This window comes from Triticum urartu, chromosome 5A, assembly GCF_056163025.1.
Source record: "Triticum urartu cultivar PI428250 chromosome 5A, HENAU_Tu73, whole genome shotgun sequence".
Lineage (NCBI taxonomy): Eukaryota > Viridiplantae > Streptophyta > Magnoliopsida > Poales > Poaceae > Triticum > Triticum urartu.
This window is the reverse complement of record NC_141877.1, coordinates 285,080,979-285,153,067: the sequence shown is the minus strand read 5'-3', so window position 1 is coordinate 285,153,067 and position 72,089 is coordinate 285,080,979. Positions and strand designations below refer to the sequence as shown.

The following is a 72,089-nucleotide window of genomic DNA, read 5'->3' as shown; positions in this document are numbered from 1 at the left end:
TGCTTGCTTCCTTTTGATGGTGGTTTGGTAGAGCCTAGGCCTATAAAGTTTGAAGGCTTTTATCGTACTCTCACAGTGGGTGATGAGAAAGGGGTGTCGAGTATCACCGCCGCTGGCTTGCATTTTCCTGTTGTGCACTATTTTGCTCTTCTCATTGCAAATTTTTTGCTTGCTAGAGAGAAGGTGGGTGCACTCAGTGCCCCAGACCTCGTCGTTTTACGTCGTGCACTTGAAGGCGACAACACTTATAGCTTGGGAGCAATTGTGGCACGTCGCCTTCACATTGATAAATCCAAGGGTAAAATACATGGTGGTATTTACGCTACTCGTTTGGCGGCTGATATGTCTCCAACGTATCTATAATTTATAAACTATTCATGCTATTATATTACCATTCTTGGATGTTTTACAATCATTTTATAGCAACTTTATATCATTTTTTGGGGACTAGCCTATTGACCCAATGCCCAGTGTCAGTTGTTGTTTTTTGCTTGTTTTTTACATCGTGGGAAATCAATATCAAACGGAGTCCAAACAGCGCGGAACTTTTTCTGGATTTTTTATGGACCATAAGACATCCAATGGGCCAGAGCAGCACCGGGGGGGTCCCTATTTGCCACTCGTTGCGTCGAACTGTGGACGCAACACACAGAGCTGGAAATCATAGCGCTCATGTGGGTCGACCCGTTAATCAATTGGGGCACATTCCGGTTTTGGGAACCATCTAGAGTTTCCCAACCGGGTTTTCTGATTTTGGGAAACTTCTAGAAGGTTACTCGAACCCTTTTTTTCTTTTGTCAATTTTTCTGTTTCTTTTTTCTCTTTTTTCTTTCTTTTTTTCCTTTTCTATTTCTTTTTTTCGTTTCCTTTACATTTCAAGTCCATTTTTTAAAAACAAGTCAGGTTTCAAATTTCTTCAGAAACTGAAAAAATGTTCGTACTTTTAAAATATTTTCAATTTTGTAAAAATTGTTGTGCTTTCAATAATTGTTCATAAATTCAAGTAATGTTCACATTTTCAAAAAATTGTTCAGGCATTTCAAAAATTGTTCTCATTTTCCAAAAATTGTTCAGTATGTTATTGTTCATTTTCAAATAATGACCGGGATTTCAAAAAATGTTCATGTTTAAATTGTTCTTGTTTTCAAATTTTTGTTCACGTTTCAAATTTGTTTGGAATTTTTAAAATTGTTCTTCGTTTCTAACTTTTGTCTGAAAATAAAAAATGTGTTCAAGATTTTAAAAATTGTTCCCATTTTGTTTGGAATGCTTTTTCTTTGTTTTTTCCTGTTTTTTTGTTTCTCTATTTATTTTTTCTTTTGTCCTGCTTTTTTCATAAAAACGTTCATCATTTGTTCGCATTCCGAAAAGTTGTTCGCAAGTTGAAAAAGCATTCTCAAAAATTTTAAAATGTTCATAGTTTTGCAAGAAGTTCAAAAAATGCAAAATAAAAAAATTTCAAAATATACGAAATTGTTTGCCTTTCCAACCTAGGATTTGATAAAATAAAACATTGCATTTTTTAAAAAAAATGTTCGTCTTTTACAAAATTTGTTCAAAGATTTCAAAAAATTTCTGGATTTCAACTTTTTGTTCGCATATTCAATACATGTTTTTGCTTCCAAATTTGTTCGGCATTGTCAAAAATGTTCTCCGTTTCAAAATTTGTTCTCAAATTTTAAAAAATGTTCGTGCTTTAGAAAATTGTTCACAAATTCTAAAAATATTCATGTTTACGAAAAATGTTTGGAAATTCAAAATTTGTTCATGATATCAAAAAATTGATTGCTTTTGTCAAAAAATAATCGTACGCTCAAAAATTTAATAAAATTTTTGAAATTTGTAAAGGATTTTTTTTTCAAGCAGTGTTAAGTCTTATAGTTTCTTTTGTTCTTTTAGAGTTACGTTGTACATTGGTCCACCTAGCTCTTCCGTTGTAGTGGCTAGTAGCGAGCGAACACAAGTTGTTAGTCCTATGTTCAAATCCCAGCTACCGCGCCCTACCTTTTTGCGATTTTCACCTGGTTTTCGCTGTGCACTTCAATGGGCCGGCCCAATCGGCTCTCATGAACGACTTGCCTGTGTGAATGCGCGGCATTTTGACGCAGAGTGCGTCACATAGGAACTCCCTCTGGGGGTGCCAAGGAGGCACAACCCATAGGGGCGCGCCTGGGGGGCCAGGCATGCCCAGGTGGGTTGTGCCCACCTCGGTGGCCTCCCGTACCCCGTCTTCGCCCTATAAATTGTCAAATATTCCAAAAACCCTCAGTGTTACCCTAGATCAGAAGTTCCGCCACTGCAAGCCCATGTAGCCACCAAAAACCAATCTAGACCCCTTTCCGGCACTCCACCGGAGGGGGAAATCATCACCGGTGGCCATCTTCATCATCCCAGCGGCCACAACGATGAGGAGGGAGTAGTCCACCCTCGGGGCTGGGGGTTTGTAGTAGTAGCGATGTGTTTAATCTCTCTCTCTCTCTCGTGTTCTTGATGATGTCACGATATTGATGTATCGCGGGCTTTGTTAATATAGTCAGATCATATGTTGTTTTCCCCTCTCTATCTTGTTGTGAATTGTGTTTTCCCATTGAGATTTTGTTTTATCAGATTGAATACTTTTATGGATTTGAGAGCACTTGATATATGTCTTGCATACAAATACTCGTGGTGACAATGGGGCATCATATTGATCCACTTGATATATGTTTTGGCACTCAACTCGTGGATTCCCGAGGTAACATCGGGGTAATCTATGCATAGGGGTTGATGCACATTCTTGTCTTTGTTTCTCCGGTAGAAATCTTGGGGCACTTTTTGAAGTTCTTTGTGTTGGATTGAGTATTTTGAATTTGAAATTATTTGGTGTTATTTTAGTACGAACTCTTGGATAGATCGATCGGAAAGAATAGCTTTGAGGTGGTTTCATACCCTACAAACGATTTCTTCTTATGTTCTCCGCTAGATAGGAACTGTGGAGTGATTCTTCATTGCATGTTGAGGGATGGTTATATGATCCAATTATATTAGCATTGTTGAGAGATGGCACTAGTGAAATTACGGACCCTAGGCCTCATTTTCAAGCATTGCAATACCGTTTCTGCCCCGTTTTACCAATTGCTACCTTGCTGTTTTTTTATTTTCAGATTATAAAAATATATTTCTACCATCCATATCACACTTTTATCACCATCTCTTCACCGAACTAGTGCACCTATACAAATTTCTATTGTATTCGGTGTGTTGGGGACACAAGAGATTTCTTGTATTTGATTGCAGGGTTGTTTTAGAGAGACCATCTTCATCCTACGCCTCCCACAGATTGATAAACCTTAGATCATCCACTTGAGGAAAAATTTCTACTATCCTACAAAACTCTACGCTTGGAGGCCCAACATGTGTCTACAAGAATAAAGTTGCATAGTAGACATCAGTTGCTCGCTTTAACGTTCAGATATGCTTGCATGATTATCCTTTGCCCAAGGTTTACCTAGATCGCGCGGCCATGGAACACCACTAGTTTATTCCTACCGATTACCATAACATCCCTATTCCGTATAACCTGGTTTTCAGTGTGAGAAGTCGTGATATTATTCCATTGCCTGCACCTGCCTTGTTTGATCCTATTGCTAGGGGTGGATACAGGATTATGCCCGCGGATATCATCGCTTACCGAAACAACCTGGCTGCAGCAGAGGAGGAGCCTCAGTAGTGGGATCCACAGGTGCCCGCTCCTCAGCAGTTCGACATGTGACCCCATGGTTTCTTTGACTACTGACTGATTACCAAGTTAGGCCAAAAGCCTAAGCTTGGGGGTGTATGTATTTCCACCGACCTTACATTCATGTTCACACACTTCATTTGTTGGTGTCCACACTCTTTCATTGTATTATCCATGTTAACTTTATTTTCTCATTTTCTTCTTGTGTGTTTGAAAACTTTGACAAAATCCAAAAATATTTCCTGCTTCTTTTTTATTTTTCTTTCTAGAATAGTTAGTTGTAGCACTAAAAAGAAAACCCAAAAAGATTTCCTTGTTCTTCTTTTACTTGTTGGGAGCTTTGCCGTGCAAATAGTTTTTCTCGTCTTACCTTTCCCTTTTATTTGCTTGTTCAAGAAAACCAAAAACTCCAAAAATATATTTCATTGTGTTTCTCTGAATTTCTTTTCTTTTTATTGAGTCGTACCGAGGAGAAGACCACGATGAAAATATTGAGTGGCTCTCATATGCATTATTGTTGATCTAACAAAGAGCCCCTTTTACCTTGTCTTATCCTTTTGAATAAAATGTTTGCATATTCCATCTTAATTAGTCCACGGCACTCTTGCACTATTATTATTTTCATATTGTTCAGTCGTGCAAGTGAAAGGCAATAATGACGATATTCGATGAACTGGCCATGGCAGAGAGAAACGGGTATGAACTCAACTTATTCTGTTTTTGTAAATATGTTTAACCTAGTATCCATGATTCAGCCCATTATGATTAAACATGTTTGCAATGACAATTAGAGATTACAGTTCCTCATGCCATGCATGAGTATCTAGGAGTGGATAATGTTTTATCTTGGATGTAAACATTGTGTTAAAATGATTGTGATGTAGTATGATGATATGGTATCCTATCTGAATGTTCGAGTGGCTTGACTTGGCACATGTTCATGCATGTAGTTGAATCAAAAGCAACATAGCCTCTATGATATTTATGTTCATGGTGTTCATATCCTACTCATGCTAGTGTCCAATGTTACTTATGCATAATGCATGTTCATGACCATTGTTGCTCTCTAGCTGGCCGCTTCTCAACCTATTTGCTAGCCTTCGCTTGTACTAAGTGGGAATTATGCTTATACATCAAAAACCTAGAACCCAAGTTATTCCAGATGAGTCCACCATATCTACCTATACATGGTATTACCCTGCCGTCCTAAGTCATGTGCCATCTCTAAACACTTCAAATAAATATCCTTTGTGTGTGCCTGGATCGTTCATGGAGCGACATGAGGTAGTCGGTATCTTCCATGCTAAGCGGGTTGTTCTCAGGTTGAGTGTTTATTCACTCGCCATTGCACGAGAAAAGGGCGGTAATAGGGATTCTCAGTCCCAAACTACAAACAGAAAAAGCTTACAAATAATCAAATAAAAACTCCTATGGAGTCATAACCTTTACTTTATCGCTTAGGAACCGCCACTAGCGTGTTTAGCATGGAAGATATAGATAACTGATGGTCGTGAAGTAAACAAGAAGGGTGTATTTCTCAAAATTTCATTTACCTCTGTTTTAAAATTTTGAGCTCTGGCACCTCTGCAAATCACTGCTTCCATCTGCGAAGGGACTATCTATTTACTTTTGTGTTGTGTCATCACCTTCGAAAATAAGCACCAGAACCAGAGAGCACTGTTGTCATGCTGATGCATTGTGTGTAGCTAATGTTGGTGTAACGCCCAGATAATTAAGCTACAGTGAACCTATATTAATGATGCCACGTCACCACGATTACTGTTGTTGATCTTGTGTTAGTTCGAAACGATTCAAATTTAAGTTAAAGGCAAACCACAAAAGTTTTCACACAATAAAACTAAAATGTTCAGGATGTGCCAAATAATTAATAAGTAATTATTTTGGATAAACCACACTTTTATAAAATGTTTAAATACTCTAAAATATTTAAAACAGTAGTTAAAGCAATTAAATAAATGCTTTTTAAATTGTAAAAATAGTAAACTATTTTATTTGAAGCCAAACTAATTGTGGCAGTATCCTAATTAATAATACTAATTTAGGGGGCTAAGTTCATAATTTACAAAACTAAAAATAAAAGGTATTTAAAAGAAAACATGAACTATAAAAAGAAAAATAGAAAAGGCAGAAAGACAAAGGAAAAGTAAAGGGCAAAGCCTAGTGTGCTACTGGGCCATAGGCAACTACAGTGCGGCCCAGCCCATCCCGTAGCGATCCCCTACCTCATGTTCATAGGAGGGGGATCGTGGCTCACATCCACGCCTCCATGGCGGATGATGGTGCTGTGTCGATCATCCGGCCAGCCCCCGAGTTGTATAAGACCGTCTCCGTGCCCCTCGGCGAACCCTAGCGCAAATCCTCTCCCTTCCCCACGCCGCTTTCTTCCTGCCCTGCCATGGTAGTCTCTGTCATCACCATCGATCCGTCACCCACGAAGCCACAGAGTGCTCCACGCCATACCACCATGTCCAGGAGATCCACCTCGACGTCCTCTTCCTCCTCACCAACGCACGTGAGGCCAGGCGCTCTACATCGTCGACATCGACTTCGTCTTCTTCATCGGTGCTCGAAGCTCGCCGCCAACGATTCAACGCCTCCTGCAACTACTAAACTCCCACCGGCATTTCTTGCGCCTCACGGTGAGCTCCCGGTCGAAACCCCTCTCCTCTAGACTTGGTTCGTTGTTTCCTGCTGATACTACCATCGCTACCGAAGCTCTGTCGTCGTCGTCGAGCTCGTCACCGTCAGTATCGTGTACTCTAGGGCCAGGCAAGCACGTCAACATGCTCGTGGCATCCCTGTGGTACCGCCTGAGCCATTTGTTTGGTCATTCTCCCCGCGTATCCCCGTATCTGTTGAGCTCTTGCTCCGGCCGCCGCTCGCCGTCATTGCTTCGGCCAACTCCGGCCATCTCTGCTCGTGTCGTTGATTTCGTTCAACGCACGACGTCGCGCCCGATTCGTTAGGTAGCAGCGGCCGCTCAAATCGTTGCTGGAGATGCCCGTTTGGTCCTCATTGTCATCCTCTGTACTCGCAAGCCGCACGCTGCTCGCACGCCGGCGTCCCGCACGCGTCCGCCTCCGCCCGGGCTCACCGGCCCCGCGCGTCGCTCGCTGCCTTACGCTCTGACGTGGCCTGCCCACGCCGTGGGCCGAGCCCTGACCATGCGCCGGCGTGCCGCGCCCCCGCTCGCCTCCTGCTGCCGCTGCGTTGCTGCAGTCTGCTCTGGTCGCCGCCGGAGCCGTGGCCGCGCTCACCCCATGCCACTGCTCGCGCCGCGGCCACCCACGCCTCGCGTCCAACCCACCCTGCGCCCAACATGCGCCGCCATGTGCATGCCGCTTGCTTCGCTGCAGCTTTGCTGCTCCCGCAACCGCTGTCTGCTGCTATGCTACGCGGCTACAGTAACATTCAGTTACTGTAGCGAGAGCTAGCTTTTGTATTTCTACAATGACTAGCCTTCTAAACTGCCACTAAACAGCGATAAGACAAGTCCTAACATGGGTACAAATTATATGAACTCAAAGTAGACGTAACAAGCCTCATTTTGTTCAATTGGACCTGCTTTAGATAATGCTTGGATTAAATCCTACAAAAATCGTAAAATGCTATCTTGTGTTAAAAGGAATAGAGTTACTCCTAGCATTGTGTGTGTGCGATGTGTGCCCGTGGGCTGTGCCACAGCCGTGTGTGGCCGGCCTAGTTTAATTAGGTCTAAACTAATTTAGTTTAGATTAGTTGGTTAATTAATTAGTTTAAGCCTACTACATGTGGACCCGATTTATTTAAGTTAGTTTTAGTTATTTGTTTATGTATAGCTTATGACATGTGGGCCACCATATTCCCTTTTGACCAGTCAAATTGACTTGATCAATTCGATTAAATAAATGCAGAAATTTCAGAAAATTGAATAAACTTTGAAAATCCATAGAAAATAATCCGTAACTTAGATCGAAATAATTTATATATGAAAGATGATCAGAAAAATTAGAAGAATCCGGATACGCAACCCGTTCATCCGTCACACGTCCCTAGCATAGCGAACACGCAACTCTCCCCCTTCCATTCATCTGTCCGAAAATGTGAAACACCGGGGATATTTTCCCGGATGTTTCCCCCCTTCACCGGTATCACCTCATACGGCGTTAGGTCACCCCTAGCACCGCGCATTGCCATGTTATGCTTTGTGTTGCTTTGTTTGCTCTATTATTTATTATGTTCCCCCTCTGTTCCTTCTTTCCGGTAGACCCTGAGACCGCTGCCGGTACCCCCGATCGACTACGGTGTTGACGACCCCTGCTTGCCAGAGCAACCAGGCAAGCCCCCCTTGATCACCAGATATCGCCTACTCTCCTCTATACTGCTTGCATTAGAGTAGTGTAGCATGTTACTGCTTTTCGTTAATCCTATTCTGATGCATAGCCTGTCATTGTTGCTACAACTATTGATACCTTACCTGCAATCCTAAATGCTTAGTATAGGATGCTAGTGTTCCATCAGTGGCCCTACACTCTTGTCCGTCTGCCATGCTATACTACTGGGCCGTGATCACTTCGAGAGGTGATCACGGGCATATACTATATACTTTACACTATTACATTACCGGTGATACTGTTTGGAGATGGGGGCTGAAGGGCCAGGTGGCTCCATCCACGTAGTGGTGGACCTGAGTTCCTGATGGCCCCCGACTGCTACTTTGAGGCGGAGCGATAGGGCAGGTTGAGACCACCTAGGAGAGAGGTGGGCCTGGCCCTGGTCGGCGTTCGCGGATACTTAACACGCTTAACGAGATCTTGGTATTTGATCTGAGTCTGGCTACTGGCTTATACGCACTAACCATGTACGCGGGGACAGTTATGGGCACTCGACATCGTGGTATCAGCCGAAGCCTTCATGACGTCAGCGACTGAGCGGCGCGCGGCGGATTGGACTAGAACGCCTGCTAGGCTAGGTCTGCTTCCGGCCGCGTTCGCAACATGCAGGTGTGCAAAGGGCGATGGGCCCAGACCCCTGCGCCATAGGATTTAGACCGGCGTGCTGACCTCTCTGTTGTGCCTAGGTAGGGCTGCGACGTGTTGATCTTCCGAGGCCGGACATGACCCAGAAAAGTGTGTCCGGCCAAATGGGATCGAGCGTGTTGGGTTATGTGGTGCACCCCTGCAGGGAAGTTAATCTATTCGAATAGCCATTATCTTCGGTAATAGGACGACTTCGAGTTGTACCTTGACCTTATGACAACTAGAACTGAATACTTAATAAAACACACCCTTCCAAGTGCCAGATACAACCGGTGATCACTCTCTCACAGGGCGACGAGGGGAGGATCATCGGTTAGGATTATGCTATGCGATGCTACCTGGTGAATTATCATCTACTCTCTTCTTCTGCTGCAAGATGGAGGTTACCAGAAGCGTAGTCTTTGATATGAATAGCTATCCCCCTCTTATTCCGGCATTCTGCAGTTCAGTCCACATATGATAGCCTTATTCCATTTGATACCAATGCATACATATGTAGTGTAGCTCCTTGCTTGCGAGTACTTTGGATGAGTACTCACGGTTGCTTTGCCCTCTCTTTTCCCCCCTTTCTTTACCCGATTGCTGCGACCAGACGTTGGAGCCCAGGAGCCAGACGCCACTGTCGACAATGACTCCTTCTACACTGGAGGTGCCTACTACTACGTGCAGGTCGCTGATGACGACCAGGAGTAGTTTAGGAGGATCCCAGGCAGGAGGCCTACGCCTCTTTCGATCTGTATCTCAGTTTGTGCTAGCCTTCTTAAGGCAAACTTGTTTAACTTATGTCTGTACTCAGATATTGTTGCTTCCGCTGACTCGTCTATGATCAAGCTCTTGTATTCGAGCCCTCGAGGCCCCTGGCTTGTAATATGATGCTTGTATGACTTATTTTATTTGTAGAGTTGTGTTGTGATATCTTCCCGTGAGTCCCTGATCTTGATCGTACATGTTTGCGTGTATGATTAGTGTACGGTCAAATCGGGGGCATCACAGTTGGGTGCATCATGACTAGATCTTTTTTACCATGAATTACAATGTTTAGTCAATGCTTGAATTTTGGAGGTGCTCTGCATTTATGTTTTGTGGTCTCGGAAAGGGCTAGCGAGAGACCACTATTGTCATATTATATCATGGTTGTTTTGACAACGTGTTGCTGTTTGAGATATCTTATTATTACTCGCCAGCTGATTATGTCATTGACATGAGTTAATACAATTTTTAAGAGTTATTGTCGGCATGGTTAGTTATAATATTGGCTGAAAACCTGGTTGTTGTTTAAGCTTATTTATGCAAACAAGAGCAAAAGAGTTCGTAAAAGTTTTTCTTTTTCACTTTCAGTTTATCAACTGAATTGCTTGAGGACAAGCAAAGGTTTCAGATTGGGGGAGTTGATGTGTCTCCAACATATCTACTTTCCTAACGCCTTTCCTCTTGTTTGGGACTCTAATTTGCATGATTTGAATGAAACTAAGCTCGGACTGACGCTGTTTTCAGCACAACTACCATGGTGTTGTTTTTTTTGCAGAAATGAAGTTCTTGGAATGGAACAAAACTTTGCGAGGATTTTTTATACAATATATGAGAATTTATGGAGCCAAGAACCATCGGAGGGGCACCTGGGTGGGCACAACCCACCAGGGCGCGCCCTCCCACTAGGCGCACCCAGGTGGGTTGTCCCCACCTGGTGGCCCCGCAGACCCTGAAACCGATGCTATAAAATCCTATTTTTCCAGAAAAAAATCAGGGAGAAAGAATTATCACGTTCCACGAGACGGAGCTGCCGTCACCTCCTGTTCTTCATCGGGAGCCAGATATGGAGTCCATTTGGGGCTCCGGAGAGGGGGATCTTTAATCTTCGTCATCACCAACCCTTATCCATCGCCAATTCCATGATGCTCCCCACCGGGAGTGAGTAATTCTTTCGTAGGCTAGCTGGTCGGTGAGAGTTCGATGAGATTCATCATGTAATCTAGTTAGTTTTGTTAGGGCTTGATCCCTAGTATCCACTATGTTATGAGATTGATGTTGCTATGACTTTGCCATGCTTAATGCTTGTCACTTTGGGCCCGGGTGCCATGATTTCAGATCTGAACCGTTTATGTTATCACCATTATATCTATCTTCTAGATCCTATCTTGCAAGTTATAGTCACCTACTGCGTGTTATGATCCGGCAAACCCGGAGTGACAATAGTCACGACCACTCCCGGTGATGACCGTAGTTTGAGGAGTTCATGTATTCACCGTGTGTTAATGCTTTGTTCTGGTTCTCTATTAAAAGGAGGCCTTGATATCCCTTAGCTTCCAATTGGACCCCGCTGCCATGGGAGGGTAGGACAAAAGATGGCATGCAAGTTCTTTCCATAAGCATGTATGATTATTTACGGAATATATGCCTACATTATATTTATGAACTGGAGCTAGTGTCGTATTGCCCTAGGTTATGACTATCACATGATGAATATCAACCAACAAATCGCCGATCCAATGCCTACGAATTTCTATTATATTGTTCTTGCTAAGTTACTACTCCTATCATTACTGTTGCACTTGCTACAAAACTACTGCTATCACTGTTACCGTTACTATTGATGCTGCTACTATTATCAAAACTATCATACTACTTTGCTACTGATCACTTTGCTGCAGATAATTAATCTCCGGATGTGCTTGAATTGACAACTCAGCTGCTAATACTTGCAAATATTCTTTGGCTCCCCTTGTGTCGAATCTATAAATTTGGGTTGAATACTCTACCCTAGAAAACTGTTGCGATCCCCTATACTTGTGGGTTATCAACGAACTGTAGCAACGGTGCATACTCAGGGAGAACTCTTTTATCTTGAAATTAAGTGAAGGGATCATCTTATAATGCTACCACCATTCTAAGCAAAGTAAGATGCATAAAAGATAAACATCACATGCAATCAAAATACGTGACATGATATGGCCATCATCTTGTGCTTTTGATCTCCATCTCCAAAGCATTGTCATGATCTCCATCGTCACTGGCTTGACACCTTGATCTGCAGTGTAGCGTCATTGCGTCGAGGTCGTCATGCCAACTATTGCGTCTACAACTATCTCTAACGCATAGTGATAGAGTAAAGCAGTTACATGGCGCTTGCACTTCATACAATAAAGAGACAACCCTAAGGCTCCTGCCGGTTGTCGATATTACAAAACATGATCATCTCATACATCTACATATATCACATCATATCTTGACCATATCACATCACAACATGCCCTGCAAAAACAAGTTAGATGTCCTCTACTTTGTTGTTGCAAGTTTTACGTTGCTTCTACGGGCTTCTAGCAAGAACCGTTCTTACCTACGCATAAAACCACGACGGTGATTCATCAAGTTTTATGTTTTAACCTTCTTTAAGGACCAGCCGTAGTCAAATTCGATTCGACTAAAGTAGGAGAAACAGACACCCGCAAGTCACCTTTATGCAAAACTAGTTGCATGCCAGTTGGAACTGGTCTCATGTGCGTGGACATGTAAGGTTGGTCCGGGCCGCTTCATCCCACAATACCACCAAATCAAAATAAGACGTTGGTGGTAAGCAGTATGAATATCACCGCCCACAACTCTTTGTGTTCTACTCGTGCATATCATCTACGCATAGACCTGGCTCATGATGCCACTGTTGGGAAACATTGCATGGAAAACAAAAAAATTCTACGCACATGCAATGATCTATCCATGGAGATGCATAGCAACGAGGGCGGAGTATGTCTATGTACCCTCGTAGACCGTAAGCATTTCACAACGAGGTTGACGTAGTCAAATTTTCTTTGCGATCCAACCGATCAAGTAACGAGCGTACGACACCTCCGTGTTCTGCACACGTTCAGCTTGGTGACGTCCTCCGCTTCCTGATCCAGCAGGACGACGAGGTAGTGGATGAGTTCCGTTAGCACGACCGTGGTGATGGTGATTGTGAAGTGATCTCCGCAGGGCTTCGCCTAAGCACTACGAAAATATGACCGGGTGTGTAAACAGTGGAGGGGGAGCCGCACACGGGTAACAATTGACCTGTTGTGTGCTAGGCGCCCCCCTCCCACATATATATAGGTGGAAGGGGCAGGGGAGGAAGCCTGGTGCACCACATAGGTGGCCGGCCGGCCCTAGGGCTCCTCCCCTGGCCGCGCCCCCTGCCATGTATTCCCAAGGGGGAAGGAAAGAGGGGGGAGAGGGAAGGAAGTGGGAATGCTAATCCACACTTTCCTTTTCCTCCCCGTTTCCTTCTCCTCCTTGGCCGGCCTGCTATGAGGGGCGCACCAGCCCCTTGTGTCTGATGTGTTTCCTCTCTTGGCCCATAAGGCCCATAACTTTTGTCGGGGGTGCCCAGAACCCCTTCTGGTGACCCGATAAGTACCTAGTAACCCCCGAAACACTTCCGGTGTCCGAATACTATCATCCAATATATCAATCTTTATCTCTCGGCCATTTTGAGACTCCTCGTCATGTCCGTGATCTCATCTGGGACTTCGAACAACATTCGGTCACCAAATCAGATAACTCATATAACACTATATCATCATCGAACGTTAAGCATGCGGACCCTACGGGTTTGAGAATTATGTAGACATGACCGAGACACCTCTCCAGTCAATAACCAATAGTGGAACCTAGATGCCCATATTGGTTCCTACATATTCTATGAAGATCTTTATCGGTCGAACCATTATGACAACATATGTAATTCCCTTTGTCCATCGGTATTTTACTTGCCAGAGATTCGATCGTCGGTATCTCTATACCTGATTCAATCTGTTTACCGGCAAGTCTCTTTACTCATTCCATAATACATCACCTCGTGACTAACTCCTTAGTCGTTTGCTTGCAAGCTTATGATGTGTATTACCGAGAAGGCCCAGAGATACCTCTCTGATACTCGGAGTGACAAATCCTAATCTTGATCTATGACAACTCAACAAACTCCTTTGGAGATACCTCTAGAGCATCTTTATGATCACCCAATTATGTTGTGATGTTTGATAGCACACAAGGTATTCCTACGGTATCCATGAGTTGCATAATCTCATAGTCGAAGGAATATGTATTTGACATGAAGAAAGCAATAGCAATAAAACTGTACGATCATTATGCTAAGCTTACGGATGGGTCTTGTCCATGACATCATTCTCCTAATGATGTGACCCCGTTATAAAATGACAACACATTTCTATGGTTAGGAAACCTTAACCATCTTTGATCAACGAGCTAGTGTAGTAGAGGCTCACTAGGGACACGGTATTGGTTTATGTATCCACACATGTATTTAGGTTTCCGATCAATACAATTCTAGCATGAATAATAAACCTTTATCATGAATAAGGAAATAAAAAATAACAACTTTATTATTGCCTCTAGGGCATATTTCCTTTAGGGTATGCATGTGATGTGGTATAGCCTTCGTCGTGGTAAAGAGTTTATGTATGAGATGGCTAGATGTTGTAATGTTAAGTGGCCTACGCGTCACAGCATGATGGCTAGAGCCATGAGATTGCCACGTTAATGTAAATTTTGTAGAGATAGCCTACAAGTTACATGTGACGATGGCAACCGTACATGGAGGACCTCGACGAGGAGAAGGTGTAGATGGCGTGGGACGAGGTGCTATAATTTCATGCCATGGCAGAATTTCTGAATTTGGTGCCACGACAATGTTTTCTGAAAGGATCGACACGACAACCTTTCTAAAATTACCGCCACGACATCATTTTTGAAACAGCTGCCACAACAAAGAAATATTGGCCATCACGATGCTTCAACTAGAGATTGAAGATGATCACGGAGATTCCCGACGCCAAGGGCTATACAATATCATGCTTTTATGAACTACCTGAGATGTTTATCCCTTTGTTGTTTGCACCCTTTGATTGCGCAGTAGTTAATTATTAGGGAATCTCTCATAGTAAATATCAAGCTAAAAGGTGCTCTTCCCAGTGTTGCAACTGTCTATAACATGTGGCCTTTCGGAGTACTACACGTTACCATGAGTACACACAAGAAGTGAAGTGTAAGGCGGGTGAGGTAGGACTTCAAAGCAGAAACACTTGGTTGTCTTGAAATTCTAGCAGAAAAGTTCTGAGCTCGGAGCACAAAGCATCGAAAGATGAACATGAGCCATATGAAGATATGATCGCCAGAAGATTGCCTATCGGTTCAAATTCACATAATATGAGGTGCTACCATCCATGGGTGTGAATGAAATCAGGATCTTCAATCCCTCACTTTCAATTATGAGAGATATTGATCTGAGTGGGAGTTAATGAGTTATATTTTTACACTCATTTCAACCTTGTTTAGACCAAATTATTTCACTAAAAGAGAGATATTCGCTTTGATATTGCCACTAATGACTAATGAATGCAAAGGATTCCACAAAATCATCTATTTATTTATTTTTCCCATAGGAAATGGGATAAAAAGGGAAGAAATCACGTGGGAGAAAGGAAAGGAAGGAAAATGGAGAAGAAATAAGTCACCTGGAGGCGTCAGAAGGCCACCAAAGCCAAAGACGGCGTTCCATGCGACTACACGCGCTTGCGTGAGCAGCCATTTTGTGTGGAAACCGAGGCAGGTCATCCACCCGAACAACTTTTATAAAGGGGACCCCATCGAAATGTCAACGGGAAGGGGAGAAAGAGGAGTGTTGAGCACAACCAGAACCTGTTCATCATCATCTTCATCCACAAATCCTAGCCGCTGCCATTTTCATCTCCATAGCCATCTCCACCACCATAGTGCCCTCTCATCTAGTTCATACTTGTAATCATGCATCGCACAAGGCATCCATTGTAAGACATATTGCAATCAATCAATCCCAAGATGTGTTCTTCAATGTTTTCTTCTCACGATCTGATTTCCATGTGTGAGTAGTTTGGTAAGGTATGGGGTGAGGCATGAGCCTTGCAACCCCAGGTAATTGGTGAAGCGGTCAATGGAAGTATTTGACACAATGTCCCATATCTATGAAATAAAATTGTTTTGTGAAGTATCTCTTGTCTTGTCCGCGATCTTCATCCCTGCAGGTACCCAAGATCATGGAGATTGAGCATTGGTGAGGCTAGCAGCAAGGGGACCGTGAAGTGTTATACCGAACACCGGTGACAATGAGGTTTAGTAGGGTAACATGGATCATACCCTTGGGGATTCATGAGGTGTAGTCATTAAACGCCCAATGGTTTTGTCTAATATTATTATCTTCATTACCGGGGCAACCCCGCGAGCCAGATAGGGCCTTCAGTAGGACAACTGATTCTTGATGCAGGACTCATGCCGGTCAAGATGTTATATGGACACATCCCACACTCTGATATGAAGCACGAAACTCTTGATGGGTGTTGGTGCAATATCTGCCTACCTTGTGTTTTGGAAATTGTTGACAGAAACAGGTATGGACTGATTTGTTTGCAAGTGCATACAGAGAGAAATAGTCCATACAAAACCCGAAGTGAATGTTGTCGCTGGTGTCAAGTTCGAGTAACTTCACCCAAGTATACCTGCGTTGCAGAGAAGAACGAGCTATATCTGATGAAGTTATATAGACGAGAAGTTTGATGTGGAGAATTTAACCCCTCGAAGTTTTACTGCTAAAGCAAAGCATTTGGTTTGGTATCGTTGTCCGAAGAAATTGACTACAACAAATGGAAGTCGAAGACAAAGTGAAGACGTAGTATTCATCTCTGTGTTCTTCTTTCATTCATTTGAGTCATAGGACCTCTGTACTATTAAGAGGGGTATAGGTTCTCGAAGCTTAGATCCACTGTGATGCCTAGCCAAAACCTATGAAAGTTGCGAGAGAAATCTCTTTGTGTCCGAGCAAATACTTGTCAGCAAGAGACTTTGATCTTCTTCGCTATGAGAGATTTGTCTCTGACCAAGGAGTTAGCATTACTTGTTCCTCAAGTAATGTTACCGTTGTGCTCAAATCCAAACATTGGACTCATGTTGTTCGGCATTGGCTGCTCTCGATGTCCAATTTGGTCTTTTTCCCATCAGCGAAGGCTACGGCTATGAATGGCCACCCCGCTCCAACATTGTCCGCTGGCTACTCCACTTGAGATTTCTGAGAAGATTGATTTGAGAAACCTCTCTCCGACTGATTTGAGTTTAAGATTCACCGAGAGAAAATCAAGAGCCCAAACTCAGACAGTGGTTTAGCATCACAGTAGTTTTGAGTTAGAGTTCTTGTACTTATTACTCTTGAGAGTTGTGCACTCTGTAGATAGATAGGTTTCCGCTTGAGTGTTGAAGAGTTGTTATAGTCACCGAGCTAGATCTTCAGCAACCAAGAGTGATTGTGGTTCACCGATGCGGCTTGAAGCTACGTAGGTATTTCCCCAAAGAGGAAGGGATGATGCAGCACATCGACGATAGGTATTTCCCTCAGTGAAGAAACCAAGGTTATCGAACCAGTAGGAGAACCAAGCAACAATATGTAAACGGCACCTACACACAAATAACAAATACTCGCAACCCGGCGTATTAAAGGGGTTGTCAATCCCTTTCGGGTAACGGCGCCAGAAATTGGCAAACGGACATGAATAAATTGAAGTAGATTGATAGATCGAACGCCAAATAAAATAAATAAGAATAAATTGCAGCAAGGTATTTTGGGTATTTCAGGTTTAATAGATCTGAAAATAAAAGAAAAGGAAAATAGATCGCAAAGGCAAATAATATGAGAAAGAGACCCATGGGCCGTAGATTTCACTAGTGGCTTCTCTCGAGAAAAATAGAAAACGGTGGGTAAACAAATTACTATTGGGCAATTGATAGAACTTCAAATAATCACGACGATATCCAGGCAATGATCATTATATAGGCATCACGTCCAAGATTAGTAGACTGACTCCAGCTTGCATCTACTACTATTACTCCACACATTGACCGCTATCCAGCATGCATCTAGTGTATTAAGTTCATGGAAAAACTGAGTAATGCAATAAGAACGATGACATGATGTAGACAAGATCTATTTATTTAGAAATAGACCCCATACTTTTATCCTTAGTAGCAATGATACATACGTGTCGGTTCTCCTTCTGTCACTGGGATCAAGCACCGTAAGATCGAACCCACTACAAAGCACCTCTTCCCATTGCAAGATAAATATATCAAGTTGGCCAAACAAAACCCAAATATCAGAGAAGAAATACGAGGCTATAAGCAATCATGCATATAAGAGATCAGAGAAACTCAAATAACTTTCATGGGTAAAAAGAGATAGATCTGATCATAAACTCAAAGTTCACCGGATCCCAACAAACACACCGCAAAAGAGTTACATCATATGGATCTCCAAGAGACCATTGTATTGAGAATCAAACAAGAGAGAGGAAGCCATCTAGCTACTAACTATGGACCCGAAGGTCTACAAATAACTACTCACGCATCATCGGAGAGGCACCAATTGAAGTGGTGAACTCCTCTGTGATGGTGTCTAGATTGGATATGGTGGTTCTGGACTCTGCGGCGGCTGGAATTAATTTTCGTCGACTCCCCTAGGGTTTATGGAATATTGGCGTATTTATAGATTAAATAGGTAATCCGGGGGGCACCCGAGGTGGGCACAACCCACCAGGGCGCGCCTGGGCCTCCAAGCACGCCATGGTGGGTTGTGCTCCCCTCGGAGCAGCCCCCAGGTGCTTCTTCGGCCCATTGGTTGTCTTCTGGTCCAAAAAATTCCACAAAACGTTTCGCTGCATTTGGACTCCGTTTGATATTGATTACCTGCGATGTAAAAAACATGAAAAAATAGCAATTGTCACTTGGCACTATGTCAATAGGTTAGTACCAAAAAATGATATAAATGACTATAAAATGATTATAAAACATCCAAGATTGATAATATAACAGCATGCAATAATCAAAAATTATAGATACATTGGAGACGTATCATTCATGAAGGTCGACCGAAGGTTTGGAGATCGCCGATGAGGATCTACCATGTAACGCCCCGAGTCCGATGCGCCAGGTGTCCTCCAGTTATTCGCCATCATTGCCATGTCATCATGTGCATTGCATCCTCATGTTTTCAAAACTTGCATCTGTCCGGGTTTCCCAGCTTTCTCCGTTGTCTGTTTTGGGATCCGACACTCTCACATGCACCGGCTGCACCTCTCAGATCTCGATTCGTGAACGGGTGAAAAACGTTCTCAGAATGGACCGAGATTTGTTGAGTGGCCTTGGTATATCACCGGTAGACCGCCTGTCAAATTTCGTTCCATTTGGAGGTCATTTGATTCCCCAATGATTAACCGCATTAACCGAAGCCCTCCTTCTCTTTGCAACCCAGCACCCCTCCACAACAGCCAACTAGCCCATCTAAACCCCCTCCATGCTCTTCACCGTTGGATCACGACCGTGTGGGCGAAAAACGCACCTCAATAGCCCTCTCCTAGCTCCCAGAATCTATATAAAAGGCCCCTTCCCCTCCATTTTTCAGGTAAAACCCTAGTCCTCTTCCTCCTCGCGCCACTGGATATGTCCGTCCGGCGCCAGACACGTCCGCGCCGCCGCCCATGCCCAATCGGGGCGCGACACGTCAGCCCTGCTGGCCTTCCCTCTCCTCCCACCTCCACGGCCTGCCCGGCCCATGGTCGGCCCGCCCTGGGCCGCGCCGCGCCCGCACCTCCGCCGCCTTTGCTGGCTGCGCTGCCGCCGACCACCACCGATGCCACTCGCCGCCCCGGGCGCCTCGTCGCCGGCACCGCTCGCTGCCGCCAAGCGCCGCCCGCCGGAGCTCCCCACTGCAGCCGCCCATATCCGCGTCGAGGCTGCCTCCCCAAGCGTCACCGACCACCTCCGCGCAGGGATCCGCGGCGGCCCCACCCGGATTTGCCCCGCCGCCTGGTGCCCGTCGTCGTCCGGACCCGGCCGCCCCTCGTCCTTGCCGCGCCGGAGTCCCGCCACCGTCCCTGTCGACAGGGTCATCCTCGACCCCGACCCCCTACGCCGCCGCTCGCGTTGACCCGCACATGGGCCACCGTGCCTCAGGGCCTAGCACCGCCTTGTGGGCCGGCCCAGCCCAACTTCCCTGTCTGCCTCGGCCTACCTCCTTCCTCGACCTGGGATGAGCCCATGGTGAGCGCCCACCTATGCCCCGCCCTAGGCTTGTTTTGTTATTTTGCGCTCATCCCCGTTTTGGCTAAGTCTGAAAAATCAGCATCATGTATGCATTTAGTGAGGCTCATAACTGTGTGCATGTTTGTCCTTTGGTGATGTTATTCATATGAACGTTCCTCTCTGAGTGCTCTAGATGTTTGTGTAGTTTGCATGCATGCCACTGTTCATGTTGTTGCCTTAATCCTTGTTGCATAAGTGCTACATGATATAACCTGCTGAGAATTATCATAACTTGGTGATTTGTCTTTTTCATAGCATTTTGTGTGTTTATCTTTTGAGCATCATGTCCACATGTTTTAGGAGCATATTCATGCCATCTTTACAGTGGTGCAATCCATGTATTTTTATGTGTCCTATGGTGACTAGCACAAGCTTGCAAAGTAGGATACTTGTTGTTGCTAATTTTAGTGACTTGATGATTTCTGCCAAGTCTGAATCTACTACATTATGTTGCCATGTTAGCTTGATGCTACAAGTGAATCCATGCATAACCAGTAGATGCTCAGTAAGAATGTTTTGTAGATCCTGTTATGCTCTATCCATACATGCTCTTGTTTGCAATTATAGCCTGTTGTAGCTTGTTGTTACCATGCTCTCAAGTTGCTAAATAATGTTGCGATCAGCTTGTTAACAGTAAGTTCATTTTTACCATGTGAATAGCTAGTGTTATATCCATCCTATGACCATGTTATTTCCATGAGTAGTTGAAAAAATATGCCTTCTTGTTGTTGGTTATATTCCCATGCTATAAAATCTTTGTGGTGAGTTGCACAAGCTCGCAAACGTGCCTAATTATCGATGTTCCTTCCATGTTCAGTTTATTTCACTAAGTCTGTGAATCTATTATCGTTTGCAATCTTGCCATGATGTTTTGAGCATGTTCTATTGTTCTCTACCTGTACATGCTTGACATGCCCTTTGATGCCATGAAATGTTCATGTAGCATATACTTTTGTTGTCTCAAAGTATGCATCATGAATCTGTTTTCAGCCTTGCTCTGTTTTTCACAAAGTCTGAGAATCTGTTATGACTTGCTTACTTGTCTTGATGGTAACCATGTTTTGCCATGTTTAACCTGTAATTTAATGCCATGCTTTTGCTTGTAATGTTCTTGCACTGTAGCATCATTGTTTCATGCCTCTAACATGTCAACATGTTATTTCTGCTCACATGTATGCCATGTTTTTCACTAAGTCATAATCTGGGTTATTAAGTTGCCTTTTGCATTGATCATATTGGTTTAATCTTGATGCCTATGAACCTGAACCTTCATGATAATTGAAGCATGTAACCTTTTCTTCAAGTGCATGTCATGTTTATGCCCATATGTTTCCTGTAGCATGTTGTTTCCTTGATTGCAAAGTCCTTAGTTGTTGTTTTGGGCAGATTGTGTTTGAAACTTGTATTGAGTGTATGTGTTGAGCCGTTGCTCCATTTTGAGCATGCTCTATATGAAACTTGCTTCGTTTTGCTTGTAGTTTCATGTTACCTTATTGCATTCTTGTTTTGGAGTGTTTGTGGTTGTATTTTGCTTGCATTTGCATCAATGCCATGTTCAACTTGTTTTTCTTATATCTTCTAGGCCGTAGCTCCGAATTAAATGAACTTCATATGTAACTTGACTAGAAAGATGTGTAGATAATCTTGGTGCATTTTAACTTGGTGTTTAACAACTTTAACTTAATGTTTTGTTCAGATCAGTATCATTTTCGAAATTTGCATATGGCGAGTTTCCGGAATTGTATATGTTGATTACGGCCTCATTTAAACTTGCTTTGACGTGTGGTTATTGTATGAATCATCTCTTGCCATGAGTAGCATCATGTAGCCTTGTCATGCATCATACTTAGATGGGCATCATGCCATGTTTATGTGTTGTGTGTTTACCGTGTTGTTTGCTTCTTTCCGGGCGTGCTTCTTCTTGATAGTTCATGTTTCGTTGCGATCGTGAGGATTCTTTCGTTTACTCTTGGTTCATCTACGTGTCTTCATCTACTTCATGGACTCGTTCTTCTTCGTAGCGGGATTTCAGGCAAGATGACCGTCACCTTGAATCTCACTACTATCTTTGCTATGCTAGTTGTCTTGATGCTATCGCTATGTCGCGCTACCTACCACTTGTTTATCAAGCCTCCCAAATTGCCATGATAGCCTCTAACCTTTTCGCCCTTCCTAGCAAACAGTTGTTTGGCTATGTTACCGCTTTGCTCAGCCCCTCTTATAGCGTTGCTAGTTGTAGGTGCAGTGCAGGTTGTTCCATGTTGGGACATGGATATCATGGGATATCACAATATCTCTTATTTAATTAATGCATGTATATACTTGGTAAAGGGTGGAAGGCTCGACCTTTTGCCTGGTGTTTTGTTCCACTCTTGCCGCCTAGTTTCCATCATACCGGTGTTATGTTCCTTGATTTTGCGTCCCTAACACGGTGAGGGTTTATGGGCCCCTCTTGACAGTTCGCTTTGAATAAAACTCTTCTAGCAAGGCCCAACATTGGGTTGAACATATGACATAATAATATTGAACTAAATAATTAATTGGCATAGGGCATCATGAACCCGAGGATTCTTTCTACATAAACAGGGGGCTAGTGTTGATGGTGTTGGTCCCAAATGGGCAGACTGCGGGGCCACCACGGGGCAACCCAAGGTTCTGTTTTTACTCGTAGGCTGACCTATCCGGTCGTGGCCCGTGACGAGATACGCGCGGCTACTATCAGGGTGTCGGCACACCGGGAGGTCTTGCTGGATTAGCTTTACCATTGCCGAAATGTCTTGTGCACCGGGATTTCGAGTCTGATCGGAGGGTCCTGCAGGGTTTAAACTTTCGAGAGCCGTGCCCGCGGTTATGTGGTAAATGGGAATTTGTTAATATCTGGTTGTAGTGAACTTGAAGTAAACTCAATTAAAATATACCAACCGCATGTGTAACTGTGATTGTCTCTTTTCGGGGAAGTTTGAGAGGAGAACACGGTTGGGTTATATTTGAACGTAAGTAGTTCAGGATCACTTATTGATCATCACTAGTTTGTGACCATTTGTGTAGTTTCTCATCTTACTCTTGTACTCGCATGTTAGCCACCATACATTGCTTAGCCGCTGCTGCAACCTCACCACTTACCCTTTCCTTACCCATTAAGCTTTGCCAGTCTTGATAACCATGGTAATGGGATTGCTGAGTCCTCGTGGCTCATAGATTACTACACCAACAGTTGCAGGTACAGGTAATGCGATGATCATGATGCAAGAGCGATGTTTACTTGTTTTGGAGTTCTTCTTCTTCTTCATCGATCTTGAGATAGGTTCCGGGTCGGCAGCCTGCGCTAGAGGGTGGATATTGCTTGAGTTTCTCTTTGTGTTTCATCTGTAGTCAGATGTTGTTCTTATGTATGATGCATTGTTGTATTCTTGTGGCATTTGTATGCCTTTTTATGTATCCCCAACTATTATGTAATGGTACGATGTAATGATATCCACCTTGCAAAAGCGTGTCAATATGCGGTTCTATCCTTGGTGGGACCTTTGAGTTCCTTTAGGATAGAGTCGCATATTGGGCGTGACATACCATGAGTGAAATCAACTGGAGTCTGATCAGCTTCGAGTAGAAGGAGAATAGGGTGAAGAGAGTTTATCTTCCGTGTTAAGTCATAGCCCCTCCAACCAGACGTAGCCCTTTGGTGGAAGGGTGAACTGGTCTACCAAATCTCTATGTCGCCGTTGAGCACCACTGGTTCAATCTACTTTACTACATTTCATTCAACAGTTCTCTTTCGTGCTCTATGTTGACTGTTTATCTGATGATTTCATCTATCGTAGTTTCTCATCGTATGTCACCCCTGTTGTCATTCTCATAAGTTATTCTTCGTATATCATCCTGTTGCATTTTTTCACTCTATTTAATCATTATCAATTCACCTAGGTTATCCATCCTACATATCTCTCATCATCTGCATCATGTTTTCGCTCGTACTATTGCATCTGTTTGCTTGTTGCATAACTCTCATCGTAGTTAAAACCTGTGATTTCCCAAGCTCGCTTCATTATCACTTCATTCATTGAGGAGTGTGCTTCTGACGAAGAAGATTGATTCGGTCCATTTCCCTCTGTTCATTATTCCGCTATTGTGATTGGGATCTGTTCAAAACTTTCGAAAGAAATTTTGAATCTCCCATTCACCCCCTCTGGTCGATATATTCTCGGTCCTAACAATGGGTGACTTCCCGAGAACCAACTAATATCATTTTTTATCCCAACGCCAATTCATGGTTGTAAGCATTAAGACATCATCCACATACCTTATTTTTATTATAAGTGTTTGAATCACAATTTGCTTGTTGATCCTGTCAAAAGCTGGATTTGACACTTTGCCAAAAGCTTGCTAGAGACCATTGTTTCAAGGGAGTCTTCCTCTCGCGGGTTCAATACCTAGGGTCACTTCTGGAGAAATAGGTGTGGGATACCCTTTCTTGTTCCAATACCAGATCAATAAAAAGGAGATATCAAGAGTCCACTTTATATCAAAATTATAAACACTAGTGCAACATTAAATATGGATACATCTCTAATTGAATCATGTGTTTGTTGTTGTAGATCAATGGCTTGCAATAGTTTAAATTTAGCACCCCTGTTTGAGAAAGAAAAGTTGACTACAAGTGGTGCAAACTATGAGGATTGGCTTCACACTCTGAGATATGTTATAAAAAGTGCTAAGAAAGAATATGTGCTTGATCAACCACTTGGTGACTACTCGGCGCTAGGAGCATCTCAAGATGTCATCAATGTGCTCATATCTTGCAAGAATGATTTCAGTGTTGTCAAAAGTATTATGCTATCTGATAACCCACAAGTATAGGGGATCGCAACAGTTTCCGAGGGTAGAGTATTCAACCCAAATTTATTGATTCTACACAAGGGGAGCCAAAGAATATTCTCAAGTATTAGCAGTTGAGTTGTCAATTCAACCACACCTGAAAGACTTAATATCTGCAGCAAAGTATTTAGTAGCAAAGTAGTATGGAAGTAACGGTAACAGTGGAAAAAGTAACACTAGTAGTTTTCGTAGCAATCGTAACAGTGGCAACGGAAAAGTAACTAAGCAAAGATCAATATGTGAAAAGCTCGTAGGCAGTGGATCAATGATGGATAATTATGTCAAATGTGATTCCTCATGCAAACAGTTATAACATAGGGTGACACAGAACTAGCTCCAGTTCATAAATGTAATGTAGGCATGTATTCCGAATATAGTCATACGTGCTTATGGAAAAGAACTTGCATGACATCTTTTGTCCTGCCCTCCCGTGGCAGCTGGGTCCTATTGGAAACTAAGGGATATTAAGGCCTCCTTTTAATAGAGTACCGAACCAAAGCATTAACACTTAGTGAATACATGAACTCCTCAAACTACGGTCATCATCGGGAGTGGTCCCTATTATTGTCACTTCGGGGTTGCCGGATCATAACACATAGTAGGTGACTATTGACTTGCAAGATAGGATCAAGAACTCACATATATTCATGGAAACATAATAGGTTCAGATCTAAAATCATGGCACTCGGGCCCTAGTGACAAGCATTAAGCATAGCAAAGTCATAGAAACATCAATCTTAAAACATAATGGATACTAGGGATCAAACCCTAACAAAACTAACTCGATTACATGGTAAATCTCATCCAACCCATCACTGTCCAGCAAGCCTATGATGAGATTGCTCACGCACAGCGGTGAGCATCATGAAATAGGTGATGGAGGATGGTTGATGATGACGATGGTGAAGAATTCCCCTCTCCGGAGCCCCGAACGGACTCCAGATCAGCCCTCCCGAGGAAGATTAGGGCTTGGTGGCGGCTCCGTATCGTAAAACGCGATGAATCCTTCTCCCTGATTTTTTTCTCCCTGAAAGTGAATATATGGAGTTGAGGTTGAGGTCGTTGGAGTCATAGGGGGCCCACGAGGCAGGGGGACGCGCCCTGCACCCTCGTGGACAGGGTGTGGGCCCCCTGATGCTGATTCTTTCGCCAGTATTTTTCATTAATTCCAAAATGTGTCTCCGTGGATTTTCAGGTCATTCCGAGAACTTTTATTTCTGCACAAAAATAACACCATGGCAGTTCTGCTGAAAACAGCGTTAGTCCGGGTTAGTTCCATTCAAATCATGCAAGTTAGAGTCCAAAACAAGGGCAAAAGTGTTTGGAAAAGTAGATACGTTGTAGATGTATTACTATCTTGCATGGATCAAGTGTTATAGAAACATTTTGAACATCTAAGTGTTGTTCAAATTACTAAAGCACTAGAAGTTATGTATCATAATGATAGAGTTAAAGTTCATGAGATGACTGAAGCATTGGGTGGATGCAAAATAGCTAAAGTTAGTGAGAAAAGTGCCAGACTTGTAGACTATTTTTATAGTATCAATGCAATGGAAATAGATTTTCCTAAGACACCGGAAAATGATTTGATCATTTCATCACTTCATGAAGCGATGCTCAAAACCAACGAGATCGGGTTGCAGAACTAGCAAAAGTTGCTTGTAAACAAGACAAAGAGTTTCAAAAGAAAGCATAACACCAAGAGGAACAAGGGTGGAGCTTCTTGCGAGAATATTTGCTTCTACTACAAGGAGAAAGGACACTAGAAAATAAATTGCATAGAGTATCTGGCAGATAAGAAGAACTCATCTGCTGGTAAAGGTATAAAAGTTATCCATGTTAATGTTATAGATATTCTACTTGATGAAAATTCCAAGTCTTGGGTATTTGATACCGGGTCGGTTGCTCATATTTGCAACACCACACAGGGACTACGGAAGATTCACAAGCTGGGAAAGAATGAAAGTTGTGATGCGTGTCAGAAATGGTGATGGGATCTCTGCTCAGGCTGTCGGTGTCATATCATTAAGCCTACCTTCAGGATTTATCTTAGAACTGAATAATTGTTATTTTGTTCCAAAGTTATGTAAGAACATTATCTCTGGATCATGTTTGATAAATGATGGTCATTCTTATATATCTGAGAGCAATAGTTGTTCAATATTTATAAGGATTTGTTTTATGGATTTGCACCCATGGTTGGTGGATTATTCATATTAGATCTTGAACGTGAGAAAGAAGTCTATAACATTAATGTTAAATGTCTTAAGAAGACTAATAATACCACTTATATGTGGCACTGCTGTCTTTGTCATATCGGAAAGAAACGCATGCAAAAACTTCATAAAGATGGAGTGTTAACATCATTTGATTCTGAATCATTTGATACATGTGAAGCTTGTCCGATGGGTAAAATGACCAAAACATAGTTCACTGGTCATCTTGAACAGGCGCTAGAAGTATTGCATATAATACATAGTGATGTATGTGGACCAATGAGTGTTCTAGCACGCGGTGGATACTTATACTTCGTTACCTTCACTGACGATTTGAGTAGATATGGGTATATCTACTTAATGAAGCATAAGCCTGAAACATTTGAAAAATTCAAAGAATTTTAGAATTAAGTTGAGAATCATAGTGGCAAAAAGATAAACTTTCTACGATCAGATCATGGAGGAGAATATCTAAGCCACGAGTTTAGCAAGCATCTAAGTGATTGTGGGATTGTCCCACAACTTACCACTCCTAGAACTCCGCAAAGAAAGGGTGTATTAGAAAGGCATAACCGAGCCTTGTTAGACATGGTTAGGTCAATGATGTCGTTTACCGATCTACCATTATCATTTTGGGGATATGCACTTGAAACAACAATATATACACTAAACAAAGCACCGTCTAAATCTATTGAGACGACACCATATGAGTTATGGAATGGCAAGAAACCAAATTTGTCGCATCTCAAAATTTGGGGTTGTGAAGCTTATGGAAAATGTTTACAACCAAACAAGCTCGATTCTAAAGCACACAAGTGCTACTTTGTAAGTTATCCCAAAGAAACATTTGGGTATTCCTTCTACCAAAAGTCAAGTGAAAAAGTGTTTGTCGCAAAAGGTGGACACTTTCTCGAGGATGAGTTTCTCGCTAAAGAAGTGGGAGGACAGTTCAGCTTAACGAGATTACTAAACCTCCAAAAGTTAATAGGACTAACAATATAGAATATGTTCCAGAAGTTGTCTGCGCAACTGAATGAGAAGTTACTACACCAGATGCAGAAACTCCAGTTAAGACTGTAACCGAACCGCGTAGGTCAGGAAGAGTTATCAAACCTCCTGAATGGTTTCGTAATGAAATATTCATCTTAGAAGAAGATGATCTTGCACACTACAAGGAAGTGATGGTGGCACGTAGCTCAAAAGAATGGCTCAAAGTCATGTCCATGTACGAGAATCAAGTTTGGAACTTGGTCGATCCTCCAAGGGGTGTAAAACATATACAATGTCAATGGGTCTTCAAGAGGAAAATAGACGCAGATGATAATCCAACCATTTACAAAGCGAGTCTAGTTGCACAAGGGTTTTCGCAAGTTAAGAGAGCCGATTATGGTGAAACTTTCTCTCCAATAGCAATGCTAAATTTTGTATGGATTTTAATGGCTATAGCTGCATATTCCGACTACGAGATATGACAGATGGATGTCAAAACTGCTTTCCTAAATGAAAATTTGAAAGAGGATGTATACATGATACAACCAGAAGGTTTTGTTGATCCAAAGGATGCCAAAAAGGTGTTCAAGCTTCAAAGGTCAATCTATGGTTTGAAGCAAGCATCAAGGAGCTGGAATCAATGTTCTGATGAAGTAGTAAAAAGGGTTTGGCTTCATTAAAGATGATGAAGAAGCTTGTGTATACAAGAAGTTTAGTGGGAGCTCTATAGAATTTCTGATATGTGTATGACATATTATTGATTGGGAATGATACTAAGTATCTTGGAACAATAAAAGATTATTCAAAGAGTGTGTTTTCAATGAAGAACTTAGGTGAAGCTGCATATATATTGGGCATAAAGATCTATAGAGATAGATCAAGACGTCTAATAGCACTAAGTCAAAGCACATACATTGACAAGGTTATAAAGCGGTTTAAAATGGAGAACGCTAAGGAAGGTTTTCTCCCAATTTTACATGGTGTAACACTTAGCAAAAATCAATGTCCCAAGACAGTTGATGAGCGAGTGCAAAAGAGTGGAGTACCATATGCCTCTGCAATTGGCTACATCATGTATGCTATGATATGTACTAGATCATATGTTTCTTATGTGCTAAGTGTTAGTAGCAGATAACAGAGTGATCCAGGATTGGCTCACTAGGCAGTAGTTAAGAATATTCTTAAGTACCTCAGAAGAACAAAGGATACACTCCTTGTTTATGGAGGTGATTAAGAACTCGTTGTAAATGGTTACACCGATGCTAGATTCATGGCTGATATAGATGACTATATAAATCTCAATCAAGTTATGTTTTTACACTTAATGGTGGTGCGGTTGTTTGGAAGAGTTTCAAACAAAATACTGTTGCAGATTCTAGAACAGAAGTAGAGTATATTGCAGCTTCAGAAGCTTAAAAGGAGGTGCTCTGGATCAAGAAGTTTCTTGAAGAAATTGGTGTTGTCCCAAGTGTGATGAATCCAATGGCCCTCTCTTGTGATAATAGTGGTGATGTTGCTCAAGCAAAGGAACCAAGATCACACATGAAGACCAGACACATTGCACGCAAGTCTCACATTATCCGACAATATGTTGAGAAGGGCTATGTGGAATTCTCAAGATTCACATGGATTTGAATGTGTCAAACCCGATGACGAAGGCTCTACCACGAGCAAAGCATGAGCAACACCGGATAGCCATAGATGTTAAAGAGACTGTGTAAACTAGATTATTGACTCTAGTGCAAGTGGGAGACTGCTGGAAATATGCCCTAGAGGCAATACTATTTTTATTATTATATTCCCATATTCATAATTAAAGATTTTATATTCTATAATATAACTACTATGATCCTAGAATATGTGATTCAGTGGAAAACTCATATGCACGTGTGGAATGATAAACAGTAAAATAAAAAGGTTCCTAGTCTCGCCTCTAAGACTAGCTCAAGTGTTGTTGGCGATCACGTTTTTTGGATCTTGGTATATCGTTAAGTGTAACGATGATCCTAAAACAACATTGAGATTATGATGTTGGAAGAACGAACATATTGAACCGACCTAATCTTGTTTGTTGCTAATTGAGTTAATATCGCCTCTATTCAATTGTAATGACATGGTGCAATTTCTCTTTAGACCATGAGAGTATCGTGGTCACTTCTTAACATACGGTGGGCTTTGGGGTTGCTCAAACATCACCTGTAACATCATGATCATAAAGACAACTTACAGGTTCATCGGAAAGTTTTACAAGTGGCCGGATAGCTCGAGAGTGGGATTTGTTCCTCCGACAATGGAGAGATATTACTAGGGCCCTCTCGGTGTGACGACATCAATCATCGTCTCGCCGGACACATGTACTTCATCATGGGAATGCCGGAACACAATAACGAGAAAGAAGAACAAAACCGGTAATGAGGATTTTGGTATAACGAGCATAGTGATGACTCGGGAGGGTATCGATGCATCCCGGGTTTTGTGAAGTATCGCAAAGCAAAGGAAACATCACATGATAACCTAAGTCTCACTTAAATATCATTCGTGTTGTCATAGGGACCGATATGGACGTCCACGGTCCCGCTGTCGATCATTGAACGAACGGTTTCGTTCATGTCTATGAGTTGCCAAACCTACAGGGTCACAAGCTTAAGGCAATCACGATTTGTTGAGTTTTAGTAGGACGGGAGTCATGAGAATATTATTTTGTAATTTTTTCATGAATATTCGAAATAGTTCCTAGAGGATCCGGAAGCGTTTCGGGGTCACTTGAAAGGGTTTTGGATTGTACTGGGTAATACCGGGTATTACGGATAAATTATATATAGGTGGAAAATGTTCCTGGAGATGTTAACATATATATAATGGTCTAGAGGTATTTATAACATTTTATATTTAATTTAAATATCAACGGGCCTTAAATGGCCAAGAGGTGGAAGGCAACTTGGGCCACAAGGGCCCAAGTGGAGGTGGCGCCCTCCATTTCCTTGGGCGGGGGGTGGGGGGATCCTACTAGGGGAGGGAGTGGGACTCCTCCCCTAGGCCAGCACACAATGGGGGACTCTTTCCCCCTTGGTGGCTGCCCTCTCCCTCCCCTCCAACCTATATATACTAGAGGATTTTTGTCTCTTGAATTATATAGTTTTTGGAGCCTCCTCTAGTTCTTCTAGTTCATGTTCTGGTTGGTCCTAGTTGACTAATTAGAGCTTGGATAATCCTCTTGTTCTCACAATTATAAGCCCAATGTGGTTTTAATCTCCTCCCTCTAATTCTCCGGAAACGATTAGCTCTAGACGGCGAAGCGGTATTACATCGTGAAGGTTGCACGCTTGCAACCAAGTAGAGAGGTCGTGCTTTCGATCTTTGGTTCGAGGGATCGTTCATGGGTGGTACGAGGGATCGTTCGTGGGTGGTACGAGGGATCATTCATCAATGACGTTGACATGTACCTAGGGTAGGGTCTTGGACCTGACCTAGGTGCCCTACCCAAGGACACTGTACCAGAGGCCAAGACCTACAAAGATGGAAAGAGTATACCGACTGAAATCATCAAATAGTGCAATTCACTCGACAGAAGATCCACTCGGACACCCCAATTCCACTCGACTATCGCCATTCACTCGGAATACAAGAATCAACTAAGAAGACAGAAGGCCTAGGGTTGTCTCAGGATGGCAACGGTTGGTCGTTCACTCCGTCACCTTAAAGATCATTAAACACAGGCATTACCAGTAACGTTCGTGACATTATTCCCTCATTGAACCCTTGCGTAACAGAGGACTGCGAGGGGTCGATGCACTCTATATAAGCCACCTCTCCCCTCTGGCACAAGGGTTCGCACCCCCTGTAACTCAACACTCCAATCAACAAATCCTCCGCATCACCGAGACATAGGGCTATTACCTCCTCCGAGAGGGGCCTGAACTCGTAAAACCGAGTGTACAACCTCGCTATAGCTAGGCTCTGCCCTCTCCTACGTACCCCCCATCTCTACTGTCAGATCCGTTCCCACGACAGTTGGCACCCCACCGTGGGGCAAGCGTCTAAGCGACTTCCGATGAGCTTGCGATCTTCAATCTCCATCGACATGTTTTCCGGTGGTGGATTATCCTTGGGCTACGAGATCCGTCTCGGCGCGCTCACCTTCATCATTGATGATTCGGCCTGGCTCCAGGAAGCCCCCCTCGATGTCGAGGCGCTCCCCATTCATGGGGCGGCACACTTCCGCGAGAGTGCCCGTGGCGTCCTCTTGTGGCAGCCCTCGACTTAGTATCGACCGGGTCCCGTGGCGTCCTCCCTTCCCGTTGCTCGCCGTAGCAAGTGATCCGGTCGCTCGCGGCTCCAGCGGTGGGTGAAGCACGCGGTGGCACGTCAGTCATCCACTCCTCATATCGTGGCGATCGAGCCCGATGAGTCCCTCTTGTACTCCAAGTGAATGATGACGGTCAAGTGGAATTGGGTATCCAACTGAAATCTTACTGTCGAGTGACTACAGTGCCAACAAACGTCATCCAACTTCTAGACGATGATGAGGAGGAGCCTCCGGGGAGCGCAGGAGGAAGGGGCAAGGTTTCGACCACCTCACGGAGCTTCACCAAGAGAGTGCCTTCAAGCCAGACGTCTCACCCGCCACCCGAACCTGTTCTTCAAGAGCCAGGTGGTTCGTCTCGAGTTGGTGTTCTTGTACTTCGAGTGAATGACGACAGTCAAGTGGAATTGGGGTATACCACTGAAATCTTACTGTAGAGTGACTACAGTTCTAACAGATGTCATCCAACTTCCAGATGATGATGATGAGGAGTCTCTAAGGAGCGAGGAGGAAGGGGTAGGGCTTCGACCACCTCACGGAGCTTCACCAAGAGAGTGCCTTCAAGCCAGACGTCTCACCCACCGCCTGAACCTATTCTTCAAGAGCCTGGTGGTTCATCTCGAGTTGGTGTTTCTTTCGCCGACCCTTTGTCGACTACCTAGCCTCTAGTGTTGACCGCTTAAGCCTCAGGTCCGACTGGGCAACCACAAGTGCTGATCCCTCCAGCTACATCACCATCTCCTGCGTCGAGCGCATTCACTCTGCACCATGTCCCAGCGGACCAAACATGAGCTGCCAAGGATGCTATGGTCCAAGCTGGTCTGATGATGCAGTGAGTAAAGAAGGTGTATGAATCCAGCGAGTCTGCTTATGACGCCAGTTATGCTCTTCAAGCCAATGTCCGAGTAAGTATGATTTTAAGTTGCTAAACGATTGGATTTTCTCCATCTTGATTTTGTTGAATCTGTACACCCACTGGGTGTTTTCTTTTCGTTCTGTATTTCTTCCACTCGAGTCGGTCGGGCCGTGTCGAGTGGGAAACTGATCCAGTGGGGGCACGCTGAGTGCACCCACTAGGTGTAGTCCCTGAGACCGTCGTCGAATGATTGATTCGGCAGGGGTCTTAGAATATTTTTGCTTGAAGCTCTTCACTCGAACTGTTCAGTCCGTGTCGAGTGGAAATTGATCCAGTGGGGGCGCACTGAGTGCGACCACTAGGTGTAGTCCCCGAGGCCGCCATCGAATGTTTGATTGGGCGGGGGTCTTAGAATAAGCTACTTTTTTCCTTCCACTCGGGCCGAGCAGGCCATACCAAGTGGGAAATTAATCCAGTGGGGGCACGTTGAGTGCACCCACTGGGTGTAGTCCTCGAGACCGCTGTCGAATGTTTGATTTGGCGGTGGTCTTAGAACACTTTTGACAGCAGCAGTCTAGATTTGCTCTTCTTCACTCGGAATTAGAGGAAATACTTTTGAGAGTCTCTCTTCGTCGACTAAATTGTCTTTTTGTTGATCTCAGAAATCTTGTGATCTGGGAACCCAGTATGTTGCCCTAGAGAAGGAGAAGATCCAGCTCCAACTGGACTTAGAGCTGGACAAGAAGAACTTGAAGCAGGCTCAAGAGGAGGTGAAGTCCATGGGAGGTAACATTTTGCTGACTGTGAGCTTCGTCATTTTTCCTTTTTGTCCTTTGAACCGAGTGATTCCACTCGAACAGATGTGCGTAGTGAAAATCATCAACTCCAAGCACGACTGAAGAATATTATTTCTTTAGACACTATGAAGTAGGTGTTGGAGAGGAAAGACAACGAAGTTGTTGGAGCGCAGAAGGTGGCTCGAGAGAAGACTGAAGCGGCTGAGAAAAAGCTAGCTTCAGTCGGTAAACTTGAATAGGAGAATGCGGCCCTGAAGACTGTTGTTGAAGAGGTGAAGAAGGAAGATGCTCAGCTGAAGGAAGAGAAAATCGTCTTGTCCGACAAGGTGGACTAGCTCACTCGAAAGAGGGACGAGCTGGAGAAATATTTGGGAGGTTTCGCAAAGAAGATGTACGGCATGCTGGAAGGTACCTCCCATTGGTTGAGTGAATTTCTGCGAGCTTTGAGGGTAATAGCGCAATTAACCACTTCTTTCTCCCTTGTGCAGAGTTCTGCTAGAACTTCGGAGAGGAGACAGATCAGATTGAGACAAGTTTAGACCCCACCAAGTCACTCGTGAAGGACGCAGTGGCTCTAAACATGTTGTGCCTCGAAGCTCGTCTCGAAGGTGTCCAAGGATATATCACTCGCTTGAGGGTTGCACTAGTGAAGATCGACAAGGAACTGTGGCCTAAGGATACGCTTCAGAATGACATCGAGTCGATCATGGCTCGGCTTAACGATATCCCAGGCCGGGTGCAAGCATGGAAGAAATATGTTGCCCGCTGCGGAGCTGACGTGGCTCTCTCACTTGTCCAAGTCCATTGCAAAGACGCCAAGGAAGATAAACTGAAGGCCCTCCAGGTGGCGAACACGGAGAAGCTCCAGGTTGAATCCTTCATGGAGACTTTCATCGAGGCAGCCACCCGCATAGCTGACGACATTTATCTTGACTAGTTTGTCAAGCCTGGGAGTCCTCCCCCGCCGAGTGAAGAAAAACTTAATGACCTGAACTTATTTGCCTCAGAATACCGAGTGATTCTGTAATCGTTAAACTCTTTCGGGCCTGACGCCCGAGTACTTTTGCTTGCATTTCTAAATTTGATGAACTTATCAGAATATTGCTTTCCTGTTTACAACATGCTTCGAGTGAACGGATTTTTTAACTTAGGCGAAGCTGGTTCGCGGCTAAGCTCCCGAGTGGGAGGGATGCTCTCCACACGGAGTAGTTTTTTTAACTTAGGCGAAAACTGGTTCGCGTCTAATCCCCCGAGTGAGAGGGATGCTCTCCACTCGAAGTAGTTTTTTAACTTAAGTGAAACTGGTTCGCGGCTAAGCCCCCGAGTGGGAGGGGTGCTCTCCACTCGGAGTAGTTTTTTAACTTAGGCGAAACTGGTTCGCAGCTAAGCCCCCGAGTGGGAGGGATGCTCTCCACTCGGAGTAGTCTTTTAACTTAGGAGAAACTGGTTCGCCGCTAAGCTCCTGAGTGGAAGGGATGCTCTCCGCTCGGAGTAGTTTTTTAACTTAGGCAAAACTGGTTCACAGCTAAGCCCCTAAGTTGGAGGAATGCTCTCCACTCGGAGTAGTTTTTTAACTTATGCGAAAACTGGTTCGCGGCTAAGACCCTGAGTGGGAGGGATGCTCTCTAGTCGGATTAGTTTTTTAACTTGGGCAAAAACTGTTTCGCGGCTAAGCCCCCGAGTGGGAGGGATGCTCTCCACTCTAAGTAGTTTTTAAACTTAGGCGAAACTGGTTCACGGCTAAGCCCCCGAGTGGGAGGGATACTCTCAACTTGGAATAGTTTTTTAACTAAGGCAAAACTGGTTCGCGGCTAAGCCCTCGAGTGGGAGGGGTGCTCTCATCTCGGAGTAGTTTTTTAAACTTAGGCGAAACTGGTTTGCGGTTAAGCCCCCTAGTGGGAGGGATGCTCTCCACTCGGAGTAGGTTTTTAACTTAGGCAAATCTGGTTCGCGGCTAAGTCCCTGAGTGGGAGGGATGCTCTCCACTCGGAGTAGTTTTTTAACTTAGGAAAAATTGTTTCGCGGCAAAGCCCCGAGTAGGAGGGATGCTCTCCACTCGGAGTAGTCTTTTAACTTAGGCGAAACTGGTTCGCGTCTAAGACCTCGAGTGGGAGGTATGCTCTCCACTCGGAGTATTCTTTTAACTTAGGCGAAACTGGTTCACGGCTATGCCCCCGAGCGGGAGGGATGCTCTCAACTCGGATTAGAGTAGTTTTTTAACTTAGGTGAAACTGGTTCGCGGCTAAGCCCCCGAGTGGGAGGGATGCTCTCCACTCGGAGTAGTTTTTTAACTTAGGTGAAAACAGGTTTCATAGCTAAGTCACCCGCTAGGGGATTTGTACACACGCTTATGCAAGAGAAATCATCATGGGACTGTAGGAGTCATGTCTTAATAAACAATCTAAAAGTACTCTTATTACATCTCGACGATCAGAGTGCTAGGTATAAAATCGATGAAGAAGATTTGCATTCCAGGCGCGTGGCTCGTCTATCTTCCTCGCGAGGTTGTAGAGGTGGTAGGCCATGTTGTGTAGCACCTTGGTGACGATGAAGGGGCCTTCCCATGCGGGGGCAAGCTTGTGAGGTCGCTGCTGATCCACTCGGAGCATGAGATATCCTTCTTGGAATGCTCGACCTTTGACATTTCTGGAGTGGAATCGACGAAGATCCTGATGATAAACAGTCGACCATATCAGGGCCATCTCGCGCTCTTCTTTCTTCAGAGCAGATGTGGGCTTATGAGACATGTTTGCGTAGAACTAACATCCTTCACATCGCTAAACGATTTCCTTTGCAGCTTCACTGGCCCGTGGCCAGTAAAATCCATCTCGGTATGCTTTGGCCACAATTGTCCGAGAGGATGCATGGTGACCATAGGTCCCCGAGTGGATCTCTTCCAAAATTAGTTGACCCTCTTTTGGAGAAATACATCGCTGAGCCATGCCAGTAACACTCTCTCGGTAGAGCTGTCCATTTATCACCGTGAAAGCCTTGGATTTGCGGACAATCTGTCGTGCCTCAACTTCATCTTCTAGAAGTTCCTGTCTGAGAAAATACGCAATGTACGACACTATCCGGTCGAGGGTAATTGCTAAGATCCCCATTACCAGGTCAATGATTGGTGGGACTTCAATTTCAGTCAGGTTGGTAGGACTTATTGCTTGGGGAGGTTCTTCAGTGAAAGGATCCTCTTGTACTGACGGGGAATGGAGATGCTCAAGAAACACATTACTGGTGATAGGTTTCTGAGTGGAACCGATTTTTGCCAGGTCATCAGCTGATTGATTTTTGATTTGGGAATGTGATGAAGCTCCAAACCCTCGAACTTTTTCTCTAGTTTCCTTACGGTGTTGCAATATCCTATCATGGCAGGGTTTCTGACATCCCACTCCTTCATCACCTGATTGACCACCAAATCCAAGTCACTGTAGACCACCAGGCGACAGATGCCGAGTGAGACAGCCATACGCAACCCGTAGAGGAGTGATTCATACTCAGCTTCATTATTAGAGGAATCGAAGTGAATCTGGAGGATGTAACTGAGTTTATCACCTCTTGGAGACACTAAAACCACTCTGGCCCCGGAGCCATTCAACATTTTTGACCCATCGAAGAACATGGTCCAGTGCTCTAGGTGAACTTGAGTCGGTTGTTACTGTTCGATCCACTCGGCCAAGAAATCTGCTAACGCTTGAGATTTGATCGCCTTCTTCACTTCAAACTTGATATCCATAGGGAGAAGTTCAATTGCCCACTTAGCCACTCTGCCAGTTGCATCTCGATTGTTCATGATTTCAGATAACAGAGCATCACTAACGACTGAAACTGAGTGGTCTTGGAAATAATGTGCAACTTTCTTCGCAGTCAAGTAAATTCTGTAAACAAGCTTCTGATAATGCGGATACCTTTGTTTGGATGGAGTCAAAACTTCAGAGATATAATACACTAGTTGTTGAACTTTGTATGCCTTGCCTTCTTCTCCTCGTTCCACTGTGAGAACCGTGCTGACAACCTGACCAGTGGCCGCAATGTATAAGAGTAGATGCTCTTTGCTATTCGGAGCAGCAAGCACCGGCTGGGTGGAAAGCAGGGTTTTGAGATCCATAAACGCTGCTTGAAGATCGTGGTTATTGCCAAGACCAGTACCTGGGTCGAGGCCACGGGTAGTTTGACCCTCGATACCACCGTGATGACCGCCGTCGAGTGCCTACACCCCCTCTGAGGGGTGGTTCGTACGCGCCCTGGCGGTATGATGGTAGGCGCTCATACGGCGACGAGCGGAGGATTCCAGTCGAACCTCGAGAGCCCGGGTTTGATGCAAGGTTAGTCCTTGTGCAAGGCCTGGTTGATCGAGGCAGGGCTAACAGAGAAGGTTTGGACAGAGATCGCCTGAGTGGGAGCAGAGCGTTCGTCTCTGGGCCCGAGTGTTTTAGCAGGGCCATTCGAGCTACTGAGATTCCTCCCAACTTCAGGTTGGCTGCAGGAGTGAGCAAATTTACTGGCGAGTTAAAGCCAGACACGTGGTTATAAGATTACCGAGTGGCTGTGCAGATCGGTGGAGGCAATGATGAAGTATCCATGAAGCACTTGCCACTGATGCTTGAGGGCTCGGCCAGGGCGTGGTTGAACCAGTTGGCTCCTGGTAGCATATACTGTTGGGACGACTTGGCCCGAGTGTTTATCAAAACCTTTGAAGGCACTTGCAAGCGACCCGCTGGGCTGACTGAGTTGCAACATTGTGTCCAGAAGCCGGATGAGACCTTGAGGGATTATATCCAGCGGTGGACCACACTTCACCATGTGGTGGAGAATGTTTCTAAGCACCAAGCAGTTTGCGCCTTCAAGGAAGGCGTCAGGTACAGAGAGCTTATTCTGAAGTTTGGTCGATCCGGAGCCATGACTCTGAACTGAATGATGGAGATAGCCACTCGATACGCGAATGGCAAGAAGAGGACTGACTCCGTAGTGGCAAAGGGAAGGCTACAGATCCTGACACCGGCGGCAGAAATCCCAGTTGGAAGCAGAAGCGCAAAGCTGAGGCTGCTTGTCAGATAGAAGCAGCAGTGGTGACAACCCAAGGCAAGTTCAAGGGGAAGCCCAAGGGAGAGTGGGTACCCAAAAAGATGAAATACCAGTCGGGCCAGGACGTCCTAAACCTTTTGTGTGCCATCCACAAGAAGAATGATGAGGAGGGTAACCTGATTTTACCCAAACATACCACTCAACAATGCAGATTCCTTATTCAGCAGTTCCATGAGGGTAAGCAGAGTGAGAAAGGCTCTGATGAGGATGAAGATGAAGAAAAGACAGAAGATTACCCGAAAGTCAATGCTACTTTGGTGATTTTTGCTGACGTTGAGAGAAAAAGTCGACTGAAAGTCATCAACCGATAGGTGAACATGGTTGCTCCGACAACTACAACGAACCTCAAGTGGTCAAAGACTCCCATCACCTTCGACTAGTCGGATCACTAAGCTCATGTTGCTACCCCTGGGCAGCAGGCTTTGGTGGTCGACCCAGTCGTCGGAGGCACTCGGTTGCGTAAAGTTCTCATGGATGGCAGCAGTGGTTTGAACATTCCGTATGCAGAAACCCTCCAGGGGATGGGCATTCCGATGTCTTGACTCAGTGAAAGAAACATGCAGTTCCACGGAGTCATCCCAGGGAAGAAGGTGAAATCACTCGGGCAGATTGCTTTGGATGTGGTTTTTGGTGATTCGAAGAATTTTCGCAAGGAAAAATTGACGTTTGAAGTGGTAGATTTTCACAGTGTTTATCATGCTATTCTGGGCAGACCGGCATATGGTCGTTTCATGGCTCGCCCATGTTACGTGTACCTTAAGCTGAAGATGCCCGGACCCAAAGGTGTGATTACTGTCACCGGAAATAGGCAGAGAGCTGAGGAGTGCCTCCAGAAGGGATCCAAGATTGCTGATGAGCAGATTGCAGTGGTTGAGCTAGAAGAGTAGAAGAAAAATGTTGATCCAAGTGATTTGCTCCATTCCAAGAAGCCTACTTCTGAATCCGCATTTCAGTCGGCTGGCGAGACGAAACCTGTTCATATCCACCCAGAGGATCCCACAGCCGCTCCGACCCACATCTCAGCGACACTCGACAGCAAATAGGAAGCCACGGTCATCCAGTTCCTCCGTGAGAACTGGGACATCTTCGCATGGAAACCATCAGACCTGCCAGGTGTGCCCAGTGGGCTGGCTGAGCACCGTTTGCGTGTCGACTCCAAGGCCAAACCTGTCAAAGAGCATCTCCGTGGCTCCACCGTGGAGAAGAGGAAGGCGATTGGCGAGGAAGTGGCTCGGCTCTTAGCTGTTGAGTTCATACGCGAGATATACCACTCCGAGTGGCTCGCCAATGTCGTCATGGTCCCCAAGAAGGATAATTCAGTCTGCATGTGTATTGACTTCAAGCATATTAATCGGGCCTGCCCAAAAGATCATTTTCCGCTCCCTCGCATCGATCAGATAGTCGACTCGACTGTGGGATGTGAGCATTTGTCTTTTCTTGATGTGTATTCCCGATACCATCAGATCTGACTGTATGGGCCAGATGAAATAAAAACAGCCTTCATCACCCCATTCGGGGTGTTTTTGCTATGTCGCCATGCCATTCGGTCTCAAAAATGTTGGCGCCACATTCATGCGCATGATCCAGAAGTGCCTGCTCACTCAGATCAGTCAGAATGTGGAGGCATATATGGATGATATCGTGGTCAAGTCATGCAAAGGTTCCGACCTGTTGACTGACCTCGCTGAAACCTTTGCCACTCGAAGAAAGTATGACATCAAGCTGAATCCGTCCACATGCACATTCAGAGTACCTGGAGGCAAGTTACTCGGTTTCCTCATTTCCGAACGAGGGATAGATGCCAATCCCGAGAAGATTGGTGCAATTCTCTGAATGAAACGCCCCGTGCGTGTGCATGACGTCTAGAAGCTCGCAGGTTGTCTCGCAGCACTGAGTCGGTTCATTTCTCGTCTCGGTGAAAAGGCACTGCCTCTTTACTGACTGATGAAAAAGTCCAATAAGTTCGAGTGGACTCCCGAAGCCAAAGCATCGTTTGTGGAGCTCAAAGCCCTGCTTTCCACCCAGTCATTGCTTGCTTCTCCGAACAGCAAAGAGCATCTACTCTTATATATTGCAGCCACTGGTCAGGTTGTCAGCACAGTGCTCGCAGTGGAACGAGAAGAAGAAGGCAAGGCCTACAAAGTTCAATGTCCAGTGTATTATATCTCTGAAGTTTTGACTCTGTCTAAGCAGAGGTATCCACATTATCACAAGCTGGTTTACGGAATTTACCTGACTGCGAAGAAAGTTGCACATTATTTCCAAGACCACTCGGTTTCAGTCGTCAGTGATGCTCCGTTATCTGAAATCATGAACAATCGAGATGCAACTGGCAGAGTGACTAACTGGGCAATTGAACTTCTCCCTTTGGATATCAAGTTTGAAGCGAAGACAGCGATCAAATCTCAAGCGCTCGTAGATTTCTTGGCCGAGTGGATCGAACAGCAACAGCTGACTCAAGTTCACTCGGAGCACTGGACCATGTTCTTCGATGGGTCAAAAATGTTGAATGGCTCCGGGGCCGGAGTGGTTTTAGTGTCTCCAAGAGGTGATAAACTCAGTAGCGTCCTTCATATTCACTTCGATTCCTCCAATAATGAAGTTGAGTATGAAGCACTCCTCTACAGGTTGCGTATGGATGTCTCACTCAGCGTCCGTTGCCTGATGGTCTACGGTGACTCGGATTTGGTGGTCAATCAGGTGATGAAGGAGTGGGATGTCAGAAACCCTGCCATGATAGGATATTGCAATGCAGTAAGGAAACTAGAGAAAAAGTTCGAGGGTTTGGAGCTTCATCACATTCCCCGAATAAAAAATCAAGCGGCTGATGACCTGGCAAAAATTGGTTCCACTCGGAAACCTATCACCAATAATGTGTTTCTTGAGCATCTCCAATCCCCGTTAGTACAAGAGTGTCCTTTCACTAAAGAACCTCCCCAAGCAATAAGTCCTACCAAACCGACTGAAATTGAAGTCCTAGTAGTCATTGAACTGGTTATGGGGATCTTAGCAATCACCCCCGACTGGACAGTGCCATACATTGTGTATCTGCTCAGCCAGGAACTTCCAGAAGATGAAGTTGAGGCACGATAGATTGTCCGCAGATCCAAGGCTTTCACAGTGATAAATGGACAGCTCTACAGAGAGAGCATTACTGGTGTGGCTCAATGATGTATTTCTCCGGAAGAGGGTCGACTAATTTTGGAAGAGATCCACTCGGGGACCTATGGTCACCATGCGTCCTCTAGGACAACTGTGGCCAAAGCATACCGAGCTGGATTGTACTGTCCGCGGGCCAATGAAGCTGCAAAGGAAATCGTTCAGCGATGTGAAGGATGTCAGTTCTACGCAAACATGTCTCATAAGCCCACATCTGCTTTAAAGACCATTCCACTCCTCTGTCCATTCTCTGTATGGGGATTGGACATGATTGGGCCACTCGGAACTGGCAGAAGCGGTTGCACTCATTTGCTAGTAGCAGTCGACAAGTTCACCAAGTGGATTGAGGCTAAACCAATTAAGAAGCTGGATTCACGGACAACCATCAAGTTCATAAGGGAATTGCTATTTAGATATGGAGTCCCACACAGTATCATAACGGATAATGGTTCAAACTTTGACTCTGAGGAGTTTAGAGACTTTTGCGCCACCCAAGGAACTCGGGTTGACTACACATCCATTGTGCACTCGCAGTCGAATGGTCAAGCTGAGAGGGCAAACGTCCTTATCCATCAGGGCTTGAAACCCCGTCTCATGCGCGACCTCGAGCATGTAGCTGGAGCCTGGGCGACTGAGCTACCATCTGTTTTGTGGGGTTTAAGGACGACTCTGAACCGGTCTACCAACCGCACTCCTTTCTTGATGGTGTAGGGAGATGAGGCCGTGTTGCCTAGTGATCTCTTCCATAATGCACCTCGAGTGGAACTCTATTCAGAAGCTGAGGCAGAGCAAGCTCGGCAGGATGTCATTGATCTTTTGGAAGAAGAGCGCGAGATGGCCCGAATACGGTCGACTATTTATTAGCATGATCTTCATCGATTCCATGCCAGAAATGTCAAAGGTCGAGCATTCCATGAAGGAGATCTCGTGCTCCGAGTGGATCAGCAGCGACCTCACAAGCTCTCCCCCGCATGGGAAGGCCCCTTCATCATCACCAATGTGCTACACAATAGGGCCTACCACCTCTACAACCTCGCAAAGAAGATAGACGAGCCACACGCCTGGAATGTAGATCTTCTTCGTCGATTTTATAACTAGCACTCAGATCGTCGAGATGTAATAAGAGTACTTTTAGATTTTTTATCAACACATGACTCATGCAGTCCCATGATGATTTCTCTCGCATGAGCATGTGTTCAAATCCCCCGAGTGGGTGACTTAGCTGTGAAACCTATTTTCTCCTAAGTTAAAAAACTACTCCGAGTGGAGAGCATCCCTCCCACTCGGGGGCTTAGCCGTGAACCAGTTTCGCCTAACTTAAAAAACTACTCTACTCTGAGTGGAGAGCATCCCTCCCACTCGGGGGCTTAACCGCGAACCAGTTTCGCCTAAGTTAAAACTCTACTCCGAGTGGAGAGCATCCCTCCCACTCGGGGGCTTAGCCGCGAACTAGTTTCACCTAAGTTAAAAGACAACTCCGAGTGGAGAGCATCCCTCGCACTCGGGGGCTTAGCCGCAAACTAGTTTCGCCTAAGTTAAAAGACTACTCTGAATGGAGGGCATCCCTCCCACTCGGGGGCTTAGCCGCGAACCAGTTTTCGCCTATGTTAAAAAACTACTCCGAGTGGAGAGCATCCCTCCCACCCGGGGGCTTAGCCGCGAACCAGTTTCGCATAAGTCAAAAGACTACTCCGAGTGGAGAGCATCCCTCCCACTTGGGGGCTTAGCCGCGAACCATTTTCGCATAAGTTAAAAGACTACTCCGAGTGGAGAACATCCCTTCCACTCGGGGGCTTAGTCGCGAACTAGTTTAGCCTAACTTAAAACTACTCCGAGTGGAGAGCATCCCTCCCACTCGGGGGCTTAGCCGCGAACCAGTTTTCGCTACTCCGAGTGGAGAGCATCCCTCCCACACGGGGGCTTAGCCGCGAACTGATACGTCTCCAACGTATCTATAATTTTTTATTGCTCCATGCTATATTATCTACTGTTTTGGACATTATTGGGCTTTATTATCCACTTTTATATTATTTTTGGGACTAACCTACTAACCGGAGGCCCAGCCCAGAATTGTTGTTTTTTCCCTATTTTAGGGTTTCGAAGAAAAGGAATTTCAAACGGAGTCCAAACAGAATGAAACCTTCGGGAACGTGATTTTCTCAACGAACAAGACCCGGGAGACTTGGACCCTACGTCAAGAAACAAAGGAGGAGGCCACGTGGTAGGGGGCGCGCCTACCCCCCAGGCGTGCCCTCCACCCTCGTGGGCCCCCTGTTGCTCCACCGACGTACTCCTTCCTCCTATATATACCTACGTACCCCCAAACGATCAGACACGGAGCCAAAACCCTAATTCCACCGCCGCAACTTTCTGTATCCACGAGATCCCATCTTGGGGCCTGTTCAAAAGCTCCGCCGGAGGGGGCATCGATCACGGAGGGCTTCTACATCATCACCATAGCCCCTCCGATGAAGTGTGAGTAGTTCACCTCAGACCTACGGGTCCATAGTTATTAGCTAGATGGCTTCTTCTCTCTTTTTGGATCTCAATACAATGTTCTCCCCCTCTCTTATGGAGATCTATTTGATGTAATCTTCTTTTTGCGGTGTGTTTGTTGAGACCGATGAATTGTGGGTTTATGATCAAGTCTATCTATGAATAATATTTGAATCTTTTCTGAATTCTTTTATGTATGATATGTTATCTTTGCAAGTCTCTTTGAATTATCAGTTTGGTTTGGCCTACTATATTGATCTTTCTTGCAATGGGAGAAGTGCTTAGCTTTGGGTTTAATCTTGCGGTGTCCTTTCCCAGTGATAGTAGGGGCAGCAAGGCACGTATTGTATTGTTGCCATCGAGGATAACAAGATGGGGTTTTCATCATATTGCATGAGTTTATCCCTCTACATCATGTCATCTTGCTTAAGGCGTTACTCTATTTTTATGAACTTAATACTCTAGATGCATGCTGGATAGCGGTCGATGAGTGGAGTAATAGTAGTAGATGCAGGAAGGAGTCGGTCTACTTGTCTCGGATGTATGATTGGTTATCTTTGCAAGTCTCTTCGAATTATCAGTTTGGTTTGGCCTACTAGATTGATCTTTCTTGCAATGGGAGAAGTGCTTAGCTTTGGGTTCAATCTTGTGGTGTCCTTTCCCAGTGACAGTAGGGGCAGCAAGGCACGTATTGTATTGTTGCCATCGAGGATAACAATATGGGGTTTTCATCATATTGCATGAGTTTATCCCTCTACATCATGTCATCTTGCTTAAGGCATTACTCTGTTTTCATGAACTTAATACTCTAGATGCATGCCGGATAGCGGTCGATGAGTGAAGTAATAGTAGTAGATGCAGGTAGGAGTCGGTCTACTTGTCTCGGATGTGATGCCTATATACATGATCATACCTAGATATTCTCATAACTATGCTCAATTCTGTCAATTGCTCAACAGTAATTCGTTCACCCACCGTAGAATACCTATGCTCTTGAGAGAAGCCACTAGTGAAACCTATGGCCCCCGGGTCTATCTTCATCATATTAATCTTCCAATACTTAGTTATTTCCATTGCCTTTTATTTTACTTTGCATCTTTATCATAAATATACCAAAAATCTTATCTTATCATATCTATCAGATCTCACTCTCGTAAGTGGCCGTGTAGGGATTGACAACCCCTTATCGCGTTGGTTGCGAGGATTTATTTGTTTTGTGCAGGTACGAGGGACTCGCGCGTAGCCTCCTACTGGATTGATACCTTGGTTCTCAAAAACTAAGGGAAATACTTACGCTACTTTGCTGCATCATCCCTTCCTCTTCGGGGAAAACCAACGTAGTGCTCAAGAGGTAGCAAGAAGGATTTCTGGCGCCGTTGCCGGGGAGTCTACGCAAAAGTCAATATACCAAGTACCCATCACAATTCCTATCTCCCACATTACATTATTTGCTATTTGCCTCTTGTTTTCCTCTCCCCCACTTCACCCTTGCCGTTTTATTCGCCCTCTCTCTCTCCCTATCCTCCCTCTCTTTCTCTATTTTCCTCTTTTTTCCCGCTTTGCTTTTTGTTTGCTTGTGTGTTGGATTGCTTGCTTGTCACGATGGCTCAAGATAACACTAAATTGTGTGACTTTACCAATACCAACAACAATGATTTTATTAGCACTCCGATTGCTTGTAACATCCTAAATTTTCAATTTGGAATGTTATACATTAGATCATCATTGCATATCATATTTTATTTTGCATTTTGGTTGATCCTAGAAAATTCTACGCAACTCAAGGACCTATGAAGAGAGTTGGGGATTTTGTTATTTTCATATTTGAATTTTCTCAAATTTTGAGAATAGGATCATTTGATTTTATATATTTTATCATCAATTATTTCTATTACAAAAATATGAGAGAGGGAATAAAATGACTTTCCCAAAGTAGAGAAATATTGAGGATTTAATAATAAAATCAAACAAGATTTTATTTTGGAGTTTTTCGGTGTTTTATTTGAATTTAGGAAAAATGTGCGTTTTTCAAAATTGCATTTAGGCCCCAAATAAATGTTCACTTTGTCGGGCTTGATTTTAGAAGCCAGGGAAAATTTATTTCGGGATTTTTGGAGTCCGTTTAGTATTTCTTTTTATTTTTTTCCGAGCGGAAATAAATTTAAAAAAACGAAAAAAACGAACCGACCTAACGGGCCGTGTCCGACTAGGACTCTGGCCCGACTAGGCTTTTTAAGCCGAGGCCCAGCCCCGGGGAACCCTAGCCGCCCCAGCCCCCAACCCTAGCCGCCACCCGCCCGCATCGCCGCCGCCGCTGCCCGCCGCCCGCGCCACCCACCCGAGCCGCCGCCGCCGCTGCCCGCCGCCGCGCCGCCGTCGCCGGACGCCGCCGCCGCCGCCGCCGAGGTTCGCCGTCGTGCCTCGTTTTTCGTGCCTTCGGTTTTAAAAAAAATGATCGGTTTTCGTCGGTTTTCGTCGGTTTAATAGATTCGGGTTTTTTAAATAGATCGGTTTTCCGGTTTATTTATTTTAGCGAGCGTTCGTCATTTTTCTTTTTCTCGGATTAAATCCGCGATTTTTCTGATCGCGATTCCTGATCCGATTTTCGTTTTAGTTTAACTTTTCGCTCGTTTATCGGAATCAGGCGATTCAAGCGCCTAGAGTTTCGTCTCGAAACCCTCTCTCCGTTTAACCAACTTAAACAAGATTTTGCTACTGTAAAATTTCCCCTAGATCCAGATTACTAGAATGAAGTTGTTTTCTTCCGCCGTTTGACTTTCGTTGCTTCGTTCGATTTGATTCTTTTTGCCAATCGGAGTTCTTAAGTTGAGCCTTCTGGTTAGATCTCTTATTTGAGTTTTACCTATGCATTAGTTGAGTACTTATTGTATGCTTGTTTGTTTGTCTGCGATAGGGTATCCAGAGTGCGCCGCATGTTACTTCGAATCGCTAGGTTTCCCGGATCATCAGCAAGGCAAGTAACACTTTGATCATACCTTTTCTACTACCCAGTTTTATTGCATTAGATCAATCCTCACACATTGCATGATTAGGATCTAATTAAATTGTGGGATGGGAAGTAGATGAGGTAGTACCTATTACCTGTTTATTATCAAACCTTTGGGAGTTACTTCTACGTTTGCATATTATGCCATGCTATGCTAGTAGACGTGGATTGGATGAGTGATATCCATGACAGATGTGAGATTGATAATTAATGGTTTATCTAAGGTGGCAACTTAAACACACATCTGGGTGGATTGAGGCACCTGGGTATTCCAGGACTTGCCTGTTTTCTTTTGGACCGCCACCCAGGCTCAAAGGGATCATGAGACTATTCATACTAGAAACTTCCATGTGCAGCCACAAGCTATTATGGGCTCTAGCATAGTTGACTAAGTTGTGCGAACTCTTACAGTGGTAGACTAGCAGATGTAGGGGATGTAGGTGGTACGGTCTACCCGATCGTAAGGTGCTAGCGCTTCTGAAAGACTATGTCTCGGTCATCCGTCTTCTCAAACACCATGTAGTGCGAGAAAACAAACGGAGGCGATCGAGTCTTGTGGGGAAAAGTGCGCAAACCTCTGCAGAGTGTAACAAACTAATCATGGTTAGCCGTGTCCCCGGTTATGGACATCTTGAGTATCTAGTACTTGGATTATCATGTGAATCTCATCATGTTCCTCTAAATTAATTTTGTTGGGTTATGTTTAATGATGATGCTTAATTGGGATTGAGAATGCTGTCAACCATTCTCAATGTTTAACAACCACCTTGATAGTAATTAAAATTTTATTCCTTTGAAGTAGGGAAAATTTGGCTTTACGCAAAACTATAACCATAGAGCTTTCCACTAGCCAAATATGCATATAGTATAGCTATTTCATTCCATTACTCTCTATGTGTTACCTTGCCAGCATATTCCATGTGCTGACCCGTTTTCGGGCTGCAATGTTAATGTTGCAGACTTTTCAGACGATGATTAAGGAGTTTTTAGGTCGTGGTTCTATACTCAGTGATGTCATTGGAGTTGATGGACTCACTTATCTTCCAAGCCTTCCGCTGTTATCGTTATTAGATGGCCTTAAGCCATATTTATTGTAATAAGTTCTCTTTTGAGACATTCTATGTAATAAGTGTGTGATTGCTACTCTGCTATAAATCCTCCGAGTATTGTGTGGTGTCAGCATTACTGATCCAGGGATGACACCGGAGCACAGAGATCAGACTGTTTGAGGTGTGGTCGCTACAGAGATGGTATCAGAGCACACGCTGATTGTAGGACACGACCACTAAGCTAAAGACCTAGATCACTACTCACTCTCTTCTCTTCTGACCTCTCATCTTTTCTATTCTTTAGGATGGCGGATGCAAGGAACAAGTTTACGCAACCGGATGAAGATGCACCCTTTGGACGCCACTTGAAGGAAGTCACTAGATACCTGAACATAGGAGTACCAAGCTTCACGGGAACCTACAACGCCACTTTACCTGAAGAAGAGCGCTGGATGATTCAAGTTCAAGTTCTAGGAAGGACGTTCATGCCAGTCACTGAGCCCATAGAATTTTCTTTTGATGCACCAACTTGGAGTCTAGGAAAGAGCATGCCAGCTCACATCACCATGGGACGCATTGGAGAAGTCTACCGCAAGGATCTCAGGGATACTATCTACCAGACTTGTGGGCGCCGAGATGAACACTGGGAGATGATTAGCACCAGGAATGATAGATTAATTGCAGCTTTTATCCAAGAGTTAAACTAACACATTCGATGACAGGAGAACTAGATGTGCGCCGACATGATAGATCTGAAGAAGGCTAAGACCAGAATCAAGGAACTGGAGGAAGAACTCAAGGCTACACATGAAGATTATGAAGAGGAAATTGAAGTATTGGTGGATAAGAATGCCGACCTAACAAAGATTGGAATATTGACGGGAGGCCCGACGCCAGTAGAGGAAGACGAAGAACCCAAGGAGATTAGCCTGGAAGACTACATCATCATCGACGGCACTGACTCGGAAGCAGATAGTAGCGATGATGACTATGTTGATGAAGCTGGAGCAGATATTATGGAGTCAACAACTGTAGAATATTTCTAATAGACCACCTCACCAGTAGTAGTAGCCCACCATGTAAATATAGTAGTCCGAGCACTTTTGTGATAGTTAGATCGATTGTATGCCTTTGGTTGATTGATAGAAGTGAATTGTTTGCTTTTGCCTCATGTGCATATGGGTAGTGTTTTCTCTTTAGACCCTCTCTATTCTTATATCTCATCTTTTCTAAACCCTCAGATGCCTCCGAGACGTGACCCCGGATTTTCCTTTCCATCGGAGCTCACCCAGTTGATCTAGCAGCAGAACACATTGATGCAGTTGCTAGTCCAGAATCAGAATCAGGGGAACAACAACAACAACCCACCACCACCACCACCTGTTGACCACTTAGCCCGTTTTCTTAGGCTGAATCCGCCGGTGTTTTCCAGTAGCACCGAGCCGATAGTAGCAGATGATTGGCTCCGCAAGACAGCTAGGGAGTTGACCACAGCAGGATGCACAGATGCGGAGAAGGTGAAGTTTGCCTCACATCAGTTAGAAGGACCCGCAGCATCATGGTGGGAGAATTTCACAGCCACCTTCCCAGTCGACACTGTCACATGGGACCAGTTTCAGCAGGCTTTCCATACTGCCCATGTTTCAGCAGGAGCTATGGCCATGAAGAAGCGTGAGTTTCGTAACTTGCGCCAAGGAGGACGGACAGTTGGCCAGTATGTGGAGGAGTTTAGTAAGCTAGCACGTTATGCCCCAGATGACGTTGCTACGGATACATCTAAACAAGAGAAGTTTTTGGAAGGACTGGATGATGAGTTATGCATGCAGTTGATGGTAGCCACCTTCAACAACTACCAGGAGTTGGTAGATCGTGCTCTTATGATTGAAGGGAAGCAGCAGCAAATTGAGAATCGCAAGAGGAAGTATGGACAAGGAAAGTACAATTCAGGAGCTCAGCAGAAGCCACATTTTACCCCTAGACTGGGAGGACATTTTCAGCATACCCATGGGGGAGGTAGCTCGCACAATCACAATGGCACTAAGAATTGTAATGGCAATGGAGGAAGCAACGGCCAGAACCGCACCAACCCATCAACCCCAGCCAAGAAGGACTTGAGCCAAGTCACTTGCTATAAGTGTTCGAAGCCAGGACATTATGCCAATGAATGTCCTGAAGGCCAAAATGGCAATGGAAGTTCTGGTAAGAAGCCGAACCCTTTCAACAGGGGATAGGTGAACCACGTTAGCGTGGAGGAGGTTGAAGCTCAGCCCGATGCAGTAATAGGTAAGTTTTTGGTTAAGTCATTTACTGCACTCGTTCTTTTTGATACTGGTGCATCGCATTCATACATCTCAAGGGGATTTGTGGATAAGTATAACCTACCAACCCAAGCCCTTAGGTCACCCATGTTAGTAACCTCGCCCGGAGCAGAATATGTGGCTAGTCTATGGTGTGATCGGTTACCATTAAGGATTGGTAACTATGTTTTTCCCTCAGACCTAATAGTATTGGAATCTCAAGGATTGGATGTGATATTAGGCATGGATTGGTTATCAAAGTATGAAGGGAATATTGAATGTGCTAGTAAGTCAATTTTGCTTACCACCCCAGAAGGGAGAAGGATCAAGTATGTATCCCGACATGTGCCAAAGAGGACTCAAGTAAATTGCTTAACAGGAGTTGTGCAGGAGGAAGTACCAGTAGTGAAGGATTTCCCCGAAGTATTTCCAGAAGAGTTGCCGGGCATGCCACCGGATAGAGATATTGAGTTTTTGATTGAGCTATTGCCAGGCACTGGGCCAATATCAAAGAGACCATATATGATGCCAGCAAAGGATTTGGTGGAAATTAAGAAGCAGATTAAGGAGTTACTGGATAAGGGATATATTCGCCCGAGTTCTTCGCCTTGGGGATCGCCAGTACTTCTAGTGGAGAAGAAGGATGGATCGTTAAGGATGGTTGTTGATTATCGAGGATTGAACGAAGTAACGATCAAGAACAAGTACCCACTACCAATGATCAATGATCTGTTTGATCGATTGCAAGGAGCTAAAGTATTTTCCAAGATCGATTTGCGATCAGGATACCACCAGTTGAAGATTCGAGAACAGGATATTCCGAAGACAGCTTTTACCACCAGGTATGGGCTGTATGAGTATACCGTTATGTCATTTGGTCTGACTAACGCACCTGCCTATTTTATGAACATGATGAACAAGGTGTTTATGGAGTTTTTGGATAAGTTCGTCGTAGTGTTCATTGATGATATCCTGGTATATTCGAAGAATGAAGAGGAGCATAAGGAGCATTTGCGTTTGGTACTTGGAAAGCTCAGAGAACACCAATTATATGCCAAGTTCAGCAAATGTGAGTTTTGGTTGAAGGAAGTATGATTCCTCGGACACGTTATATCTGGAGAAGGTATAGTAATAGATCCCGCTAAAGTTGAAACCGTGACCAAGTGGGAAGCCCCAACAACAGTTGGAGAGATCCAGAGTTTTCTTGGACTCGCAGGATACTACCGGAGGTTTATTGACAATTTCTCAAAGATTGTGAAGCCTATGACGGAGTTGTTGAAGAAAGATACCAAGTTCATATGGATGGAGGAGTGTGAGGCTAGTTTTCAGGAGTTGAAGAAACGCTTGGTTACCTCACCAGTGTTGATTTTGCCAGACCAGACCAAAGATTATGAGGTGTATTGTGACGCTTCACGTCGAGGACTTGGAGCAGTGCTTATGCAGGAAGGGAGAGTTGTTTCATATGCCTCAAGACAACTGAAGCCCCATGAGTTGAATTATGCCACGCATGATTTGGAGTTAGCAGCCGTAGTGCATGCATTGAAGACATGGAGACATTTCCTCATTGGAAACCATTGTGAGGTGCACACGGATCATAAGAGTTTGAAGTACATTTTCACACAGAAGGAGTTGAATCTCAGACAAAGGAGATGGTTGGAGCTTATCAAAGATTATGATATGAAATTGCACTATCACCCCGGAAAGGCTAATGTAGTAGCTGACGCGTTAAGACGTAAGAGCCATGTCAATACGTTAATGATGGGAGGGATACCCAAGGAGTTAGCAGAAAATCTTCGTGAACTATGTGTGGAAATAGTTCCGAGAGGCTATGTAGCAGCACTAGAGATTCATTCCACTTTGATGGATAGAATCAGAGAAGCTCAGAAAACTGACAAAGAGATTGCCGCTATAAAGAAGAAACTGAGCAAAGGAAAAGCTAAAGGATTTCGTGAGGATGAGCACGATACCCTATGGTTTGAAGACCGTGTTTATGTGCCCAATAACCCAGAGATCGGGAAGTTGATTTTGCAAGAGGCACACGATTCACCGTATTCAATTCACCCAGGAAATACCAAGATGTATTTGGATTTGAAAGATATTTTCTGGTGGACAGGAATGAAGAAGGATATTGCGGAGTATGTAGCAGTTTGTGATGTATGCCAAAGAGTAAAGGCAGAGCATCAGAAGCTAGCAGGATTGTTACAACCATTGCCGATACCCGAATGGAAGTGGGATAAGTTAGGCATGGATTTTATCACGGGATTGCCCAGGACTCATTCAGGCTATGACTCAATTTGGGTTGTAGTTGATCGATTGACGAAAGTAGCTCATTTCATCCCAGTAAAGATCACTTACACCAGTGCTAAGTTGGCAAAGATATACATGACCAGAATAGTATGTCTGCATGGAGTTCCGAGGAGTATCGTATCAGATAGAGGAACCCAGTTTACCTCAAAGTTCTGGAAGCAGTTGCACGAAACTTTGGGTACCAAGCTAGAATTCAGTACAGCTTTTCATCCACAGACAGATGGACAGACCGAGAGAGTAAATCAGATTTTGGAGGATATGCTGAGAGCTTGTGCGCTAGATTATGGATCTAGTTGGCACGATAATTTGCCATATGCAGAGTTCTCTTACAACAACAGTTACCAAACCAGTTTGAAGATGGCCCCTTTCGAAGCTTTATACGGAAGGAGGTGCAGGACACCGCTGTCGTGGGACGAAGTCGAAGACCGCCAGTTATTTGGACCTGACTTGATTAAAGAGTCTGAACAGAAGGTGAAATTGATTCGCGATAGGCTCAAGATAGCCCAGTCCAGACAGAAGAGTTATGCAGATTCTAAACGCAAGGAGACAGTTTACGAAGTCGGAGATAGAGCTTATCTTCGAGTATCTCCACTTCGGGGAACAAAGCGTTTTGGAGTTAAAGGGAAGTTAGCGCCACGATTTGTAGGACCATATCGAGTTTTGGAACGTATGGGAGAAGTGGCCTGCAAGTTGGAATTGCCCGAAGGATTGTCAGGAGTACATGATGTGTTCCACGTTTCTCAGTTAAAGAAGTGTCACGCGGAGATGGCTGACGTACCGTTGAGAGATACAGTGCCTTTGGAAACTATTCAGTTGGATAACGATTTGACCTACGAGCAGAAACCAGTTAAGATCCTCGAGTTTGCCAGCCGAGTTACTCGCAGCAAGGTTATCAAGTTTTGCAAAGTTCAGTGGAGCCACCACACGGAGGATGAAGCCACCTGGGAGCGAGAGGAAGATTTGCTCAAAGACCACCCTCACTTATTTTCTAGCCAACCCGAATCTCGAGGGCGAGATTCATCTTAAGGGGGGTAGGTTTGTAACATCCCAAATTTTCAATTTGGAATGTTATACATTAGATCATCATTGCATATCATATTTTATTTTGCATTTTGGTTGATCCTAGAAAATTCTACGCAACTCAAGGACCCATGGAGAGAGTTGGCGATTTCGTTATTTTCATATTTGAGTTTTCTCAAATTTTGAGAATAGGATCATTTGATTTTATATATTTTATCATCAATTATTTCTATTACAAAAATATGAGAGAGGGAATAAAATGACTTTCCCAAAATAGAGAAATATTGAGGATTTCATAATAAAATCAAACAACATTTTATTTCGGAGTTTTTCGGTGTTTTATTTGAATTTAGGAAAAATATGCGTTTTTCAAAATTGCATTTAGGCCCCAAATAAATGTTCACTTTGTCAGGCTTGATTTTAGAAGCCCGGGAAAATTTATTTCGGGATTTTTGGAGTCTGTTTAGTATTTCTTTTTATTTTTTTCCGAGCGGAAATAAATTTGAAAAAAAAAGAAAAAACGAACCGACCTAACGGGCTTTTTAAGCCGAGGCCCGGCCCCGGGGAACCCTAGCCGCCCCAGCCCCCAACCCTAGCCGCCACCCGCTCGCGCCGCCGCCGCTGCCCGCTGCCGTGCCGCCCCGCGCCGTCGTCGCCGGACGCCGCGCCGCCGCCGCCGCTGCCCGCCGCCTGCGCCGCCACCGCCGCCCACCCGCGCCGCCGCCGCCGCTGCCCGCCGCCGCGCCGCCCCGCGCCGCCGTCGCCGGACGCCGCCGCCGCCGCCGCGCCTCGTTTTTTGTGCCTTCGGTTTAAAAAAACGATCGGTTTTTGTCGGTTTAATAGATTCAGTTTTTTAAATAGATCGGTTTTCTGGTTTATTTATTTTAGCGAGTGTTCGTCATTTTTCTTTTTCTCAGATTAAATTCGCGATTTTTCCGATCACGATTCCTGATCCAATTTTCGTTTTAGTTTAACTTTTCGCTCGTTTATCGGAATCAGGCGATTCAAGCGCCTAGAGTTTCGTCTCGAAACCCTCTCTCCGTTTAACCAACTTAAACAAGATTTTGCTACTGTAAAATTTTCCCTAGATCCAGATTACTAGAACAAAGTTGTTTTCTTCCGCCGTTTGACTTTCGTTGCTTCGTTCGATTTGATTCTTTTTGCCAACCGGAGTTCTTAAGTTGAACCTTCTGGTTAGATCTCTTATTTGAGTTTTACCTGTGCATTAGTTGAGTACTTATTGTATGCTTGTTTGTTTGTCTGCGATAGAGTATCCAGAGTGCGCCGCCTGTTACTTCGAATCGCTAGGTTTCCCGGATCATTAGCAAGGCAAGTAACACTTTGATCATACCTTTTCTACTACCTAGTTTTATTGCATTAGATCAATCCTCACACATTGCATGATTAGGATCTAATTAAATTGTGGGATGGGAAGTAGATGAGGTAGTACCTATTACCTGTTTATTATCAAACCTTTGGGAGTTACTTCTACGTTTGCTTATTATGCCATGCTATGCTAGTAGACGTGGATTGGGTGAGTGATATCCATGACAGATGTGAGATTGATAATTACTAGTTTATCTAAGGTGGCAACTTAAACACACATCTGGGTGGATTGAGGCACCTGGGTATTCCAGGACTTGCCTGTTTTCTTTTGGACCGCCACCCAGGCTCAAAGGGATCATGAGACTATTCATACTAGAAACTTCCATGTGCAGCCACAAGCTATTATGGGCTCTAGCATAGTTGACTAAGTTGTGCGAACTCTTACAGTGGTAGACTAGCAGATGTAGGGGATGTAGGTGGTACGGTCTACCCGATCGTAAGGTGCTAGCGCTTCTGAAAGACTATGTCTCGGTCATCCGTCTTCTCAAACACCATGTAGTGCGAGAAAACAAACGGAGGCGATCGAGTCTTGTGGGGAAAAGTGCGCAAACCTCTGCAGAGTGTAACAAACTAATCATGGTTAGCCGTGTCCCCGGTTATGGACATCTTGAGTATCTAGTACTTGGATTATCATGTGAATCTCAACATGTTACTCTAAATTAATTTTGTTGGGTTATGTTTAATGATGATGCTTAATTGGGATTGAGAATGCTGTCAACCATTCTCAATGTTTAACAACCACCTTGATAGTAATTAAATTTTTATTCCTTTGAAGTAGGGAAAAATTGGCTTTACGCAAAACTGTAACCATAGAGCTTTCCACCAACCAAATATGCATATAGTATAGTTGTTTCATTCCATTACTCTCTATGTGTTACCTTGCCAGCATATTCCATGTGCTGACCCGTTTTCGGGCTGCAACGTTAATGTTGCAGACTTTTCAGACGACGATTAAGGAGTTTTTAGGTCGTGGTTCTATACTCAGTGATGCCGTTGGAGTTGATGGACTCACTTATCTTCCAAGCCTTCCGCTGTTATCGTTATTAGATGGCCTTAAGCCATATTTATTGTAATAAGTTCTCTTTTGAGACATTCGATGTAATAAGTGTGTGATTGCTACTCTGCAATAAATCCTCCGAGTACTGTGTGGTGTCAGCATTACTGATCCAGGGATGACACCGGAGCACAGAGATCAGACTGTTTGAGGTCTGGTCGCTACATTGCTCCTCTTACCAATGCTGAATCTTGTGAAATTAATACTGCTTTGCTGAATCTTGTCATGAAAGATCCATTTTCCGGCCTTCCTAGTGAAGATGCCGCTACCCATCTAAATAGCTTCGTTGATTTGTGTGATATGCAAAAGAAGAAAGATGTGGATGACGATATTGTTAAATTGAAGCTATTTCCTTTTTCGCTTAGAGATCGTGCTAAAGCTTGGTTTTCGTCTTTGCCTAAGAATAGTATTGATTTATGGAATAAGTGCAAAGATGCCTTTATCTCTAAGTATTTTCCTCCCGCTAAGATCATCTTCCTTAGAAATGATATTATGAATTTTAAGCAACTTGATCATGAACATGTTGCACAAGCTTGGGAGAGGATGAAATTAATGATACGTAATCGCCCTACTCATGGTTTGAATTTGTGGATGATTATACAAAAAATTTATGCCTGATTGAATTTTGCTTCTAGAAATCTTTTAGATTCAACCGCGGGAGGCACTTTTATGGAAATCACTTTAGGAGAAGCTACTAAACTCCTAGATAATATAATAGTTAATTATTCTCAATGGCATACTGAAAGATCCACTAATAAAAAGGTGCATGCGATAGAAGAAATTAATGTCTTGAGTGGAAAGATGGATGAACTTATGAAATTATTTGCTAGTAAAAGTGTTTCTTCTGATCCTAATGATATGCCCTTGTCTACTTTGATTGAGAATAATAATGAATCTATGGATGTAAATTTTGTTGGTAGGAACAATTTTGGTAACAACGCGTATAGAGGAAATTTTAATCCTAGGCCTTATCCTAGTAATCCCTCTAATAATTATGTTAATTCCTACAACAATTCTTATGGAAATTATAATAAGATTCCCTCTGATTTTGAATCTAATATTAAAGAATTTATTACTTCACAAAAGAATTTCAATGCTTTGATTGAAGAAAAATTGCTTTAGATTGATGAGTTGGCTAGGAACGTTGATCAAAATTCTCTTGATGTTGATTATTTGAAACTTAGATCTATTCCACCTAAGTATGATATCAATGAGTCTCTCAAAGCCATGATAATTTCCATTGATGAGTGCAAAGAAAGAACCGCTAGGATGCGTGCTAAGAAAGATGCCTTTATAAGAGCGTGTTCTTCTAGTTCCTATGAAAATAAAGATGAAGATCTAAAAGTTATTGATGTGTCCCCTATTAAATCTTTGTTTTGCAATATGAATCTTCATAATGATGGGACTGAATATGATCCACCTTTACCTAGAAGGCGTTCCAAGAATTCAGAGTTTTTAGATCTTGATGATAAAATTGATAAAAGTGGGATCGAAGAAATTAAAACCCTAGATGTTGCTAAACCCACTATTTTGGATTTCAAGGAATTTAATTATGAAGATTTCTCTTTGATTGATTGTATTTCCTTGTTGCAATCCGTGCTAAATTCTCCTCACTCTTATAGTCAAAATAAAGCGTTCACTAAACATATCGTTGATGCCTTGATGCAATCTTATGAAGAAAAACTTGAATTAGAAGTCTCTATCCCTAGAAAAATTTATGATGAGTGGGAACCTAATATTAAAATTAAAATTAAAGAACATGAATGCTATGCTTTGTGTGATTTGGGTGCTAGTGTTTCCACTATTCCAAAGACTTTGTGTGATTTGTTAGGTTTCCGTGATTTTGATGATTGCTCTCTAAACTTGCACCTTGAGGATTCCACTATTAAGAAACCTATGGGAAGAATTAATGATGTTCCTATTGTTGCAAATAGGAATTATGTACCCGTAGATTTTATTGTTCTTGACATAGATTGCAATCCTTCATGTCCTATTATTCTTGGTAGACCTTTCCTTAGAACGATTGGTGCAATTATTGATATGAAGGAAGGAAATATTAGATTCCAATTTCCGTTAAAGAAAGGCATGGAACACTTTACTAGAAATAAAATTAAATTACCTTATGAATCTATTATGAGATCCACATATGGATTGCCTACCAAAGATGGCAATACCTAGATCTATCCTTGCTTTTTATGCCTAGCTAGGGGCGTTCAACGATAGCGCTTGTTGGGAGGCAACCCAATTTTACTTTTATTCCTTGCTTTTAGCTCCTGTTTAGTAATAAATAATCTATTTATCCTCTGTTTATGTTGTGTTTTTTGTGTTTAATTAGTGTTTGTGCCAAGTAGAACCGTTGGGAAGACTTGGGGAAAGTCTTGTTAATCTTGCTGTAAAAAACAGAAACTTTAGCGCTCACGAGAACTGATGCCATTTTTATTTGAAAAGTGATAATTAGTTAATTATTTTTTAATATTATTAATAGATAAATTTCTCACGTCCAGAAATTTATTTTAGAATTTTTGGGGTTCCAGATCTTGCGCTAGCTACAGATTACTACAGACTATTCTGTTTTTGACAGATTCTATTTTTCGTGTGTTGTTTGCTTATTTTGATGAATCTATGGCTAGTAAAATAGTTTATAAACCATATATAATTTGGAATACAGTAGATTTAACACCAATATAAATAAATAATGATTTAATTACAGTACCTTGAAGTGGTCTTTTGTTTTCTTTCGCTAACGGAGCTCACGATATTTTCTACTTTAAGTTTTGTGTTGTGAAGTTTTCAAGTTTTGGGTAAAGATTTGATGGATTATGGAACAAGGAGTGGCAAGAGCCTAAGCTTGGGGATTCCCATGGCACCCCCAAGATAATCTAATGACACCTAAAAGCCAAAGCTTGGGGATGCCCCGGAAGGCATCCCCTCTTTTCGTCCACTTATATCGGTAACTTTACTTGGAGCTATATTTTTATTCACCACATGATATGTGTTTTGCTTGGAGCGTCTTGTATGATTTGAGTCTTTATTTTTTAGTTTATCACAATCATCCTTTCTGTACACACCTTTTGATAGAGCCATACATGATTTAGAATTTTTTAGAATACTCTATGTGCTTTGCTTATATCTTTTGAGTTATATAGTTTTGCTCTAGTACTTCACTTATATCTTTTAGAACACGGTGGTGGAATTGTTTTATAGAAACTATTGATCTCTCATGCTTCACTTAGATTATTTTGAGAGTCTTAAATAGCATGCTAATTTTCTTAAATAATCCTAATATGCTTGGTATTCAAGAATAGTAAAAACTTTCTTATGTGTGTGTTGAATGCTATGAGAAGTTTGATGCTTGATAATTGTTTTGAGATATGAAGATGGTGATATTAGAGTCATGCTAGTTGAGTAGTTTTGAATTTGATAAATAATTGTGTTAAAGTTTGTGATTCCTGTAGCATGCACCTATGGTGAACCGTTATGTGATGAAGTCGAAGCATGATTTATTTATTGATTGTCTTCCATATGAGTGGCGGTCGGGGACGAGCGATGGTATTTTCCTACCAATCTATCCCCCTAGGAGCATGCGCGTAATACTTTGCTTTGATAACTTGTAGATTTTTGCAATAAGTATATGAGTTCTTTATGACTAATGTTGAGTCCATGGATTATACGCACTTTTCTCACCTTTCCACCATTGCTAGCCTCTCTAATACCGCGCACCTTTCGCCGGTATCATACACCCACCGTATACCTTCCTCAAAAAAGCCACCATACCTACCTATTATGGCATTTCCATAGCCATTTCGAGATATATTGCCATGCAACTTTCCACCGTCCCGTTTATTATGACACACTCCATCATTGTCATATTGCTTAGCATGATCATGTAGTTGACATCGTATTCGTGGCAAAGCCACCATTCATAATTCTTTCATACATGTCACTCTTGATTCATTGCATATCCCGGTACACCGCTGGAGGCATTCATATAGAGTCATAATTTGTCCTAAGTATCGAGTTGTAACTTTTGAGTTGTAAGAAAATAAAAGTGTGATGATCATCATTATTAGAGCATTGTACCAGCGAGGAAAGGATGATGGAGACTATGATTCCCCCACAAGTCGGGATGAGACTCCAGACGAAAAAAGGGGGAGAAAGAAAAGAGGCCATAAAAAAGAGAAAAGGCCCAAATAAAAAAATGAGAGAAAAAGAGAGAAGGGACAATGTTACTATCCTTTTACCACGCTTGTGCTTCAAAGTAGCACCATGATATTCATGATAGAGAGTCTCCTATGTTATCACTTTCATATACTAGTGGGAATTTTTCATTATAGAACCTGGCTTGTATATTCCAATGATGAGCTTCCTCAAAATGCCCTAGGTCTTCATGAGCAAGCAAGTTGGATGCACACCCACTTAGTTTCTTTTGTTGAGCTTTCATATACTTATACCTCTAGTGCATTTGTTGCATGGCAATCCCTACTCACTCACATTGATATCTATTGATGGGCATCTCCATAGCCCGTTGATACACCTAGTTGATGTGAGACTATCTTCACCCTTTTTGTCTTCTCGACAACCACCATTTGTAACACCCTCGGTGTCATGCTACAGTAAACCTCTGTGATTAAGCTAACTAAGCATTGCTTGATCACCCTTGATTCAAATCTCATTGAAATTCCACTTTGGAATCAAATTCATTTTTTCAAGTGAATTTTGAAGTTGCTCAAAAGTTGCTGGAAAAATGTTCATCATTTGCCAAAAATTCCATAACAATTGTTTGTTAAGGAACACAACATCACTTCTGTGCAAAGATGAGCATTAGCAATTATAACAACACTAATTTAGCATTTTTTTCAAATGCTATCCTATTTATGAAAAATATCAAATGAATTATTCTAGTCTCCAAAATATTTATGTCACTGTCTATAATCACCAGGGATTTAATGGGACTCCTCCCAAAATTTTCCTAAGTGAAATAGTTGACCAAAAAGTTCCCTTTCTCTCTCTGTTAATAAATAAAAGCTAAAACAGAAAAGAAAAATACGGCAGGACCTAAACTACTAGTGGACTGGGCTCTAGAGCCCAGCCCACTTTGCCACATCCTCCTTCCTACTGCTCACCGGGAGTGCCGTGGACACGCGCGCCTCGTCCATGGCCGCGGATGGCCACACGACGACCATCCGGCGATGCTCCTGAGAGGTTAAAGCCCCCCCCCCCCGAGCCCCTCCTCTTTCCCGCTGTCGAACCCTAGCCGGCACCTTCTATCACTCGCTCCTCTCCCTCTCCATCTCGCTCGCTCTGCCTGCCTCACCTCGCTGAGCGCAGTCAGGGCCTCGCCGCCGTAGGAGCCGCGGCCACCATCCTCCCCGCGCCTCGGGACCCTGCTTAGAAAACGTGCCGCCGTCCGCTACTTCCTCTACGCCCAGGAACAAGAGCCGGGGAGCACTCCGTCACCGGATCACCTTCGTCTTCCTCCTCGGCATCGATGAACTCCACATCCCCGATTCGCCGCCTTCTGCTGTTACTAAAGCATCAACGGGCCACCTTGCGCTCCCTAGGTGAGCCCCGCGCCATCTTCAATCCCTCACTGTCCCTCTCCGTACCCGTAGCACGCTCCCCACGCCGCGCCACCATTGCCGGAGCTCAGCTCTGCCACGGTGCTCCCAGCCGTCGATGTCGTCGTTGCCGTGGCCACCTGAACACATGAACGTGCTCATGGCGCTCCTGTAGTCCGGCCAGCACCGCTTGTGCGCCCGCGCTTCGGCCAATCGTCGCGCCCCTGCTCGCGTTCGAGCTGCACGTGCGCGTGCGCCATGCTTCTACTGCTCCTGCTCGTGGCTGTGGCTCGTGGCTGCGCCCCTGGTTCATGGCTCCGTGCAGCTGCTGCTCGCCTACTGGAGCTGTTGCGTGCTCCCGCAGCCAGTGCTTGCTGCTCCTGCCGACTGCTATTGCTGCTGCTTGGGCGTTGCTGCCACTGCTCAACTGCCGTCGCTGCTGCCGCCCGCATGCTGTCACGCCGCTCTCAGGCCCTGCCTCCGCCTGCACGCGCCCTTCCGCGCTTGGTCGTGCTCGCGCCACGCCATTGCCCATCGTTGCTCTGCGCCTCTGCCTGCACTACTGTTAGACTATACGTACATGACCTGTATAGGTCAAGGCTATACGCATTGTGGGCGTGTGCGTGGGTAGCGCACGATAGTGGTAGTGGAACACGATCTCCCCTCTCGGACGTGCTCTCTGTAACTGTATATATAGCCGGCCGATGAGCCTAATGGATGTGTGTGCTGAGTCCCAAAACCTCTCTCCCCCATCTCTCAACTATCATGGTATCAGATGCTCCCGACCGGATCAACCCCTTTGCTCCGATCCCCGATCCCTCTTCCGCTGCCCCTGACGGCACCGCCGCCGCCCCTGGCGACGCGCCCGTGCCCGGCGATGCGCCCACTGACGCCTCTACGTCCGCCGTCGCCCCACCACCTGCCCTTCCCGCCCCGCATGCGGTTCTTGCCGCCCCTCCTCTGGCGGTTGTACACACTGCTGCTCCCCTCCCTGGCTCCGTGCTTCAGACAATCGACATACGCCGGCATGTGCCGGTCACCTTGGACCTCCTCGCCGGCAACTACGCGCAGTGGCGTCGCCACTTCGACACGGCGATCGGCATGTTCGGTCTCCGTGACCATGTCGACGCCGCGGCTCTCCCATGCTTCGACGACCCCGACTGGGCCATGGCGGATCACGCCGTCGTCCACTGGCTCAACACCACCGTCTCCCCTGAGCTTCTGGACGCGGTGATGCAGAACGAGAATACCGCACTCACTGTGTGGACGGCGATCGACGCCATCTTCCGGGACAACCAGCTTGCCCGGGCCGTCTATGTTGACGCCGAGTACCACGCCGTCGTCCAAGGCGATATGACGATCATGCAGTACTGCATCAAGCTCAAGACCTATGTCGACCAGCTGCGTGACCTCGGGCAGCCCGTGTTCGAGCCGCAGCAGGTGTTTCATCTCCTACGCGGGCTCGGGCGGCAGTTCCATGGCGCCATCCCCCACACCACCTCGCGCTCGCCGCTCCCCACCTTCCTCCAAATGCGCTCCTTCCTTCTGCTCGAGGAACACCGCGCTGATCAGGCCACGCGCATCCAGGGCGCGCACGCGCTCGTCGCCGGGAATGGTCACACCGCTCCTCCTCCGGTCGCGCCCGCACCTGCCGCACCTAACGGTTCTGCCACGCGTGGCCGTGGCCGCGGCCGCCGTCGTGCACGCGGCAACGGCAACACTGGCGGCCAGCCTGCCGCCCCCTCGCCGCCACGCCTTCCTGGGCTCCCTGCTCCGGCGCCAACTCCTGGACTGGCCTGGTGCAGGCCTGGCCCATGCCCTGGCACGCCCCGGGCTCTGGTGTGCTCGGCCCGCGCCCCGGCACGCCTCCCCAGCAGGCCATGTCTGCACCTATGCCTGGCGCCTACGGCTATGGCGGCTACGGTCCTGCACCGGGGTACGGCCAGCTGCCGCACTACACTACGCCTACAGCTGCCGCGCCGTCGTCTGCTTCACCGCTCGACATGGCGTCGCTTCAGGCAGTGCTTCACAGCGCCACTGTCGGCCCGTCCTCGTCAGGCAGCTCCTTCGACTGGTACCTCGACTCGGGCGCGGCTGCCCACATGACCAACAACACTGGTACCCTTCATTCCGCCCTTCCCTCCTCCTCCTCTTCTCACATCATCGTGGGCAACAGAGAGCACCTCCCGATCACCCACGTTGGTGTTGGTTCTCTCATCTCTGGCACATCCCCAATTCAGCTCTGTAACGTGCTTGTTGCTCCTTCTTTGATCAAAAACCTCCTCTCTGTTCGTCAGCTTTGCCATGATAATCCCGTTTCTGTTGAGTTTGACTTGTTTGGGTTTTCTGTCAAGGACATCCAGACCAGAACGGTGATCCTCCGCTGTGATTCCACCGGCGATTTGTATCGAGTTGGGCCGGCGCCATCGCTGTCTTCGCGTCCGTTCGCCGGTGTGGCCACTGTCGAGCTACTTCACCAGCGTCTTAGGCACCCTGGCGTGGCCTCGGTTCAGCAGATCGCCTCCCAGCTCTGCTTCCACTTCAGCAAGTCGTCGCCGCATCACTGCCAAGCCTGTCGATTAGGCAAACACGCACGTTTACCGTTTCAGTCTTCAGTTAGTTGTACTCATTTCCCTTTTCAGTTGCTTCATCTAGATGTCTGGACTTCTCCTGTTACCAGCGTTTCCGGCTATTAGTTTTATCTTGTGATACTTGATGATTACACCCACTATGTCTGGACGTTTCCCCTCAAGCACAAGTCTGATGTGCTGCCAATTCTGCGAGATTTTTATGCATATGTGCGCACGCAGTTTCAGCTTCCTGTGTTTTCTCTTCAGACAGATAACGGGCGCGGATTCGACAGTGCTTCAGTGCGCTCACTTCTTTCTGCGCATGGTTCTGTTCTTCGTCTCTCTTGCCCATACACTAGCCAATAGAATGGGTAGGCGGAGCGCATTCTGCGCACACTCAACGACAGCGTTCGTGCCCTTCTTCTCCACGCGTCCATGCCACCGCGGTTCTGGGCTGAAGCGCTCAACACTGCCACATACCTACTGAATCGTCGTCCCTGTCATTCCAGTGCACCTCGCTCCCCATACGAGCTCATGCTTGGTGTCGCACCCGACTACAGCCTCTTGCGCGTGTTCAGTTGCCTCTGCTACCCCAACACCACTGCCACAGCTCGCCACAAGCTTGACGCTCGCTCTGCTGCGTGTGTCTTTCTTGGCTATCCATCTGATCACCGCAGCTATCGCTGCTTCGACCCAGTTTCCCGGCGGGTTCTGACCTCGAGCCACGTCCTCTTCCACGAGGATGTCTTCCCCTTCGCCCGCCCTGCTGCTCCCGCCGCCGTGTCGCCACCATCGCAGGTGCCCGCTCCGTGCCCTGTTGCCGCGCCTCGCTTCGCGCCACGTCGCGATTCATCCACGACCGCTAGATCGACATCGAGCGGCTCCGCGTCTTCATCCGCTGCTGCTCCCGTCTCCAGTTCAACTAGGGGCGTTGGATCAGCGATCGATGGCTCCGGCTCCTGCGCGCCATCGACTATTTCAAACTCCACGGCTTCCTCGTCGAGCGCTCCTGCTGCTTCGTCCTCTCCGTCACCCGCGGTCGCTCCGCCGCGTCGGATGGTCACCCGTGCGCAAGCTGGGATCTTCCGGCCCAACCCACGCTACTACGATGCCGCCACTGCATCCACCAGCGCGTCGATCTCTCCGCTCCCCAGCTCTGTTTGCGTCGCCGTGCGTGACCCGAATTGGCTGGCGGCGATGCGTGAGGAGTTCGCCACCCTCGTCAGCAACCGCACCTGGGAGCTGGTGCCGCGTCCTCCTGGCGCTAACCTGATTGCCGGCAAGTGGGTGTTCAAGCACAAGCTGCGCGCCGACGGGGCCCTCGAGCGCTACAAGGCCAGGTGGGTCGTGCGCGGATTTTGGCAACGTGCGGGCGTCGACTACGGCGAGACATTCTCCCCCGTGGTCAAGCCGGCCACCATCCGCACGGTCCTCACCATTGCCGCCTCGCGCCGCTGGCCCGTCCACCAACTAGATGTGAAGAATGCCTTCTTGCATGGCACGCTTGAGGAGGAGGTGTTCTGCCACTAGCCCGCTGGCTTCGTCGACGTCACCAAACCCGGGAACGTCTGCCGCTTGGCCAAGTCACTCTATGGCCTTAAGAAGGCGCCACGCGCCTGGTTCCTGCGCTTCGCTAGCTTCATCAAGACGATCGGGTTCGTTGGCACTCGCTCCGACTCCTCCCTTTTCGTCTACACCAACGGCGTCGAGCAGGCGTTTCTACTGTTGTACGTGGACGACATTGTTCTCACCTCATCCAGCACCGCTCTCCTCCAGCGCATCGTCCACCGGCTCACAGGCGAGTTCGCCATGAAGGACCTCGGCCCGCTCCATTTCTTCCTCGGCATTCGCGTTCAACGCACACCCGCAGAATTCTTCCTCTGCCAACAACAGTACGCCGAGGATGTGGTTGATCGCGCCGGCATGGACTCCTGCAAGCCCTAGCCCATGCCGGTCGACACGAAGGGCAAGCTCCCGCAGGCCAGTGGCCCACGCGTCGACGATCCCTCCGCCTACCACAGCATTGCCGGCGTGCTGCAGTACCTCACCATCACTCGTCCTGAGATGGCCTACGCAGTTCAGCAGATCTGCCTGCACATGCACGATCCGCGCGCCTGCCATCTGAACTGGGTCAAGCGCGTGCTTCGCTAGGTTCGCGGGACGCCGTCGCTCGGCCTCCATCTTCGCGCTTCGTCAACCTTGGATCTTCGCACCTTCACTGACGCTGACTGGGCCGGGTGCCCGGACACCAGACGCTCAACGTCCGGCTTCTGCAGCTACTACGGCGACGCCCTCATCTCCTGGTCATCAAAGCGGCAAGCCACTGTGTCCCGTTCCAGCGTGGAGGCGGAGTACCGCGGCGTCGCGAACGCCGTGGCTGAGTGCATCTGGCTACGCCAACTTCTCGGCGAGCTCCGTGCACCGGTGACCAAGGCCACGCTCGTCTTCTGCGACAACATGTCATCGGTGTACCTGTCGGCGAACCCCGTTCACCACCGGCGCACCAAGCACGTGGAGCTGGACATCCACTTCGTTCGCGAGCGCGTCGCCCTTGGCAAATTTCGAGTGCTACACATCCCCACCAAACAGCAGCTGGCGGACGTGATGACCGAAGGGCTGCCCACTGACACCTTTCTTCAGTTCAGGTCCAGTCTTTGTGTCGCTCCCAGCGATGTCATGACTGCGGGGGGGTGTTAGACTATACATACACGACCTGTATAGGTCAAGGCTATACGCATTGTGGGCGTGTGCGTGGGTAGCGCACGATAGTGGTAGTGGCACATGATCTCCCCTCTCAGACGTGCTCTCTGTAACTGTATATATAGCCGGCCGATGAGCCTAATGGATGTGTGTGCTGAGTCCCAAAACCTCTCTCCCCCATCTCTCAACTATCAACCATGGTGCTACAGTAAACTGAATGTTACTGTAGCGCTTGCTAGCTTCTGCCATTTCAACCTGACTAGCTCTATGGACAGCCCCTAAACCACAGCTTATCAAGTGCTAACGCTAGTAAAAATAATATGTGAAGGAAGTATACATGACAAACTCCATTTTATCCCACTAGACCAAATCCTTTTGATGAATAGTTTAAATCCTACAAAAATCACAAAATGACATCTTATGTTAATAACTCCTAGCCTACTAACTTGTGTGTGCTGTGTGTGTGCGCCTCATGCATGTGGCTAGAGTAGTGGCCGACCCTTGCTTAGATTAGTACTACTAGGTGTTAATTAGTGGCTAGAATAGTCTATGTATAGATGACATGTGGCCTCTTTTATTTAAAAGCCTAATTAATAGTTTGTGCCAATGACAGGTAGGGCCCAATGCACCGTTCATTGGTTGACTAGTAAAAGTGTTGACTGAGTCAACCCAGCTCCTTGACCCCACATGTCATTGAGTGTGGCTAGCCCCTTGCTGAGTTAAAAAAACCATTTCACTGTTTATAATTCAAATTAAATAAATTGAAAAAAAATTCCTTTAAACTTTAGAAATCTTATAAAATAAATCATAACTTGGATGAAAATACTTTGTACATGAAAATTGCTCAGAACGACGAGGCGAATCCGAATACGCCCTTCGTTCGTCTATCCCACGTCCCTAGCATAGCGAACATTGAACTTTTCCCCTCCGGTTCATCTGTCTAATAGACGTCCGGAACCAGGAAAACTTTCCCGGATGTTATCCTCCTTCGCCAGTATCGCCTAGCGCTGCGTTAGAACACCTCTAGCACCGCTTATTGTCTTGTTATGCTTATGTTTGCGTGTATTTACTGTTTCTCCCCCCTCTTCTTCTTAGGTAGACCTCGAGACCGCTGCTGATGCCCCTGTGATCGACTACGTCGACGACGACCCCTCCTTGCCAGAGCAACCAGGCAAGCCCCCCCCCCCTTTGATCATCCCGATATCGCACATTCCATTCTCTCATGCTTGCATTAGATTTTGCTACTGTTATTGTTTGCTCCTATTCTGATGCATAGCCTGCTTTTGTATCTACTGTTGTACCTTACCTGCTTATGCTAAACTGCTTAGTATAGGTTGATTAATGATCCATCAGTGACCCCCACCTTGTCCTTGTTGCCCCTACTTCATCATTGAAGACCCGATCAACGGGATCGAAGACCAGGCCCCGGCACCGCACATCACTTTCCCCTTAGTTGTTCGACACTACTAGGTTACTATCGGGTACCGAGGGTGAGACCTCTTCAGCACTTCTGATGTTAACCCTGTAGTGTAGCTATTCGGTCGTGGTCATCGAGGGTGATTTCCTCCTTAACCACTTCCGATACGGCTCTGTCGTGCAACCCCTCTAGTGTGAACCTCGAGGGTGGATCCTCTTACGTTCACCTTGATGATTACTCGGGTGGAATTCACCGGGGGTGATTCCTCGGGCTTTCCCCTTGATGTTTGGACACACAGATACTTGGACTTTACCCCTGTTACTTGGAAAGACGGGTCGACCCTGAGGGGTACCCCCGCGAGCTTAATTGCGAGTGATGTGGAGTCGGGTTGACCTGGAGGGTGCCCGCGAGATAATTACGAGGCGTGGCCGGGCATTCCTAGCCCTTGCCGCAAGTCCTCGAGACGGGGCAACGGGGTCACATCTTTCGTGAGTCTCTTCTTGTTACCGCACGTTCCTAATCCACTACGATTTGGATATTTGATCCGAGGGGCCTTTGGCCTGATAGCACTAACCATCACGTGGGCATAGTATGGGCGTTCTGCGTCGTATACATCAGCCGAAGCTTAATAGACGTCAGCGACTGAGCAGCGCGCGCCGGGTTGGACTACGTAAGCGCCTTGTTGAAGGAGGTAGCTAGGTCTGCTCACCGGCCGCGTATGCAACGTGCAGGAGTTTCCGGGGAGATGGCCCATGACCCCTGGGGGCATAGGTTTAGTCCGGTGTGCTGGCCTCTCTATTAAGCCTAGATCGGGTTGCGGCGTATTATTTGTCCGAGGCCGGGCATGACCCAGGAAAGTGTGTCCGGCCGGAGTTAATCGAGCGTGGTGGGTAAGTTGGTGCACCCCTGCAGGGAAGAAAACATCTATCGATAGCCTGTCCTACGGTAACGGACACTTGGAGTTGTATCCCGATCGATACAACTAGAACTGGATACTTGTTATGAGAACTAGATGGTGATGAGAATTGGATTGTGATGACACTTGGATAGTATGGCTCTGGGATTGCTTTCTCGCAGGGAGTCGAGAAAGGATCTCCGGCCGAGGTTGATAACACTTCTACTACTTTACTTTATGCTACTCTACTCCCTCCGGTTGCTGCAAGATGGTGGTTTCCAGAAGATGCTAGTCTTCGATAGGACTAGGCCTTCTCTCTATTCTGGCATTCTGCAGCCCAGTCCACATATACAGCCTTCCTTTGATAATGTTTCATATGTAGTGTAGGTCCTTGCTTGCGAGTACTTTAGATGAGTACTCACGATTGCTTTGCTCCCCCTTTTCCCCCCTTTCTTCTTCTTTCCAGTTGATGCAACCAGATGTCGGAGCCCAGGAGCCAGATGCCACCGCCGATGCCTACTACTACGTGGAGACCGACGACGACCAGGAGTAGTTAGGAGGCTCCCAGGCAGGAGGCCTTGCCTTTTCGATCGTAGATGCTTTTGTGCTAGCCTTCTTAAGGCAAACTTGTCTAACTTATGTCTGTACTCAGATATTGTTGCTTCCGCTGACTCTTGTAAAATCGAGCTTATGTATTCGAGCCCTCGAGGCCCCTGGCTTGTAATATAAAGCTTGTATTATTTTAATTTGTGTCTAGAGTTGTGTTGTGATATCTTCCCGTGAGTCCTTGATCTTGATCGTACACATTTGCGTGTATGATTAGTGTACGATTGAATCGAGGGCGTCACAAGTTGGTATCAGAGACGACTGCCTGTAGGTATCCCCCTTTCTAACTCCTTGGCCGAAGTTGAGTCTAGTCACTGAAAAACTTTTACTAACATTGGTTGTGTGTCTTACGGGCCCACATCGCCATTGGGTGGTATTAGGATATTTTACTCCTCGCCTATACTCTGGGATTCTAATCTCTCTTCTATTCGGTTTAAATGATTTTATTAACACTAACATTAGGTTCTCGTAACCATTTCCTCCTAGAGAGCCCCTTATAACAGATGATCGCCTGCTGCACTAGAAGATTCCGAAGATACTCTCCGATGTTATCCCGATAACTTGTGCTCATCGCGTTTGCAATTCCCTACCACCAATAAGCCCCTATGACTAACTGCATATCCTTGTCGCTCATACCTTCATCCCCAGTTGCTCTTGTTATTTCAAGATGCCCTAAAATTATCTCCGTTGCCCCGAGAATCCTTTAAGCTTACTGCCTTGCAGTTCTTTAGCACATGAATACCCCTACGGATAATTCCTCACACTTAACGAGTACCCGTTCATCCCCAGTTGTTCGTATGCTTCATAAGATTCTCTGAAATACTATTCGATCTTTCGAGAATCCTCTTCAAACTATTGCTCGGCAATTACTTGTCTGCTTACATTATGGATGCTTCTCGTATGTCTAGCAATATTCATTAGTATCATTCGACACCGTCATTTTGTTCCTATTGATTCAATATGTGAGTGAATGCGCGCAATCATCAGTTGATCCTTTTAAATGATCTTTCCAGCTCAGACGTCACTCCGGCCATGAGCTGGTTCTCGGCAAAGCAAACCTTAATTGATTGTCAATCTATATCTATTCAACTTACTTGCCTTTTGATCAGAGTGTCTGCTTCTGATCTTCTAATTTCGAAATAATAAATTATTTGCATCAAGCATCGAATTATTCAGATGTTTCTATAATCCAATACATTTGCATTCTTTCCTTCTTCTGATTGAGTACTGATACTCAAATCAGATCCATTGAGGACCGTTGAATCCTTTGTTGGATTATTATCCGGCATTTTCCTTCATGTTCACAATTTTGTGCGCTCTTCCCCTGATACATATTGCCTTTGGTAAATTGTATTCTCTGCTTTGTCAACCATGCTCTGCTCCCGAGCTTGAGTTAATTACCTCTAAAGTTTTTATAAATGTTCCTAAGATGCCCCGACGGGTTGAACTAATGCTTTCCCTAATTTGTGTGAACCCGAAAATTTCTATGGGTCATACTCTACTGGTGTTACGCCGGATAAAACTTTCTACACTACAACTTTATCAAA

At 45.2% G+C, this 72,089-nt stretch overlaps 1 long non-coding RNA gene and 1 pseudogene across 1 annotated transcript; both read left to right on the top strand.

The window, feature by feature from the left end:
• The first annotated feature begins 6,002 nt into the window (after positions 1-6,002).
• On the top strand, positions 6,003-9,672 carry LOC147971080 (uncharacterized). The gene is made up of 3 exons (XR_015604511.1): positions 6,003-6,378; positions 7,986-8,055; positions 9,350-9,672. It is a non-coding gene; the product is annotated as an uncharacterized LOC147971080 (long non-coding RNA).
• A 53,447-nt stretch (positions 9,673-63,119) lies between these two features.
• Positions 63,120-65,050, top strand: LOC147971079 (uncharacterized; annotated as a pseudogene).
• The last annotated feature ends 7,039 nt before the right edge of the window (positions 65,051-72,089 follow it).